Genomic DNA, 68,349 nt, shown 5'->3' on the forward strand with positions numbered 1-68,349 from the left:
AAGACTTTACTCATTAATTATTGACTGATACCTGAGACTGTATTGATCGTTTTAGATCACTGAAAGAAACATTTTCTGCCTTGATGCTGGAAATACCTTCATGTAACATCATGTTGTTTTGTTTCTAAACTCCAGAGAATTAAAAAATAAAATGTCCAGAGAAGATGTGTGACTTTATTAATACGTGGATCTTTATTAATACATAATTACCATTTTACTTTACAGTTTAAAAAAAACATTAAAACAAAACTAATTTACTTAAGAACAGTGAGCTTCCACTTCACACCGTTTCTCATCTTTGGTGCCGTCGGGACCTCAGCATCTAGGAAGAAACAAATGATGAGACGATAGTGGAAAAAGAAAAAACTCCTGAAAATGAATTTCCTACTGACTGTTACATGTGTTTGCTCACATGTGGCAAAGATCAGTCATGCATTGATTCAAACAGTGAGCAAACAGGTCAACATAATGAAATATAAACATATTTTAACACCACACAGCCTGCTAACCTTGTTGTGGAGCTACAGGTTTCTGCTGCTGCTGCTGCTGCTGCTGCTGCTGGAAAGAAGCCATGATGCTGTTTGCAGTTGAATTTGGCCCAGTGAGCTGAAGAGGAACCAGACGACGGTTAAACAAAAAAAAATTGAGCATTAGATAAAAACATGTGAAATAGCAGATTACTGTGAGTATATTATTAAATATGACATCATAGTTACCGGGGTTTGGTTGTTTTGCAGGCCTTCCGGCCAAACCTCAGGAACGGCTGCCTCCATCATCTGCAGAGCCTCTTCATACGCCAGCTGAAGCTTCTCAGCCTGTCTGTCAAACTGGAAGAGCACGAGGGCCTTCAGCAGGTTGTGAACTTCCTCTGTAAGAGAGAGGTCGAGAAAAAAAGTGAGGCATTATCGCTGTGAGCTACAGAAATCTGCTCTGAGAAGGAAATAAAAATAGTTCAAATAGCTCAGATTGTGTGAATGCCGTTTCTCCAAAATAAGACCACATTTCCCATCATCCCTGGCTGCTTCCTGTCTTTTTACTGCAGTCTCCATAGTGTACATTACTTTGATGAACTGTGTACGTACCTCTCATCTTGTCCACAGTGGTGATGATCTCACTCAGAGCGTACATCAGAGCTCTGTCCTCCATCGGACTTCCTTCCTTCAGACTCAGCTTCTTCCTCTCGGCCTTCCGCCGGTTCTTCGATGATCTCCTGCAGACCGAGCGTTCACATCAAACCAGTATTAAATTAAATCAGGATAAATTATGTTATATGCAACATGGGATAGAGACTGATTGGCCTGTTTGCATTATTATTATTCCATATTTGTGCTGAAACTGCAGTCCTGGCAGCAAAAATATAAAAACAATTTATGTGTTTATGTTGTGAGTGTGTTTGTCTTACGAGGAGATGCGGGAGTTACTCTGGGAGTATTTGGAGCCGGTCATCACACTGCTGGCTTCAGAGTAAAGCTCAGCGTCAGGACAGTCTGGACCGTCCTCATCTGATGGAAAAGACAGATTTACAGTAAATGCAGGTTGTCATGGTGATTTTAAGTAAAGAATATAAACATAATCTTTATACTCTTTAGCAGGTATAAAGCTGTAAACACTGGTCTCTTAAAACAAACTGCAAGTTACTAACGGAGGATTGTAATATACCATATTTTGGAGAAAATGTGATTTGATACTAAAATTAAATACTAAAGATAATAAAAATAACAATAAAGCTCTTCTACTCGGTGCTGTGAAAGCATCCTAACTGCTCAGGACTGTAGAGCCCTACAGAGACTGATCTGAATGATTTGTCAGCTGAGTGAAGTTCTCTCTCTGCAGGACTTAACCAGCAGGTGCAGATCCAGGTCTAGTAGGATTACGATGCTCATCGCCTCGGCAACAGACTATTGTAGCTTCTGCACTCTGACAAATGTCTCTGTAGCCACGAGTCCAACACAGAGAGACAAAGAAACAGCTTCTCTCCTCTTGTCTATCACATCACCCTCTGTACATATCTTCTGGTATAGTTTGCTTTAAAATTGTGACATGTACATTTCTACATATATATATTTTTTATTTTAGTCTTTCTCCTTCTCTACCCTTTTAGTAGAGCCTTAATTGACTATGCAACACTAAATTTCACTACCCATATTGCTTGTGGGTGTGACAAATAAAACATTTGAGTTCTTGAATCCATAAAAAGATCAAGAGTTGACATACAATCAAATATACTGGATCAGATGCTACATGTCCTGTTTATTCTGACTTCTTCTCACCCAGCATGTTCAGTCTGGCCTTCTCTTTCTGCTCTCGGACCACAGCCAGCCGGGTTCTGTGTCGTGTGAACGTCACGACCTGAGTCTCCAGGAAGACGGTCTGAGCGCTGACGGCTGACGAAAGACGACATCACAAGACGTTATCACAAGACAAAAGTTTCTGTTTGTTTGAATCCTCATTTAATCTCAAATAAGAATAAATAGCTGAAGAAGAGTGAGTGTGAACTGTCCTCACCGTCCAACAGAGCAGGTTTCAGGTTGGTTTCAGTGATGTCCTGCCTGTTGTGCATGTAAATCTGAAGCAGACAAAGAAAATCTCATATGAGCTTCATGTAAATCATAAAGAAGAACATAGAAGACGGTGCTCTAGTTGAAGTATGTTTTGTTACACGTTTTGAAATGTGCTTCATTTTTATGTTAAACGCTTTATCACATTCTACAAATTGGTAACAGCACCAAAATAAAATAAAAGCAAAAAAAAAAAAAAAAAGGATGGTCATTTAATTTACTGACCAATCGGAGCGCCTCCTCCCAGACTGCACCAGTGATCAGAGCCAAGATGGCCTCCTCGCAGTCCTGTTGAAGATAGAAACATTCAGACCTTCAGCTTCCACAGGCTGCTGCAGATGTTTTATTATACAAACAAATGTGTGCGTCAATAAATTCAATACAGTTAATGCACAGAATTTTCTCTGTGGTCTGTTTGTGGATTATTTTAACTGAAATCAAACCCTCGAAATGTCTGTTTTGACATTTATCTGTTTGGTTTTACTCAGGTGACAAACAGTGAAAACTTACTTTGGCGTACTGATCCAACAGCAGAGCAGCTTCTGAGAACCGCCGCTGTTCAGTCAGCTTCTCTACAAGAGAGGGAAACAGTCAATTATAGGTTTTAAAGGGAAAGTAATCCCGTGTCTAACAGGCTCACCGCTATCTGTCTGTCTGACCTGTGTCTGTCTCTGTCTGACTACCTGTTGTCATGGTTACCTGCCAGGTCTCTGGCCAGCAGAGCTAACTGGTCTGGCGGCAGCGGCATTTGCTGAGCGACACAGATGGCGTTTCTCCAACTGGAGCTGCTGGCGAACGCCTGCAGGGCGCTGGCTGGCTCGCCGCATCGCCATAGCAACAGGCCGGCCTGCTCTGCCTGTTGCTGCTCCACCAGGTGCTCGGCATAGGCGCAGCTCAGAGCCTAGAGGTCGAAGGTGGGAAAGTATAGGAGGTCAAAGTCAGGTGACGATGTTCTGTAATCACGAGCGACTTCTAAGAAGTAACTTTGGGTTGAGCGGACGCAGCTGTGTTTGTGTCTGTACCTTGTAGTGAGCTTTGTCTGCCGCGTACAGTCGTAGAGCTTCACTGTAGAGTTTCTGCTCCTTCACCAGCTGCACAGCCTCGGGGAAATGTTCCTGTCCTGGATATAAAAACACAAGAGATCAGGTTGTGTTTTGAAGACTCTGAAAAGCACAATAATCTCATTTACTACTTATTTTGTCTTCACTTCACATCTGTTTTGTGAAAGGATCGAGAGAAAGATCAGATTTTTGACACAAAGCTGTATGAGGAATGATTATTATGTTTGGAAAACAGCCGAGTCCTGCAACTGGAAGATCTTCCAGACAAACAGTGTCGAGCTGTCAGAGATATTTCGACTGACCGCACTTGCTGAGGTGAAGCAGGGCCTTCCTGTAGCGTTTCAGGTGTTTGTCGATGGTGTAGCGTTGGTAGTTCGGCTCCAGGCTCTTCAGCATGTTTAAAAAGGGAAGGTACTCTTTGGGGTCCTGCAGAGATCGTGGACAATAATTAACAGACATAAAGAGATAACATGCTGTCTAATTCATCCACAAATCACGGCTTAATCATCAGAGTGATTAAAAGAAGACGTTGGTGTTTTTGAATATTTGGCTTCCTGGAGTGTTTTAGAAATCCTTGTAAAAAAATATGATTTGCTGTTAATTTGAACAAATTACATGTTAATGCTTATTAATTTGATATCATCTCAGTGTACTTTAATGGCTTGTTTGTGTTTCCCGCAGACACAGAACAAAATCCCCCAATAAGATCAGTAAAGATGTAAGCCAAAAACTGAAAACTAACACACAACAAAAACTTATTTCTTTTCTCCCGTCAGAGCTTATTATTTAATTTGATTTAACAGAATCTTTCTGTGAACGTTAACATATTAATAAGGAAGTTTTTGATATATTTGGTAACTTAAATGCATCTTGTTTCATTTTGGCTCCATCTGTGGTGCTTTGGTGCATAAGTCTGAATATTAATGAGGACAAAATGTTTTGCCATTAAAGCTTCTAGCAGGATATGGAGGTTATAAATATTACAGGTGGTTTGTGAAAAGAAATAGCTGGATGTCAACTTGTGTCCACTTTAAACCATTAACTGGGTTCAGTAACGACCTCATTAGGATAACTGATCATGAGGATTTCTCTTTTTATCTTTGCTTTAAAGCACTTTGTGATGACGTTGCGTGAAGTGAAGATGTTTCCCCCTCTTCCTCCGCTGTCTCGTACCTTCTGGGATTTCTCAGCCACCATGAGCACGAGGTCGAAGTCGTACGTTCCCAGAGAGTGTTCGTACAGGTCGTTGACGTTGACGAGAAAGAGGAGGTACTTCAGCGCCTCTTCGGCACTCACAGCGTTGGGAACTTCAGGAGGGTTCTCTGGATAAATACAAACACACAGTATAATATACAAAGAGAAAGCTCACTTCTACTCACAATATCTGCTGCTCTGTGTGTGTGTTATCATAGCTGAGTGAATGGCTGCAGGTCTGCAGGTCATCAGCGTGTTTCAGATGTTCTCACCTCGAAGTTCATGGACTTTCTGCAGAGCGATCTCAAGTTCAGGAACCGTCTTCTTCACATGAGTCGTCAGTATAGACAGACAGAACCTGGACAGACAATATGATGATGCTTTTAAATCATATTACTGCACTATCTACTGTTATATTAATATTCATATATACAGTTAATGCTAATTCATCTGTTTTGTATCTGTGTCATCTGTTTTCAAGCCAAAAATAACATGTCAGAATATGTTTAAAGAATAAAACACAGTATCACTGACTTGTTTGGATCCATGGATTCCATGGCGCTCCGTAAAGCATCACACACCACGTCCACCTTCTTCTGCCCAGTGGCAGGCTGGGGCTGGACCGGGCTGCTCTCAGGACGAGGGTACATGGTGCTGGTCGTATCCTCCTCCCTGAGTACCAAAGGACAAACATTTATAGTCTTAACAAGTAAAATACCAGTTAAACAAGAGTCGTTTTTGGTTTTATTGTGTGATAAACAACTACGACTCTTACTTGAGCTCAGTGAGGAAGAGGTTGATGTGGTTGATGGAGTTGAGTTGTGTGATGAAGGTCACTATGTTCTCCAGGAAAATCTGCAGGAGGAGACAGATCCCAAACAGCACATGATATGGTTTGGTTTTACTTTTTATTTATATATGCACTGGTAAAGATCACAGACAGCAGCTTGACAGAAATCCAGTCTGCAAAATGATGATTACCATAATTATTACTTCTGACAAGAAAATAAGATACTTGCGCTACATGTTAAACCTTGTTCGTACCTTTGGGTTGTGGTCATAAATAAGGTTCAGGTTGATCCTCAGCTTCCTCATGCAGTCAAAAGCTTCTTTGAATCTCAAACTGAAAAAAAACAAACAACAAGTAAAGTTTAATTTACTCCAAAGAGTATGGTGCATTTTCCCCACTTTTGCTCTCTCTCAGCTTGCAGTCTCAATGTTACAAAGATTATGCTTCAGTACATCAGTTTGATGTAGATAAGGTCAGTGTTGGCCTGTAGGACTGTTTGTCACCAAGATTTTGGCTACATTTGATAATTATGTGACTCTCAACATATGTTGTTAAAAATAAGCAGGTGATATGATGGAAAAATATCAAACTCACCAATCCAACCACTTCCTGAGCTGAGCCAGCACCAGCGCTCGATGATGTACGGTCTCCAAGTTCCCACGCGGCATCTGGACATACACACACCAAAATAAATCTTGGTCTATTCATTTTATGTACACGCAGTAATAGACGATCACATTTGTTGTGCTGTCGTGGTTTTTATACTGGAAGTGTGTTAAGCTGACCTGCAGAATCACTCTGGTGTCTTGCGGCACCACAGTGACGATCCTGGATCCTCTCTCCACCCGCCGCAGCGTCTCGTCGTTCTCACCTCCGTCTGAGGCCAAAGCTGCCTGTAGAGCTGCGGGGTCAAAGGTCATACAACTCAGCTGCGACACCATCCTCACTACTCATTGCATGCATCTGTTTTGTGACAGGGACTGATTCCCACTCTGGGGTTTGTTAATGTACGTGTCCATACCTTTGACGCTGAGCGTGCTCAGTTGGAGGCAGCGGCAGGTGTGGGAGTGTGTGGTGATGATGAGGAAGTCGTTGCAAACAGCGAAGGAGGAAACATTAGAGGCGAGCTGAGTGAGAAGCAGATATAAACAAATAGGAACATGGTAAAGATGAATATTTGCTGATCTGTCCAAACTCAGACCACAAAGTTATGTTATTACGTCAAATTACATCAACATTTTACAAAAGCAGATTGCTGCTTTTCACTGGATACAGTTGACAGCATACCTCTGTGTCTCCAGCATACAGGTGGGATCTGTCCGTCAGACCGAGCAGATACTCCTGTAGACAAAAGACACATTCAAGCCTGCACACAATGATTCACTTATAATGAGAGTCATGGCACATTTATTAGAGATCAGTCATTATCACCAGGTGTCCCTTGCAGATAGTGCTTTTACTTTCTGAATTCATTGTTTTAATAAGTCTCTAGTATGCAGGTGATGTGTTTCTACCTCTCCGCTGATTCTGCAGAGGGCCGTCTGAACGCAAGGAACAGGAAAGTTGATGGTGCATCCGCTGAAGTCACGCCAATCCTCTACTGACGGCTCAGGACCGTCTACACAGAAAAAAAACAAAACAAGGTAAACTGATGCATTTTACATGCATATATAGTGACTTTCTCCTCAGCTATAAAAGCAGCTGGATCAACATGCGTTCAGAAAAATAAAACTGGGAAAAAAATGGTGGAAAAGCCATCAAAGCACATACCTGCTACAAAATCTATTAATATTAGCATTCAAACACTTAATTCAGCAGCAGAAGAAGAGTGTTGCTAACTGACCATAGAGCAGTTTCCTTATCTGTCCGTCCTCCAGCTGTAGCGCCACAGTGCCGGTCTGGGAGCAGTGAACCATACTGACCACAACACCGGCCACTTCTACCTCAGACCTGAGGCGTAAAAACAAACAGCTGAGTCCTGATTTCAAACACGGATGCTGAATGATTCAGTTAAATCATAAGATTTGTCAGAACACATATGCCGCTGACCTGACAGAGAGGGTGTCAGTGGCGTCCTGAGCGGGGCGGAGCAGCAGCAGCGTGGAGGAGGTCGGCAGCAGACCGGAACTCACGCCCACAAACAGCTCGTCGTCCAGCCACAGCAGCTGCCGCAGGGCCAGAGGCTCCTCCTGGAGAACCGCGACTCTGCAGGAGGAAGAGAGGCAGCGGGAGAGAAACAAAGTAAACAATGAAAAAATAATTGACATTAAAACGACTTCTAGCATCATTACCCGTGAGCTGAATGCCAGTGAGTCTACCTTCACGAGACGACGGTTATTTGCAGTGACATTCAACACAATGCTATTTATTAAAGCTGCCATGACAGCGATTAATTAGGTGAATTTCACAGAGTGAATCAGCTGTAATACTGCAGGAATCAGACAGCCAAGTGTGTATCAGCCAGAAACAGCAGCACTGCAGGTTGTTGTTGTTACCTGAGGGTTTTCTGGAGGACCAGGGGACTAGACACAGTCCTGAATCCATCTGCTGTTTTCTCAGGCTGTTCTCCTGAACCTGGAACAACACAGAAAGGTTTGTGGGTGAAATAAAGAGGATCAGAAAATGATTTATACTGACTACAAGCAGGCACACTTTGTTTTTTAAGCTGACAAATGCCAAAGATAAAAGCTAAATGTCATGATGAACGGAAAGACACAAGAAGACAAAATAAAAAACATACAATAAAAGCCAAACTTTGGACCCAAACTGGCCAAAACCCACTAAATAAGATTATTTGACATGGACAAATGAGCTAAAATAAACAAAAAATGTTGGGTTTGAACTCATCATTCAACTAATTTAACTGCATTCATTCTAATGACTGCATTATTATACAAAGCAATGTATAACCCACCTTGGCCGTAGACTGAGATGTTTCCATCAGCGGTGAATGCTGACAGCTGATTGGTGCGCTGAGGTTTGCAGAGGAAGGTCACCTGGTTGACCGGTGAGGTCAACTGGAGCTCGAACGAACACATGGGAGGAGGAACCACGCACTGCCTGAAGGTCGTCACCAGGATTTTTTCTGAGGGGGAGTTAAGACAAATATTAACGAAGCCCGTCACGGCAGAATCGTCCCTCAGTTGCTTCTCCCTCTCGTCTCATTGGTCCTCACACCTCCATCAATCACAGCCACGTTGGCGTTGTCGGCAGCATCCAGCCCGGGGCTCCTGTCCGTCGTCCAGCCCCAGTCGTAGCTGACGCTGGTCCAGCTGCGGGTCACCACGTGGAGCCGTAGGGGGCGCTCAGGATCCCAGCAGACGCAGACCGGAGCCTTCTGAGGGTCTCTGCCGAACTCCAGGCTCTGCTTCAGATACCAGTGGTAGTTCCCCACCGACCACAGCTGGACTGCAGACAGAAGCAGACAAGTTTAAAGTGAATTCAGCACAAACAGGAACACAAACCTGACCTCGATAAACATTTTATTTATTCCAGAAAACGTCTCTCATAACCATGTTTCTGGAATTTAACACTTTCTGTTGCCTGAATTTTGCATCTCACATTCACTACATTTACATGAAATGCAAGACAATATTTTGGATAATTTATCATGCAAATTATCCGGTTAGCTTAATCTGAATTAGATCATAGTTGGTGTCAGCATAATTCATTTAAACCCCCATGTATCCTGTACAATCCTTCTTACTTTTATACTTTACATGTCACTCCTAGTCGTAATATAATTTAAAAAAAGACACTGTGGCAGACATCAATCAATGTTTCTATGCTCTGCAGCTAAACTTCGGCTTAACTTACTGTAAGTGTTGACCTGTCCATCCTCCCCAGCAGTCATATCCTCCAACCAAACAGCTAACACAGTGGAGTCATTGTTCCACAGCAGCTCCTTCACCTGAAACACACACATCAATCAAATAATCTGATAACATAAACTGCATGATTGATCACTGCCATGCTGACATAGTGATAATCAGAAGTATTTTGTTTTGTTCAGTATGTCTTCTGTGCTTCAGATTTAGCTGAACATGCCTTTGCTTGGTCTTTGCTGAAGGGCAGAGTGAAGTCTCCATGCAGCAGTCCGTTCTTCTCCATGAACACCACGCTGTGTTTGTTAGGATGACGCTGAGTGCTCGCTATCAGGCTGCCCGATGGTCTGAAACACCAGGACGAGGTTTAACACGGATTCACATTTCTTATACACACTCAACAGAGTCAGCCCAGAGCGTCCAGCATACAGCAAACTGCTAACGCTGCTTATTTTTAATGTGACTGATTATTTATTCATGAAAGAAACCAGAGTCTCTCCAACATTCATACAATTTTTTTTCAAGTAAAAAAGAGCAGAAACTGAAGATAACAAAAAGAAAATTGCTTTAAGAGCTCTCGTACTTCCAGCAGAGCGCCTGCTCCAGGCCGTTGACAGGCTCACTGGTGGCCTGCAAAACACCCTCTCTGTTCCAGACCCGGACCTTCCTGGCTCCAGTCTGAGGACAGACGGCGCTGACGGCAAACAGCTGACCATCACCCCGCCACGTCACCCGGGGCCTGCGATCGTCCCAGACTGCAGCCGGCTGAACCTCCTGTGGGTACATTTAGGATGTTTTCATATAAGACAAATATTTCATAAACCTTTTAGACGTTTTGATACTTTGAAGAACACTGACCTGGTTCTTCCTCTGTGCTGCCTGTTTCCCCTCTGAACCGTGGAACTGAGTCTCCTTCTTCCCCCAACCCACCGTGATGAACTTTCCTGCAATACGCACAAGATAGATGACAAGTTTTATACAAATATTATCATTCAACCATAACACAGATATTTCTAGAATCCATGAATCATCTTGTGACCCTCTATAGGTCTTGAACCTTAGGTTGGGAACCGTTAATCTGAACAGAGTCATTTGGTACCTTCACCAAAGTCGTCCTGGTGGATTCCAACCTCAGTGATCGGCTCAAAGTCTTTGGTCATCATGATGACCGTTTCCTGACCTGCAAGCACAGATTATTAAGATTTATTCATTTGTAACACTGTTTAATGTTTTGTTAGAAATGAGAAGAGAAACATTTATCCATCAGTCAGGTTATATGTTAGAGAGCAAGAATGTGTTTGACCATCGTAATGTTACATAAGACACGGAAACTTGTTCATCTTTGACGGTTTCCAAAAGATGTGGTGCTACCTTAAAATATCTCCACTACCAACGACTACCTCTGCTTTATAATCACCCAGCTCACTGTGAAGACCAGCTTCTCCTCCATCTTTAAAGGTAACAACTTTCTAAATGTTTATAAAACTGGACTGAGTAGGTGCTGGTCTTGATCCCACTAATAAGACAAGACTAAACTTAGAGATAATCTGTCACTACAACTGAGAGACAGCAGTTTAAACAGCGATTTAACATTTTTATGAATAACGTGCTTTTGACAGTTGTATAAGATACTGACCAGTGGTGAGAACGACGAGTTCTTCATCAGGACTCCAGCTCATCGAGGTCAAACCGCTGTCAACACTGCCGACACACTCTAACTGTGAAACAGAACCAAACACATTTAGTGAGGAACCTGAACCTTCCTCTGCCCCTGATCCCAACCTTTGTAACCCTAAACCAACTTTCAAACAGCCCTTAGAGGAAGTGACAACAAGAGAAAATGTGTTTACTTTCTGACTTTTCTGTGCTACCGACCTGGCAGGTGTTGAGGTTGAAGAGGACGACATCACCGCTGGCTGTGGCTAAACACGCTGACTCAAGTTCTGCCAAGTCCTGCAGTCCAACCACCAAACCAGAGCCGTCCTCCGGGAGGAAACCATCCGCTGTCAGCGAGGCCTCGCTCACCACCTGCAGAACACAACAGAGAGTCGATACGGAGTGAGCAGACTTTCACCTCCACATCTAGTGTCTAACTATTCTTTTTACACATTTAAATTCTAAACTTTAACATCAGAAAGCTAAAATGAGCTGGTGTAAAATGGGCTGGCTGTTCAAATAAACTCCATCGCCTCCTGAGGCTGAGAAACAGTCAGCTTACCTGCCCAGTCCGAGGGTCGAACTCTGTGATGGAGTACTGAGAGGCAACTAGCAGCGAACTAGTGTCGCCCCGTACGGAGAAACACTGCGGGGAGCCCGGACCCTGCAGCTCCGAGCTCCTCAGGCTCTTCAGCAGCTTTAGGTTCCTCATTGCACCTCAGGACTGAGGGAAAACACACCGCGCCTCAGTCTGGTCCCAAAGACTGCAAATGACCTGCAACAGCAAAAAGTAAAACATTTCAACAAACCACTGACAGATAGATCTGGTGATTTATCAGAAACTGGTGACTGTAACATGGTGAAATGGCTTCAATGTTGTATTTTCTTGGATGAAAATTACATTTCACTGTAAATGAACTTCACTGACAGCAAATGCTTAGTCATCTTTTTCCTTGAGTGAAATATTTTCAAAAAGCACCGACAGCCATTCCTTAACTATTATATTATCTGCAATATTAAGGTATTCAGTCAAAAATAACTGGACAGTGGACTTTGGCCTTGCCCTGTTGTGGAGGATTTTGGACTTAATGTCTGACATGCAAAACCTTCCAAAGAAATTAAATAAAGTTAACAGATAATTTTAACAATTTATCGAGTAAACCAACAAGTGTTGGCTTCGATTATAATCTCAGTACCATGACTATCAGGCTGAACAGTTACAAAACATCACTGGACTCGGAAAATACTGCATGTTTCATCACGTTGGTGCTAATACAGGTGCTGAGTTACAGTAGTCCATTATCGGACACAACCCTGCCCGACACTGTTCTTTTAACAATTTAGATGACAACGCCTTTATGAGGTTAGTTAACGACTTATAACCAAGTTAACCAATATAATTAGAATTAACAGTTACATAGACAATTTTATGATTTCTTGAGCCGTTAACGTTACATTGAACCGTTAACCACTTCACTGAGCCTCGTCTCAGTGCTCCTCACAAGAATCAGAGACAAAAATCAATCCACCGAAAGTCAGACACAAATTATAATACAACATAACATCGTAGCTTTACAATACTTTGACAGTGTAAATAGTTTGTTAACAGTTTTATGGAAACTGATGGTTTTAGCAATGAGGAGAGTTAAGTTACAGCGTGTCCGAAAATGGAACTAGGTATATTAGCTTACCTTTAAACTATAAGGAACGACATGATATTAAGCGACAAGAATTCAACAAACCAAACAGAATATAACTGATGTGAAACTTATAAAAACCTACCGAGGAGAAACAGCTTGAAGTAATAAAATCTGTTAAGTATCCAGCATCAACAACACAACAACATGCATGTGGCGCTGTGACCTCTGACTCAGGTACGCGACGGTAACGGCGGTGTCGCCCCCTGCAGGCGTGGAGTCAACACACAGCAAATTATTTTAGATAATAAATATTTAGATAATAAATATTATCTTTTTAATTGAACTGGTAATAATTTTTGGTAAATTTCATATAGAAGAAATAAAATGTTCCAGAAAGAAAACCTAACATTACCTATTTTCTTTCTTTTACTTAGCAGTAATGTTACTGTCTGGATCAGGGGAGGACTTTACCAGTAATCAAGGTATGTCACTGCCTGGGGCCCCAATTAAAAGGGTCCCAGACAGCTATAGCTTTATTATGATGTTTAGATATGAAAAATATTGAATTATGTTACTATTCTAGCTAATTGTACCCCGAAATAACTTACAAAAGCCCCCAAAACCACATTAAAAAATTCTATCTATCTATCTATCTATCTATCTATCTATCTATCTATCTATCTATCTATCTATCTATCTATCTATATCTATATGTATCTATATATGTATATTATTAATAATAATAGCACTTAATAGCACTTTTAAAGAAGTTACAAAGTGCTTTACATGTTCATCTGTACATATATTATATACCTCTGAAAACTCACTTCATAGTTCCAGTCTTATCATATTATATACAAATGACTAGCTTCATGTTTATATTAATCTTTTTTTTTTCTACAGGTGTTTTGTTAAAGTTATACTATGCAGGATTTGTCAGTTGGCCCCTCCTCTCAAGTGAGAGCAAAGCCGTGGATCAGAGAAATAAAACGTTATTTTCTGATTGTTTCATGGTGGTGACGTTCTGAAGCACAAATAAACACGTTCACACCTCCACACAACCCTGCAGGTGGGTGCCGCATTGCCGGATATTGTGTGAATGCGGAGCTTCATCCTGTCTGCTGTGGCCTCTCTGCTCTGCATGTGTGTAGCTCAACTCTGCCCTCAGTCAAGTAGACACACAGACCTGCAGCTCTTCATACATCCATGACACAGAGACAGAGAGCAGAGCAGAGGAGAAAGACGGAGACAATATTGTAACCTGGTCACTACCCAAGTCCTGACCTCATACCCTGTGCGTTATTGACTGGAGGCTACACACCCACTGCCCAAAGGTTGACACCCAGAAGCGTCCAAACACAGCAAAATAATAAGAAAATAAGAAAATACAGGCAGAGGGCAAGTCTCTGCAGATACATACAGCCACACACTTCTAGTGGGTGTGGGTCATAAGTAATGATAGAGAGGGATTCCTTTTGTATTAGTCTACGTAATATACCTTTCAATCGGATTTTACTCTGAAAACAAAACGGACGTTGTTGCTTTTTTAAAGCTTTTATTTTGTACGGTAGAGACCGGACGTCATGGTGGTTTGTTGTTGTCGCGAGATTTACAGGCTGCTGACTGACAACAGGTGAACGAGAGTTCAGCATCAGAAACACAGAGCCCACTTAAGACATCTCAGCGGGATTTAATACGCGATGAGAGGACGGTAACGGCGAGGTAAACATTTCATTACATTTCTCTGTCATTCTGTGTGTCTTTATCCAAACACACGACAGCAGACAGACGCATTATTCACCAACCTTAAACCAAACGAGGGTTTGGGCTTTTTGTTTATCCCGCTCTGCGGCAGTTTGCTAACGAGACTCTGTTAAAAACCCTCAGCGGTCATTTCTACCGACTGATGGAGCTTTAAGTGAAGAAAATGCGTAAATACATTTTAAAAATCAGTGTTTGTTTCTGTCTCTATCTCCTCTCATTCATAATGAGGCAGATGCTGTTTTGGCTGGTGTCATTTTTATAGCTAATTATCCCCAGAAGATGATATTATGCTGTCAGGTAAAGTGTTAATTACAGCAGAGACTGTGACAAACTAATCATCTATTTTATGATGGATAATTAGAAGATTTTTGGAGAATTATATATTTTAATTACATCAGTAGCTTGAGGGTTAAATGGCATTCCTTTAATATGTCCACCTGTTGCGCTTGGAGCTAATATTATTTAGCACATATTTCACAAAAATTTCTCACATACAATCTTGATTATGTAATATTAATTGGTGATTATACTTTGACGTGAACATATTTTTAAATATATTTGCAAATGTTAACCTTTAACAGGTAACTCCAGTAGAGACGCAATGATTAGTTGATTAGTCGATCGTCTGATTTTGATAATCAGTTCGTTGTTTTGTCATCTTTTTAAGATTTTTAAGCTTCTTAAATGTGAATGTTTTCTGGTCATCTATGAAAGAAAACGGAGTATTTTTGGGTTGTGGACTAACAAGACAAAACAGGATATTTAAGGTTGCATTTTGAGCTTTAGGAGACGGTGATAAACGTGTTTCATCACTTCCTGACATTTTATAAAGGAAACAACTATTTGATTACTTGAGAAAATAATCAACAGATTAACCGATAAGGAACATAAACGTCAGTTGCAGCTCTAGTCATGTATAATGTATGAGGCAACTATGGTGACTGTCCTTAAACCATTTTCTTGTCAGATGTAAAATGGGACAGACAGGAAAGCCGCCTGTAAAGATTCCTGAGGGATAGTCGGTGGTTGTTTGAAGCGGACAGAGATAAACACACTGTATACTTGTGAAAAATGTTGTTTAGTCTGTCTGAGTTGGTTTATTTCACTTCTCCAGTGATTAGGAAGCCGAGCTTGCCACAATGTTTCCTCCTCCTGCTGCAACAGATGTCCTGAGTGGAACTACACCGAGAGAAGAAACCTAACGCATACAGGTAATATTATCATTTATGATCAGTTTATCATCACTGTAGGAATCTTGGTGGATGTACACATAACTTCTTACTTTCAGTTTCTCCCTTAGTGAGAGAAAGATGTGGCCGGCTTACTGGTTCACCACAGAGGTATTGTATGTGGTAGAGGTCAGGGCTCTGTGCGGGCCAGTCAAGTTCTCACACACAAAAGTGGAATAACAGTTATTGACCTCTGTATACAGATGCATTGTCAAGTTGAAACAGGAAAGAGACTTCCCCAAACTGTTGCCACAAAGTTAGTAACAGTCTTAAATGGATTTCCTTTAAGTAGAAGTCATGAAAAACAGACCAAAAGTGCACCAATGCACCGCTTTTAGCTGTATGATGCATCTAACCTGTACATTATGGATACAGAACTGTCTGATAACTTGTCATTATGTCTTCATTTAAGTCAGTGCACCAAACTTCTGTCCAGTAAACAGGCAGCTTTTGAGTGTGGAACAAGTCAAATGAGGCAGCATGAACTTTCCTCACTATTGTTCAGACCAAAGAAAACAAAGTGAAGTCGTGATGACACCCTTAATCCTCTGTCACTCACAGTCATCCTAAAATAATTCCTCTCTTGCTCTGACTAACGCTGCAGCAACCTGAGAGGGGAAGATGTTTAATGCTGACGGAGCAGACAGGATGCGATCGTCACTGTTCTCATTTTAAGCTTTGTCACCTTTTCTCAGCCGTTTGTCACCGCAGCAACGGCACGTCAGCACGGGTTGACGGCAGGCTTGCAACTTCAAGTTCAGCAAATGATGAGTTATTTACGTCAGGACTCCAGCGTTAAAGAAGAGCATGTTCTGTAGCAGCTGTAATTTGAATCGGTCTGTGGTAGATTACAACAATTATGAACATGCTTGATACCATGTAATAACATACCAACAAAGTCAAGCTTCCTTTATGTGAAGACTCGACACACAGAGTCAGAAACTGGTCCAACCCTGCAATTACAAGAAACATAGTTCTACATTTAGCCTTCGAGTAAAGTCATCACTCCACCCACCTCTGACTCCACCTTTAGTTTCTATTTCTGGAGTCACCTTCCCGCTCCAGTCATAACATCAGTCACCTACTGTCTTCTCACTCACAAACTTTCCTTCCAAGAACCACTTGACATGTGACACTTGAACAAGATTTGTACAAATCATTTATGGGAAAATGCACCCATCTTGCCATCTTGTCTAAATCACAGATTATATTTGTTTGCATGTGTTCCACGGACACAAAATCATGAATCAAAACTTCCAAGATCTTTTTTAAAAACTTTGAATCAGTGTTTTGCTCTCAAGTGCCAGCACTGGCTCGACAAACGTAGACCGCAACTAACAGACATGAACGAAATCTGTCCGTCTAACAACAAGGAACCCTTGTGTTGCTTCTGATCATCCTTTTCTTATTACCTCAAGGACACCAGTGTTTCTGGTGCTGTTTGTCCGTCTGTAGTGAGCAGGATATTTCAGAAACATGTTGACAGATTCAATAATCATTTCTTGACCTACAAGGATAGGGTATTCTTAAAGGACAGGTTCACAGTTTTTCAAGTCTGTCTTAAAACAGTAGTTGAAATAGTTTTTTCCTGTTATAATCATTCCTCCTGTTCATACTGGCTATTAGAAGAACCCTCCATAATGCATAAAGTGTTGGGGGCAAAAAATCCACAAGCTTCCTTCCTTGCGTAAATGTATTTAAAAGATTATCTGAAGCTAATATGAAGCTTCATGTTACATGGGGGGGCAGTGCAGGAGAACCCGAATGCAGGCACACAGAGGTGAGGAGACACGGTAGGACAAAGTATTTATTACAAGGAGGGGGGAGGATGGGATGCAGGCCAGGGGAAGCTCGGGTTGGTAGCTGGGAACTAGGCTGCAGCAAAAGGAGGTTGGGACAGAGGTAAGCAGGTCGGGAGCAGGATCTGTGGAATGGGGATCGAGGGCAGGGAAGGAGGGCTGACGAGACGAGACAAGGATTGGAGCCAGAGCAGACGGGATGGTGCAGAGGCTTCGATCTGGCAAGGCTGAGTATAAGTGGAGGTCTTGATTATGGAACAGGTTGTAGCTGGTGATGCTCTGCTCTGACTTCAGCAGACCTGAGATGTATATTCCTGTAATCAGGTTTAGTGAAAACTCTGAGTTTGTTCACCCTGAGATGAGGGAAACTCTGTGTTTTCACTTCCAGAAAAAGAGGTAAAACTCAGGGTCAGTTGCCATGGTAACTGACTCTGTGAAGCAAACCTGCTGGCAGGTTTTCTCCAACAAACTCTGAGTTTCTCTCTGTCTCCTCCCTTGTACAGAACCAGATATGCTGTTTCATTTCCTCATTCATTCAGTCTGTATCAAAGCGCTTATTGAAGTGCATTCATTTGCAAAGGTTTACTGTATGTCAGAATCAACATCCTGGTTATTAGTTTGTTACTCAAGGACTATATTTGACTATATGTGGTAGTCAGTCAGTTCTGCCCTCACATCCAAATATTAAACAGCCTGAATTCATCCTCAGCTCAGAATAAAATCTGTGCATATCCTCGTTTTTGCGAGCGGAAGTTTTTTATAACACTGACATCTGTGGACATTGACCAGAGGTTGTTAAAACAATCCTGCACTGAAATGTTTATTGCACATAATGTGTAATGTTTAGACAGATAAGATCAATGAATAATGATCTTTATCACTCATGATCTGATTGGTTGCACTTATGCAACATTCCTATCATAGTTTTCATTGCATTGTTGAAATAGTTCAAATAAAGTCACTGAAAAACCGTCAAAAATCCAAATAGACGTCTAAACATTAAAGCATTAATATCTTTACCTCCATCGGATTAAAACGGAGGCTCTGTCTTTTATATACTTGTTGCCATTGTGAATTGTAATATCAGAGCTCCGTTAATGATGACTTTTTTCATTCACCATACACACGCTTAACTCAGAGTGAACATAACTCAGAGCTGATTGAACCGACTCTGATCAGCTGCTCTGGAACTAAAAACTCAAGAGTTTTTCATGTCACGGTTCATCAACTCAGAGTTCAGGGTTAAGCTCAGAGCTTGTTAAACCTGCTTTCTGGAATAAACCTTCACTCACACAAACACACAGGGAGAGAGAGAGAGAGAGAGCGACTGGGGAATCGTAACAGGTAGGGAGACACATGAATCATGACAATTCAGCCGTCCAAATAAGTCAAATCAAGTAGGTATCTTTCAACATTACAATCGGTTTTTGTTACTATACTTCCACCGCAACTCGACAGGGAAACACAAAGAGGGAATTTGATGCTAAAAAGACTGTAAATGTGGCAAATGTCCACTCGCTGAAGCCTCATATAAGCTTCAGACAAACCTTTAAATGCATTTTTTGCTCAAAATAACTGTGTGGACTTCATCACTTACATTGAAAGCACATTTAAATGGGGTCTTTTAACAGCCAGTATGAACAGGAGGAATGATTACAGTGAGGAAAACCTCTTTCACTGTTCATATGGACACCTGATTGTTGTTTTAAGACACACCTGAAAAATTGTGAACCTATCCTTTGATTTATATCCGCATACAGATAGAAATTAAACTTTGTCCTCCATTGTCACTGACAAAAAGCATAAAGCATTCAGAGGTTTTTTGCTGTCTGGACTGTGGTTTGCCTCTCCGACTGCTCTCAAGGAATGTTTTTCTTCTTGGAAATAAAGGTTTTGGTTCTCCAGAAGATGTTTTGATCTTTGCTGTCCCATATGTTTCTCATGTGAGTGTTGGACAAATGCCTGATGAAAGCCACGTTGCAGAAACCTTATTTTCGTGCAACAACACACCCTAAGCCGTCATCATGATCAACACAAGTCAGCTGGTAAAAGAATCCCGTCCTGCAGCATTCCTCACTGTCATACCAATCTGATGAACCCAGATTAGCCGCTACCTTCCTGCCTCCCTCATTCCACACTCACCATGTCTGACTGCAATGAAGTACTTCATTGTCTCGGGTCGGGTTCGTGCTCACGTCATGTTCTCAGGGTTTATAGGCACATGCTGAGATGGCCATTTAAGTCTGTGTTTTTTTTTCTGTTTTATTACCATTTACTATTATTTTAAAGACAGAAATGGTGAACAAATGTTCTGTTGAATCGTCTGAAGTAAGCGGCAACCTATGGGACTGAAAAATTAAGCCAATGCGGAAGTGCCAAAAACTGCAGTTCCTCGAATGGCCATTTTAGGCTCCAAAAGTGAGTCAATCCCCCCCAGACCCCCATGTTAAAATGCCCAAATTTACAGTAGAAATAAACATGTTTACAGCCTGGTACAAAAAATGGTTTTGGTCTCTGTAGCTAATTTTCCCTTTCATGACAACTGTACGGAAGGTGAATGCATTTAATTTTTATTAAGCCGTGAAGTTGTGCATAATTATGTGCATAAAACATTGCCGTTTTGAGTGACAGGGCGCTAGCTGCTAGTTCGCTTGTTTCAGCAACCAGGCTTCATTCGGCCGGCCTCAGCTCCACCTCTTTGCCCGTTTCGGATTAGCCAGGAGTTAGGTGGAGTCTAACCAAGATGCCAAGATGGCGATGGTGACCTTTAGCTTCAAAACCGCTCCTCAGAAACCAGTAGGTGATGTCACGGTGGCTACATTCATATTTTTTTTACAGTCTATGGTCTGAAGGTAAAGAAAACTGTATAGGAAAATAGAATAATTGAGAAGATTGACAGATGAATCAATAATGAAAATACTCTGAATTATATCTGTCAGAATCGTGCAGGTCCTCAGTGACATCCAGACCCTGGATTAGAGATGTTGTGGTTTGAATCAACACTGTTTTGTCAGTTGTTATCCTGGATTGATGGAGAGTTTGCTCGTCCAGTTTTGACACTAACCAGCTCTTCCAGTAATAAAACATCTAAAGCCTAAAGGAAGATGACAACGGTAAAACTGAAAGACGTGATGATGATGATGATGATGATGGCATCCTGTCTGTTCTGTCAACATTAAAACCTCAAACCTGTTCTTGGATTTGCAGCTGCATTTCCTGTCTGAACGATATCAAACAACAGATTTCCTGCTTTGAGGGAAGGTTTATTGTGAGAGATGACAGGTTGATCTTGTGATGGTATGACGGGGCCATACCAGAGGAAACCACCGAAGCTGAATGAAACAATAAGATCCTCTTACTGTCTCTTGAAGATTAAACTTTCTTTGGACCTGCTTTCCAACTTGTCAGTGGATATTCTGTAGTGCTACCATGATGATATTCAACAATCAAATAGGAGCAAGCCAGAAATATCAGCCTTACACCTTTTTAAACCAATAAGTCTCTCTGCTTTTTGTATGTGATAATATCAAATTATTAAAGTAAATTATTAAAGTAATCTTTATTTATATAGTATCTTACAAAAGAGAAGCTGTGTATGATAAGTGTACACAGAAAGGAGATGAACCCTCGGTGGCATCAAGCCATCGTTTCGTTTTTTGATATCCACTAGTGTGTTTATAGTCACGCTAGCAGCTGGTTGGAGATGTCGGCCTGCTGCCGTGAAATTCTCATGGTAATATTCACGGTGCCCAGAGGAAAGAAATATCTCAACATCTAACAGATGGGTTGGCACTAAATTATGTGCAGATGTCCATGGTTCATAGAGCATGAATCCTGATGACTTCTGTGATTATGTGACTTTTCCTCTAGCATCACCCTGAGGTTGACATTTTGGTTTTTAAGTGTAATATTTCAATAAATATTGGACAGATTGACATGGCATTGCATACAGACATCCATGATCCCCCTCAGGATGAAATAGTATAACTTTGGTGATCCCTTAGCTTTCCATGTAGCACCATCATCAGGTCAAAATCTCTTAAAAAAAAATATTTTGTTTTTTGACCAAATATCTGCAAAATTAATGACATTCCCATCAGCCTCACCTACACTTTGTGTTTAGTGCTAAATAGCAAAACTAAGATTCTTAACATGATAAAAATGAACATGTTAGCATTGTCATTGGAGGCATGTTAGCATGCTGATGTTAGCATTAGCAGTGCTTTAGTACAGCTGTAGTTAGGGTTAGTCTAGTGATTTTTTTTTTAATGCTTTTAGCACCACAAAGGAAATATCTCTTTTGTTGTTTTGGGACACATGTCTCAAAATAACACCATAAAAATCAGATCTATTTGCATGGTCGGATACTTTTAGGGGATAATTGAGCGAACTCACCCTTTAATATTGAATGAAAGTAAATGCATTCACTTTATGTTGTTATTTATGCTCTTAACTTTCATTTGAATACCTTTGTACCAATTTGTTGGTGCTCAGTGTGTACACACTTCCTTTAACAGTTTGAAATAAACTTTACACACAACTGGCATAAATCTTTTATTTCCGGTTGAAATGAGCTTTAAGTCTTTGTTGTTACCTTCCAGCAGAAAATCCAGACAATCCCTTTGGCAATTGGAAGAGGATGGGACGTCCCGCAGTGCTTTTGTTTCCTGTGAGAGGAAAACTTCAATCACTTCAATGCCGTGTCTTCATTGGTCCGTTAAGTGTTCCATGAAGCCTCTCAAGGTGTCGTCCGATTGGTCCTTCATCCCACTGTGAAGACTTGTCAGCCAATCGGCTTCTGCCTGGGTGAGTGCCACTTCCTCTTCCCACCAGCTGCTGCAGTCAATCAGCTTATTCAGCAGCATGAGTGTGTGTGTGTGTGTGTGTGTGTGGGGCCGGCCTCTCTTCCCCCCACCCCCCCTCCCCCCCTTTTTCCTCTACAAACCGCCGGCCCACCCTCCTTTCCACTCCCATCCCCCCTTCTTCCCTCACACACTCATACACACACTCGTGAATATATACACTCACACACTCCTGCCACATGAGGCCCAGCAGCAGCCTGCTGTGTGTGAGTCACTGGAGAAAGTTACACCGGAGTGTGTGTGTGTGTGTGTGTGTGTGTGTGTGTGTGTTTTCCATGCAGCAGCGTCTCCTCTGCAGCAGATTTCTGCTTCAGTTGGGACAGAGCACAACAAGGCAGATCGAGGTGCACCGCAGCTGAATCAGGGATTCTGCACAAGGTAATGATAGCAGCTTGATCTCATGTAAATGTTTTTTTTTTTTTAATGATACTCTGTCAGTCTCACACTCACATGTTGTTATTGTCAGGTTTGTGGAGAGTTTGCTTTAGTTTTGGTGTTGGTTTGTGGGCAGCAGATGTCTCACCCTGAAGCTCTTGACACATTTGTTTTGGGATGTAAAAAAAGCTTTCGTGTCTTTAGATTAATCCGTCTAGGTGTGTGTTTGTTTGATTTAACTTTTAGAATATAATTATGTGGTTTATAAAGAGCTAAAACCTCAGTTTACTCCCTTTTTTTTCGGTGTCGTAAATCTCAGTTATCCCAAACTCTGGGTCACCATATGTTGCTAAACCTCTGAACCTTTCGGAGGAGGGAAAAGATAAATCTGTGAGAGGAGGATTAAGAAAGGATGAAAATGACAAAAATCACAATAAAACCTCTTTACCACGGGAGCGGTTGAATGCAAGTAATAAAAATAAAGAAGAAAAAATCTAAAAATAGTTTAAGTTGCAAACAAACACAATTTAAAATGTTTAAAATAAAACTAAAAGCACAAGTAAAACAAATTGTAATGTATCAGTATAAAGTTAATACAAGGATACAAACAAGATGTTCAAAAATGTATCTTTATTTATATTCATCTCATATAAAGTTGCAACAGTTATTTTAAGACTTGTTCTTATTAGCTTTTATTCAATAGTCAAAGTTTAATCAGTGTTTGTTCTGTATCTATAGAGGGCTGCAGCCAGTGATTATCTTCATCATCCATTAATCTGTAATTAATGTGTAATAAGTCCTTCACCGTTTCCCAGAACTCAGGATGACGTCTTCACATGACTTGTTTTCATCGACCGAAAGATATTTAATTCACATTTATCTTCAAACGGAAGCAGCAGATCTTTACATTTGAGAAGAACAGAAAATAAATATCTCCTGCCTGATGAATCACAAACGATTAATTGATTTTCTGATTTGTTGTTGATAAATTTTGTGAAATTACTTATCTATTAATTGACTCATTATTTCAGCTCTAGTTACATAACTAGAGCCTCTAGAGACAACCATTACATAATCACAAACAGGCAGAGAAACAATAACACTTCACAACTGCACAGCTGTGTATGAGAACTTATATTGAATCATTTAATCATCTGCCTTGAAGTTAAATCACATTTACTTCACAACTACAGTAAATGCACAAGTATTTATTCTTGTGACATTGATGCAAGATCACTTCATCTGTAGTGACATAAGTCTGACTTTCACAAGTGTTAAGTGAGCGCAAACAGTGAAAGAAAAGTAAACATCGCACTACTATCACAAAGTAAACCTTTTTTATGTGCAGTCGTGCGTCAGGATGCAGATAATAGTGAGACTTCAGTAGTGTAACGGGACTTTCTAGGACTATGACGTGTAGAAGCTGCTGATCCTTTAAGTGTTGTCATGAGTCATTTCTTACGGAGAGGTTATAATTTAATCACTGACTCAAAAATAAAACTGTCATTAGAGTCTTTCTCTTTAAAGCCACAGAAGGGCTGTTCAGCCCAACCATGTAATGGCTAATTGTCACAGCGGTAGCGGCGTTAGTCGCTCTGTAAGCAGCTTGCCAGCCTCCTGGTGAGTTTCACACGTGGTGTTCCAGCTCAGAGGATCCATGACAATACATCTCCTCTCACCTCCTGCATGTTACTATACACAAAAGCCCTGTCATCACACAGCTCGGGCCACATTAACACAGGTAACAAAAGGCGGTTTCTCTTGTTTTTCTGCCTCTTTTTAGAACAAGCGGTCATTTCCGTCATGTTTTTGAACTTTACTTCCAAGTAATAAACCTGAAATCAAATGCAGGACTGTTTTCTGTGCCGTGCAATTCCAGGAATTTTTCATGCAGAAGACTTATCAGAAACCAGATGTTTAGAAAAACTTTTCTTGAACTCTTTCCTCACTTTTATGGTCTGTATATAGAAGGTAGAACATGTAATTTCTCTTCATACTACGGACATGTTAGTTTTTAACTTGTAAACAGTTACTTACAGACTGAAACAGTTACAGAATCTCTTCAACAGCTTGTCCTCAACTCATTTAACATGTTTCAAACTGCTCCTACAAACTGTAATTTTCCCAAGGACGCACAGAACAGAGAGACAGATGCAGCCTAGTCAGTGATAAATGTGTTGATGCGTCTCTTCCTCTATTTTGAATAACACAGCAGTGAGTAACTCAGGAGAGATAGAGACGGGGGGGGGGGGGCACACTCACGCAACGGCTACATCAGAATTCATCCAGGTCTAGACCATCTGCAGGTCTAAACCTGCTCTATGTTAGAAGCATCCTGAGATAACTTCAGTCGTGATTTAGCGCTATATAAATAAAACTTGACTCGTGTATTATCATATAAACATAAAATTCCATAGCACAGTTTTAGGTTTTGCATGTGAAAGATTTCTGTATTTGTGGTTTTTTTAACTTGTATTTCAATAAAATAACGGAAAGTAACATTAATATAGACTATATGTAACTGTGAAAATAACTATAAAACTGTAATTGTGGTTCACATTGTGCAAATTAATTGTCATGACGGTGAACATACATGCAGAGTAACAAGTCAACTATGTTTTCTAATTATAGTTTTGTCTGAACTAATGTACCGCTCCAAATGTCTTCAGATATTTCACCCTGCTGTGCTTCATGTCAGTGCTGCTCATTACAGCCGATACGTCATCACAATTAAGTGATTTAACACTTACACTCTAAAAAAGGAAGAACAGTAAAAGGAAATCAACTATTTCCTGCCTTTAGTCTTACAGAATAAGTTGTTTTGTTGATCATATTTCAGCTTCTGAAAAATAAGAATCAGCTTATTGAAGTTTGTGGCTTAGCAACTATCTTGTTGGCATAGGAACAGTAACACCGTGATAACATCAAGAAGAGAGGTCTGCGGTGTCATTTTAAAGGCTGAAAACAATAGGAAAATTGAGATAGCGAGGTAGCTACATGGGCTGTTGGAAATGTCAGTAAATGTAGGTTTGATTGATAGTTTAAGTAAATGTTTTTTGTTCTCCAATCTTTCTAAACTTAAATCATGCAGGAGAGATACTTCATTATGATTAGACATAAAGCCTAGAACCTGTTTATCATGATGAAATATTATCTTTAAGTGCAAACATGTAAAATTTGATGTATTCACACACTAACAGTGTTGCTCTTTGACAGTGGTCTCCATCATGGAGGTGCCCAGGAGGCCTCAGCCTTCCTCCTTCACGCTGGCTCTTCATAAACCAGCATCCTCTGCTGCTCTGTCTCCCATCGGAGCTGTAGAGAAGGTCACCAAGAAAGATCAGATGAAAGAAAAGCTCCAGGAGAAGAAGGATGGATCCGCAGAGGAAGATCAGTCTGGAGAAGAGACGTTCAACCCGGACGAGGATTCGGGAGTTTCTGTGATTGTGGACGCACCGGCCGAAGAATCAGAACTTGTAGATGAAAACACTTCCACTGTGGACTCAAACGAGAGACTATCCTCAGAGGACGGTTCTTCAGAGGAGAGGTCAGCGGAGGAGTTAAAAGAGGCTAAAAAGAAGACCGAGGAGGAGGAAGCGGCGGCTAAAGAGAGGGCAGCACAGAGACAGCTGATGGCCATCGAGGAGCTGGTGCAGTCTGAGAGGAATTACCTTCGACTGCTGCAAGTCAGCACAGTGACCATCAGGAGCAACCTGCAGAAACTACAGGTATGAATGGATAAATGGATGAAATACAGCACTAATGTTGGCAAGGTTATCTATATCATTGATTTAACTCCTTCCTAAAACAGTAGTCTTTTACTAATGTACCTCTTTATTTGCAGTATTTCTCAAGTAGTAGCAGGTTAAAGGCCTTTTTCCTTTCTTACAACATTTACATAAAGAGTTACAGTATAAGAAGTTGTTGCATTGGAGCACAACTATATAACTGTTTTTTTTTTTAGTTTAAACTCACTAAACTGCTAACTGATAATGCTAATTTGATATTAAATTAGCTCTAACCATGATTCATACATGAATAAGTGCATATGTTGTATCTTATGCCTTTTTATCAAATTCAAACTCACTTAACAAACGATGCTTTAATTTGGTTTTAAAGCTTTTTGAATCCAGTCTTGAGCTGCTCAATTCATGTTCAACTCAATGCACCCACTGAAGCGTTTAACTTACACATTTTGTGTGTTGCAGAACTGATGTCATAAAAAAAAAAACAACCTCTAACAGCCTCGACAAACATGAATAACTTGAGAACCCAAATATACCTGCTATTCACATGTGAATATAATTAAAAATGCATGTTAATGTAGGGTGTCAGTGCAGGCAGAAACAACTGTCAGGATGGCGTTGGATCAGCTGGACTGGTTATAGGATTTCAACCAGGTGTAAATTCGATCTGCACAGTTTGGCCCAGTTGAAAGTTCATGTAACTCTTCTGCCATCTCAAACAAGTCCGGCAGAAACCTACAAACAACTTCCATACAGTTGCATCTCTTCCCCTGACCGGGCACGCAGCACGTTTGTTGACATGTCTGGCACATCCACCTCCCCAGTTTAATTGTCGTCTAGCGTTTATCCCTCTATTAATAGATCTGTCTGGAGTGATATCAGGTACAGCCCTGTGTTGTGATTTGTTTCATAATGGAGAAACCTTTTTTGATTGCGCCTTTTAGATAAAAAGTAATCACTAGCTGATTGGCGCAGCAGCATCCAGAGGGACTCTATCGCAGAGGCTGCTCCGCGCTTTATTGACGTTAGCTTTTCATTACGTCTGAGGTATTGCTTATTACTTCTAAATAATCATTTATTATCGCGGCGGTAATGAAATGAGGTCTCGTAAAAACATAATGGAATCAGGCTTTATGGGGCGGAAGGACTTGAGTGGTGGACGAGCATGAAAACGATATCACAGCGAGGGTAACGGCACATGAGGGACAAGAAAATAAAATGAAAATAAAAAGGAGGAGAGGCAGGGCTAAATTACGGGCTGCTCATCTGTTAAGAGACGGAGAGAAAGTGGCGAATAGAGGAACGGGGTGATGAAACAGGCATTAAGAGAGATTTGTCAACGTTGTAACGCGTTTGTCTGTCGTAATATCGAGAGACAAAATGAAATGCGTGGAAATAAAATGATGATGATGGAGGTGAAAAAAGCTTTAAAGAGTATGATGGATGGAGGAAGGACACACGGAGAAAGAACAGAGAGAGGACAGCAGCAGAGTGGAGGAGGGCCCCGGACGGAGAAACAGAATAAATATGTGAATGAATGGTGCCATTGTGAGACAGAAAAGTTGCTGGTTTGTTTTCAGTGGCAATGTGCAGATTGTTCAGAGTGAGCCCACTATTCTCTCATTAGAATAGAATGGAGCAGAACAACATGCATCTTTATCAGCTGTGCGTTTGCATTTTGTCTTGTATGTAAAGGAAGCAAACACACAAACACACACACACATATAGAGGCATGTCTCGTTATACTGTACATGTTCGTTAGATATTTTATTAAAACATGTGAGTAGATCTTATTTTTGAAAGATGTTTTTTTTTAATAATAACACAGCAGTTCAGCCAGAAACCTGAAATTTGAAAGAACATGATGCTTATTCTAATAATATTTATTTATTTAGTCCCTATTGTGTGTTTTATGATTTATGTTGCATTTCCAGAATAATATTTGTTGGCTACTCTACCATTTCACATATATTATTTGTATATTTTAAGAGTTTGTAGCTAAGTATCCTATCACAAACAAAACATCTGTAGCCACTTAGCTCAACTAGTTAAATAGTTTTATCTAATTTGTTGAATTGTTTGGTTATATTTAGGTGCATTCATGCAGGGCTGCAACTAACAATTATTCTCATTATCGATTGATCTGTAGATCATTCTCTCGATTAATTGTTCTGTCTATAAAATGTCAGAAAATAGAGAAAAAAAAATTTAATGTGTACTTATTTAATTTTATGTTACATTTTGTCCTTTAACGTCCTCACTTAAACATATTATCCCTTGATTTTTGGTGCGGGTTGTAGATCCATAAATAAATCTCATCAAATAAAATATGTTTATTATAATTAAATGAAATCATAAAAATTCACTCTGAGGCTCTGGTATTGAAATGAGGTCTCATAAAACATGATGGAATCAGGTTTTATATAGCGGAAGGACATTGATGTGGAAGAGCACAAAGATCATGTTATATGGGAATAAAAGAAAATCATTAAAAATATATATATATATGTTTCCAATCCCAAAACACCGACTGAAACACCCACAAGTTTAATGATTGATTCAGGTCTGCACAATGATTGGACAGTGCGTTTCTATACACACAGAAAATTAATTTGTATGTGTTTGTTTCTGTCTGTTTGTCCATCACAGCCTCCTCTAGCCAACCTGGACAGCATGTTTCTCTACATAGAAGAAGTGATCGACGTGTCGGGTCGACTCCTCAGCCTGCTGGACCAGAAGCAGGTTCAGACTGGAGACCCTCTCTTCCTGGAGACGCTCTGTAAGTGAAACAACTTCACTTTTTTAAAATTTTTCTAGCAGTATCGGTCTCAAAACTCCCACCTCGTTGACTGGAGTTGTCTTCGTTACCTGGTAACATGACCGCATTCAGCATACCACCAGGAAGTGATGAGAGCGCAGCTGCTTTCGGTGAGGCCTTTCTTATGTAGGTCAAGTGCTCTGATCACACTTGTTGACAGGAAATAAACAAAGTCTTCACACATCTGTGGGTCAGATGTGGGTTTCACATTCATGTGAGAGTCTCAGAAAGGCGACTAGAGGAGATGCTAAGGGGTGCATCTCTAAATAAATGAACACACACATCATCCTGAAGATTTAATACTTGAAAATGTCTGCTGTACTGTTCTCTCTATGGACCACAATGTTAAAACAAGTCTAAACGTGTCTCTTACCATGATAACATTTCATATCCTCTCACCATGAAGACTATTTGGCTGTTTGGATGATGGCCATGATAACAGTTAAATACACAGTGAAGCTAATTCGATTGCTAATTTTGATAGCTCATCCATAAATAACTGGTGTTTCTTTTAATTTCCTGACAGGTGATTCATTCCTCAGCCTGTCTTCAGACATCGAGGCAGCCTATAAGGAATACTTGGCCAACTACAACCATGTTACGGTGGTGGAGAACAGCTACAAACAGAAGGAAGTGCTCTGGAACGAGATCGTCAAGGTCATCAAGATCTCAGCGTAGGTTTATATAATTTTCTTTTGATTCCCACTGGGACTAACCGCGATAAATATTAAACATGTAACAGACTGTTCACTGTCGCCGTCTGTCTCTCCAGGCCCGAAGTCAACGCCACCTCTCTGAGTTTCTTCCTGGTGATGCCGGTGCAGCGAATAGCCCGCTACCCCCTCCTCCTGCAGACCATCCAGAAACACACCGACAGAACTCACCCAGCGTACGCGCTCCTGGAGCAGACAGCTCACACCTCCATCGCCTTGAACTGTCGCATCAACGAGTACAAACGCTTCAGAGAAGTCGGTGAGACGGGTTACCATCCACACTGTCCGCTACTGTCATTTAAGCCGGCATCTGTGCTTAAGCTAAACCCATAGTTTGTCCGATAATGTTACTATTTATATTACGAGCTTAACTCTAAATTAAGCTCCCCTCATGTTTTGTAGCTGACAAATACAAGAAGACAGAAACCCTGACCATCAAGGACAAGATCAACCGCCTCAACAGCCACAGCATCGCCAAGAAGACGGCGAGGCTCAGCCAGCACTTCAAACACGAGACTGGAATGGCTACTAAGGTAACACAGACGTTTAATGGCCCTAGTTAAACTATCACCCACTCTTCTTAAGTATTATTGAGCAACTCACAGACTCCCTTCCACCTCCAGAATGATGTTCTGTAACCGACCCTGACCAATCACCTCCTATATATATATATATATATATATATATATATATATAGGCATTAGAGCCTTACCCATTAGAGTAAATGAAGCAACACATTTGGATGCTAATCCTCTAGGTAACACTTCCACGCCTTCGAGCCATATATAATCTCACAGTACACACACACACACACCCTTCAGTTGCACTTCAGCAGTTAATGATTAACCAGCAGAGTGATTAGCCTGCAGGAGAAATGTGTGATATGACTTGTTATTGAACCTGCTATAAGCTCCGACCTGCTACGCTGCGCTATGTGATGGTTACACTTGTCAGTCCGTTTAAGTTTTATCAGATCTGATCAAAGAGTCAGCATCCATTAGCATCCCCTCATGTCTCCTGTGGCTTTAGTTTAGTTGTTGCTGCCTGTTTGGATACGTTTTTTATAACATTTCTCATATGTAGGTTGCAGTTGGATGACTTATATGTAGAATATAAAGAGAATGACTTTGAAGTTTTGCAAAAAAACAATTTTCTGTGCATTCATTTGTCATTTAAAGCATTGTGTTGTCATCGGGTGATTACAAAGCTGCATTTAAACAAGTGAAATCACTGCCTGAGAGAGAATGGACTGATTACTCTGTGGTTATGATTAATAACAAATGATGAATGTTGTAAGACTTTGTAGAGAAGCTCAGAAGGGAAAAGGGGAGTAGCTGTGTGTCTAGAATCCATGTTGACAAAATGCTCTGATGTGCCGACTGTATGTTACATCATGCACATGGAAACCAATGTTTACAGGGAAGATTTGGTCCAAGTGATTATAGTAATTACTTCAAATCATAGGTTCTTAAACTTTGTATGACATTATCCTACAGGGGCTAATCCAGCAGCTAAATAAAGAAAACTGACATCCTGCAACCAAAGCATATGAAAACTGTTTCCTGTTTGCATTATTTTAAGCATTTAGCCAACACATTTTGAGACTTTACCGAGTTCAGAAAAGAGTAGATGTGATCTTGTATTTGTGACCCACACATCAAAACATACAGGCTAATAAACCATCTTTTTTATCTCATTGTATTGGCAATAAACACGTCTCTCTCTCTCTGTGTGTGTTCTGTTGTAAGCTGGTGGATGAGGAGTTTGACGCCCTGGAAGGTTTCTTTTACGTTCTGGAGCATGGCATCCTGGAGCTGCTTGAGAATGTAGAGATGTACCTGCTTCACTTACGGGTAGGCTGCAAATAATTTCTTTAACATTTTGCTGTTCGTGTGTTAAAAAACCCCGTCAAAAGAAAGAGAAGTTAGTTACAGGTCGACAGTGAAGGTTATAATACACATTATGACATATAGGACGTAATAAACATGAGGTTTATTGCCTTGAGCAAGGCACTAAACCTCAGTAAAGGTGTTTTTCGTAGTTCATATTCACACAACTATCATATTTACTGCAAAGTGCTCATATCTCACTCGAGCGTTCATGTATTTAAATAGTTGTGACAGCAGTGTGATGCACAGAGGCGTTTTGAAAAGAGACAAAGTAACAACTGACGACACTTTCAGGTCCTGCTTCTCTTGTTTATTTCTCACGAAATACCAAAATATCACCCACTTCTCTCTTTCCTATTCTTTTTTTTTTTTTTTTTTTTTTTTTTTTTTGCTCAATGCAGATGCATTTAACCAGTTTCTCTTCAGTCACTAGCGGCCTGTGGGGGAAGTCAAATATAAATGGAAATGTATTTTTGAAAATGTTGTCAAATGTTTATGAGTCACACTGTGTAAACTCAGAGGCTCCATAAGTCCCTGAGGTCAAACACATGAGTTTCTGTTTACCTTTCTGCTCTAAAATGATCCTCTGTGGAAACTGCTTTTTTTGTTTTTTTTTCTCCGTCTCTCCCGGAAAAAGCTGTCAGCTCTCAACAAGGATCAACACTGAATCCCCTTTATCCCCCCTTTTTTCACATTTTCCTGCTGATAAAAGACCAGTTATTTTTGTCTTTGTTTCTTTATTTCTTTGTTTCTTTCAGTTTGTTTTGTCTGACCAACAATAGCAGCAAAGTCTCATATTCGAGAAGCTGAAACCAGCAACTGTTTGGCATTTTTGGTTAAAAAAAAAATGGCTGAAATTATTAAAATCATCATTTTTCTGTTGATTAATTGAGTGGTGTCAGCTCCAAACGTCTGCCCAGTTATCTTCTTCCTATTGAATTTGTTTGTTCCTTCCATCCTTGTTGCGACGGTGTTGAGATGATCTGTAATCCAACAATCTGCACCTTCTTTTCTGTCGGTCTGCAGGCGTTCCTGACCTGCAAAACAGAGGAGTTTGACTTGGACATGGATGGAGAGAAGGCACCTATCTGCTACAAGGAGATCACTACGGCGCTCAGACAGTGGATCCTTCCTTCGTTTGTGAGTCAACTTGAAACTCTCATTTAGATACCGGATGTTTTAGACATGAATACAAAGAGTTTCTCTAACGCCGACAATCGCTGCTGCTTCCATCCAGGAAAAGAGAATGAGGACGTTGATCCACAAGCCTTTGTGTGCGCTCCGTGACCTCCTTGTGGGCCCGAGGAACCTGATCAGGAAGAGGCTGGACAAGCTGCTGGACTATGAAGTGATAGAGGCCAAATCCAACCTGAGCTACGAGGAACAGGCTGTGGCCAACACTTACCGGTAGACAGAGAGATAGTTTTAAAAATTAACAAGACTGAAACTGGTCGGGTGAAAACATAGTTGCATTAACAGAAGGTCATAAGGTCAATCTACAGGACAAACTGCTTCACCGCTGGATAGGAGCTAAACTCATTAAAACTATAACTACTTTTATGATCTCTATAATAAGCTGCTCTGCTGGGAATTGGTGAGGCAACAGCCTACAACAGTTTCTAAAATTGTAGTATTTAGGAGTCATTTGGACTGCTTAAGTACAAGTATAATTCTCATAATACCAGGCTTTTGACTTTGAGCTTTGTAGCATCATTTTAAAGTTGGATTTTGATTTGTAAGCAAAAGTATTTTTTTCAATTTGGCTCTCGTAGCCAGTTTTATCAGCCAGCGTAAGTGGAATTGGATCCACTTCAAGATGTAATGAACTATTTAATGCTGTTGAATGTTTTCAGCTGTTTGACTTCCACTCCTTCACTGTGAGAGTAGAGAGTCAGTCAGAAGTATAGAAGCCCGACTGTGGTTCTGTTTTTACAACATCCTCTTTTGAATCATCAGAAAATTAAATTTAAGCTCGCGGAGCCCATCCAATGTCAAGATTGTACGTTAGTAAAACCCCAAATTAAATATTGTGTTTTGAATCGGCGTCAAAGTTACATAAAACTTTCAGTTATCATTAGCTTCAACTAACATTTAAACCTCTCTTCTCTTCTCAGGACGATGAACACGTTGCTCCTTAACGAGCTTCCTCGGTTTAACGGTTTGGCTCTGCAGATGATCTGGAGCATGTTGGGGACGTTCAGCTGTCTGCATAGAGACCTCGCTGCAGACATGGAGCAACTGTTCCAGAGCTTTGCACAACAGGTAACATCAACATCAAGTAATAGCTATGATGTTTTTATCCATTAGGGATTCAGCCCACGCATATATAAAAACTACAGCAAAAATTACAACAATTTGGCAGGTTCTTGGTATTTTCATACTCCTACTTTCTGTTTCTCTCCTTCCAGCTCCCTCACAGCTCTCTGGACTCTGGTGCATTCTGGGAGTGGGCGGAGTCCGCGGCGCTAGGGGGCGCGAGGAGGCTGGAGACTTTGTGTCGAAGTGTGGAGGACACGCTCAACGCACCTGTCGTTCAGGTTAGCACAGATGGAGCTAAAACAGCGTCGTGTCAGATTGTGTTTTGTCAGGTTGTTGAATATGGATGCCAAGGGATAATTTGATTAATTTATTTCATTAACCCTCTGAAACCCAGGTTTTGTTGTATAAGCCAAAAACCATGATAGATAAAATGTTAAGTGACACAAATGGTGATCAACAGACTGCGAGTTAACAATACCATCAACGCAACGGTCAACAAAACAAGCTGATGTCAAATACGTGACCTCAGTCACATTTGCTTTTTTCACTGACTACAACAGGTGCACAAGATATTTGAGCTGTTTAATTGGCATTGACACATTCAGGACAAAACATTTACACAACAACACGGAGGTTGAAGGACAAAATGTTACAGGAGACACTCGACCGTGACAGCAGACTAAACATAGACACTGCAGTCCAGCATACATTGTCTGTTGTCAAAACGGCTGTTGGTAATATCTGTAACTATAGCAAGGAAATGTTTAATGTGTTTGACCATAAAGTAGCTAAGCTGTCATTCTGACTTCATTATGCCAGACACGCAAAATCACAGTTAAGGTGCCACATGATTCATTTTATGTACTATGACACAAAGGGTTTATATGATTTCAAAAACACCTCAACGTTGGACTTTCCACATGGGATGTTTTTAAGTAATTCAGCATACCAGATACAGTAGTATTAGTCTATAACCCTGTGCAGTTTAATATTTTTGGTGCTTGTAAACAGCTTAAATTAGTTAGTTATGCCACATTTCTCTCTAGGGCTGTAGTCTCCCAGTCAACTGGTCGATTAGTTGGTCGATATGCTCTTATCCGACCAAATTGTCATTGGTCGAATAATCTCCGTGTTCCTTTCATAGGATTAATCCATTATTTCCAGGATTAATCCATTATTTCCTGCGGCGGGGGGGGGGGGGGGGGGGGGGGTTGGGGGGGACAGACTCACAAATTACCTGTGAAAACAACGGGAGCGTATTTAAAACACCCCCGTTGTTTTCACAACTTTGAACTCGCCCAACCTGATGGAGTCTGCTACGCCTAACTGTACTCAACGTTTACTGAGCGTTTATTGAATCAGTGTTTCTCCTATTATTATAACAACGAGAACCCCCGCCAGGCCCCCCAAAAATTTCTAATGCCAAAAATAACGTCAAATATCCATTAATTCGGAAATCAATAGCGTGAGTCTCTGTGCAGCGCTGTTCCGGTACGTGAGTCAACCTCTGTGTCGTTGCCAGGGAAACTATTGGTTGCGTAACTCCGTGAAGGAATACGGCGTTGCGTAGCTTGTTTGCGTAGCGAGTGGGGAAAGAGCGAGCAGAGCAGAGGAAAAAGATAGCGGTAAGTTGTCAGGTTTGCAGTAAATGTACAGTACAGACTACAATATGTCAGTTAATAAATGCTATAAAGTCACGTCTGTGCTGGAAAAATAAAGGGGGTTAGCTCCAAAGTTAGCAACAATGGGTTAGCTTAACCTGAAGACCCAAAACAGAAATAGAGAACAGAGAAATGTGTGGCTGCTGAGTTCACTGCGCACTCTGCCCCTTTACATCCAACCTCCCCGCGACTAATCGATTAGTTGAAGATTATGTACAATTTCAGTCGACCAAAATTTTCTTTGGTTGACTACAGCCCTATTTCTCACTCTTGAGTGTTCTCACATACAACCGTATTGTGTTTTGTCCTGTCCTTTACTCTTTTCTAATTCTCTCGTGTTTTTCTCTTTCAGCCTCTGAGCCCGTCCTCTCAGCGCCGTCTGAAGCAGCTCACAGATAAGCATGGTTCTGGAAAGATCTACCAGGTGATAAGCACGGTGGTGGGCAGCCGAGACCTGGACCTGAACCTGGCCAAAGGGGAGCTGGTGGCCATCATCAGTGAGGCCGATACCCGCGGAGACAAACGGAGATGGCTGGTAGACGCAGGAGGTGAGAGCAGCATCATACTGGTCAACCAGTTGAAATATTACCCAACAAAACCCTTTTTTTTCCCTTTGTTTTGTCATGTTCTTACCTGTCACTCAGACTCTCTTGTTTTTTATTCATTAATGCTGGCTGTTTCTGCCTCTGCAAACGTCGACTGAGTTCTTCTTGTATTTACTCAAAAAGTGCTGTCATTACCTCTGAAATTTGAATGAAACTGAGAGTTACAAATTGTTACACCATTATCAGTCATGCACTTGAATGAGAAGGTCAGCGAAGTCTAGTTGAAACTGTTTTGCAACTACATTCATGCAATTGAAGTTGTGTAAATCTTGTGCAACCTCACCAATGCAAAAAAAACCACAAACTGTTATTCTTGTTTTGAGGAAATGTTGTTTCTGTGACTCAGTTAATGAAAATAACAAAATGAAACGTGCAGACAAATTTATAAGAACATAATTTGTGATTCAAGTAGAGAGAAAGAGAGCAGGTGGTTATTATAAGCAAATGGGGACGTTATGATGTTTATTGGCTGGCCATGTTACTGTATATCTCTCTATATTTACAGTCGTTTTGTTTACAGAATACTTTCCATACATTAATACCGAATACGTCGTACAGCCTTTACATGCTCAACACGTCCCGTATCTGTGTATCTCACACGCAGGCAGAAGAGGTTACGCTCCTTCCTCGAAGCTGATTCGTTATCATCAGCCAGCAGAGGACCCGCCTCCTTCACCCCACCTGACCCTGCCCGAGAGCACGACGGGAATCAGGAGACACTCATACACCCCCGAGAGCAGGCCGATGACGGTCCCGATCCAGCCTTGCTTCCAGGTGATTGATTGATTGATTCGCTGACTGATTGACAGACTCAACCACTTGTGTCTAATGTCTTTTAGCAACCGACTTCAAACAAAACTTAAAAATAATACATGATGGAAACTTAACACTGACATGCAAGCAGGCTCTCTGTACTGTGTAGATGATCTGATTAGATGTTGGAGCACCTTGCTGCAAACATTTGCATATTAATGAGTTAGATAGCGATTCTTTTATAGCTCTTTAATGCTGCAAGATGCATAGATCATATTTGCAACACCATAAAAGTATGTGAAATGAAATATGTTGACATTGCTTAACTAATGCATCATTTATCTTATCTCGGGGCCTCATTAGTGTTTAATATGTTGCTAGGGAGCTCAAATGCTTCTTATTTATAGTAAACTTGAAGGGCCATACATGCATGAGGCTGTGACATTGCCCTCAGCCTGCTGCAGCGGGTTTAAATGATCTGTAATTTATCTGACATCAGGCTCCTCACTGTGAGTGTGTGTGTGTGTGTTAATTCCCTAAATTAAACAGTCTGTCACATGGGTGGACATATGTGCGCGTGCATGAGCGTGCATGAGCGTGCAAGAAAGAAACCGAGAGATATCCAATGATCTGTAAATGCATTCATGTGTGTTTCCATATCTGTAAGAGGGCATCCCGGAGTGTGTTAGCGATAGATAGTGTGTGTGTGTGTGTATATGTGTGCGTTATTAATGGAAAGGTCCATAATTAGCTGTTTAACCTTGTAAGTGGGTTACTGTATGAGAGGTTGAGAGTTAATTTATGCCAAGCAGCACTGCAGGCTGAGATAGAGAGTGTGTGCGTGTGCGTGTGTGTGAGATTGATTTACATTAGCAACACATGTGAGTGTGAGAGGGGAGTGTCATAGATTGTAAATTTGCGATGGTTTATGTGGGTGTGCACATGAGAGAGAGAGATTTAGATTTAGGAGAGTGTATGAGAAAGCGGGATTGCATTAGGCAACGAGCGTGTGTGCGTGTGTGTGTGTGTGTGTGTGTTTGAGAGAGATATGCCTCCACACCGCCTGTTAAAGTGAGTGATTGCTCCGCTGACCTTATACGGGCGGTTTTTCATGCCCCTCTCCTCCCTCATGTCCATCCCTCGTGACCCTGAGTCTGCTCATATACAAAAACACACACAACCTCAGGACACGTCCGCACTAATGCAGATAAATTTGAAAAATGAGTGTTTTTCACTCTGTTTTCCTCCATCGACGCCGAGCTTCTGTTTATCACCCCCAGAAACTCAAGGTTTTCAAATAACGCCGCGGACGCTGGTGTTGTGTGTTTGCAGCTGACGAGAGCGGAGCTGATATATAGCCGTCAACCTTCAAAGACACGGACGAGTGCTTCAGTGTAGCGGCCGCTGATGTGTTATGACAAGTGTGTTCGAAGTTGGCAGCATTAACTGACACAGTTTTTCCTGGATATTAAATATTCATGGTACTAAATTCTAATACAAATAGTAATAACTGACCTTGTTTGGTGTTTCGTAGACAGTTTTAGGGATGTCTCTGTTATAACGGTGGTCTATGGGCTGCAGGGGGTTGCAGTACTGTGGTTGACCACTGTGGGGCGTATCTGTACAGGGGTGTATATATGCACAGTTGGTGGCAGCAACATTAAAACCTCAACTTCTTTAATATGTCGCTGTTCCTGTCGAAACAGGAAGTTGGGTCATGACGTAAAGCAATGAGTGATTCTTGTGTTGCTGTTTGATTTTATAGGAGTGACAAAGGGGACAGATCATGCTTTTTGTGATTTTCTGTTATTTTTATACTGTTATGATGTTGGATATCATGTTAAACATGTTCAGTGTTCCAAAACATGAGACATGCAGATGTAAAAGGCTAAAAAGTTACCGCTACTTCTGTTGTCTAGGAAACCTAAGGTTGTTCAACAGGTTGTTGGCATATTTTGGATCGGATTTTGGTTCGAACATGTGCAAAAAATGAGAAAAAGAAGCTAAATCCTACTACTATTGTTTGTTTACATACAGCTGAGGGAAAGCTTCCAGGAGCTGGCCAATCAGAGCAGAGTGGGCTCCTCCGGAGAGGGTCCTTAAAGAGACAGGAGCTAAAACAGCCTGTTTCAGACAGAGGCTGAACTGAGGGGCTGCATAAAGAGCCTCTATAAGATAAATAAGAAGTTTTTTGAACTGTAAATCACGCAAAGATATTCCAGTAGAGCCCCTGAATATAAATATAAACCTGGAAAAGTGCATGATATGTCCCCTTTAAAACATGTGAAGTTTTTTGTGTATATGCCCTTTAAGGTCTCTTGATTTAATTCTCAGTCACATATTTGGTGTCTGTGGCAGATTACATAACAGTCCTGTCACTGACCTATTTAGTGTTAATGCCGTCAGACGCTTTGTGCGTGTAACAGTAATTTCAGTGTCTCTATGCCGCAGCCCACAAATTACCGGTAGCCTTGGTAAATAATTTCTGTCTGACAATAACACCAGAGATTTGCCAAAATAAGAGGTCATTGAAAGTCCGAGCTGACAGGACGGAGACAAAGCAAACCCTCAAAACTATACTCATCTCCAGACTCCCGTTCCTGCTCAAAATCCTAAAGAAAGTTTTTACAGCTTCTTGATATAACGTTCCAATATGGCTTTAGTGCTTCAGTCTGTCAGAGACCACCCTCTGACATTTTAATGCTAACGCTCTCATTTTTACCCTCACTTGTGGCCTCACCATATGGTCATAACCATATTCCACCACAAAGAGGCACTGATTATCTACACTACACTCGACTAGTTCATTTCCATCAGAAACTTTGCTGCAGCAACATGAATCACTCCGCAGCTGATAGCCATGGTCACTCTCTACTCTTTTATTTTTTTTTTTCTCCTCCCTGCCTCTACTCGGCAAAATGCTAATTATATGCTAATTAGCGTAGACCGTCAGGGCAGAGCTGATGTCGTAGCTGAGAGGTGAGTTGAGGTGAAGGGTTTGTTAATGACACCGAGCAGCCGGCTAAACTCAGCTATTAGCAGGGCTGGAGCGCTCTGTCATAGCAACACAGGACTCATTAGGAAGCCTTTGTTCTGTGTGTGTGTTTGTGTGTGTGTGTGTGTGTGTGTGTGTGTGTGTGTGTGATGAGATGGGGTTTGTCAAGACATAACTAGTGGACTTAACCTTTTCAAAGAGCATTACAATGAATTGCAGTTGTGTGTGTGTGTGTGTGTGTGTGTGTGTGTGTGTGTGTGTGTGTGTGTGTGTGTGTGCTACCTGTACTTCATTTCATGAAGTCGTGTGTTGTGATTTCTTTTGACGTCAGTTCATGAGAAGATATCTCTAAAACTATACCCATCAGCCTCAACTGTACTTCCACATCAATAAACATTAGCATGTTACACTAAAATACAAAATTAATGAAGTTGAAAGCATTGGACCATTTTCCACTGTTATGCCTCACATGACTCCAAACTCTTCATATGTGTAAAACAGGAACTTAAATTACTAAATGTATTAGTTTTAAATTTCTCTTCTTTCTCTCTCTCACATCATCACAATAAGATTTTTTTGAAAATCAATAAATGATCATATTGAATTTATTGTCTGGCTCTAACACTATCTGTACGCAATGTTAAAATGCTAAGTGTATGCATGTTAGCTTGCTAACAAGTTAATATCCAATATTAACATGCTAATTGTGAGAATGTTAACATGCTCAATGTTTAAACATTTACATGTTAACATCTCGTGATAACATGATGACTCTCGGCATGCTAACATGCTAACATGCTAAAATTTAATCAAAGTTGAGCAAAGTCTGACAAACTGAGCTGGAGATGTCTTTGGATTCATTCCTGTCACATCATCCTCCAGCTATATTTTATATTTTTCTCCTCTACTGGTAGTGAAGATCTAGGAATCATAAAGTTGCCTCTACATTGTCATCTTAACAAGGTTGCTACCACGTCTGTAGACTTTTACTTTTTGTTTTTAACTCTGCGTCCTCTTTTCCAGGTATTTGCTGCCTATGATTTCATGGCGAGAGGAAACCATGAAGTGTCGATGCGGGCTGGTGAGCCGGTTCGTGTCCTGGAGCCACACGACAAGAGAGGCAACAATGAATGGAGCCTGGTGGAGTTGAGAGGAGGGCAGAGAGGCTACGTGCCCTCCAACTACCTTATCATCACGCCTATAGGGACGGGGCCGCCCGGCACCTACCAGCCCTACTGCTAGGAGGGACGGATGTACAGCATCAGCATGTACAGTGTGACAAACGTCTCACCGGTAGATTTGAAGACTTACAGCAGTATTTTTGCAACGAAGCTGCACCTGCTTCTCAAACAGTAGCATGAGCCTACATATCAGTTATTTTGATTGTCAGTAAAATGTTTAAACTGACTTTAGAGCCATTAAATAACCTACAATTATTTACCGGCAACTGTGTGAGCAATAGAAAGGCCAAATTCTGCTTCTAGTTCTTAACCATCTCGTATCTTGTAAGATTTTCAAATTACAAGGAAAAGAAAGTTGAACAAAGTCTGCTAAAGTTTAACAAGTAAGGGCTTATTGACCTGTTTTAGGCCATTTCTGCACTAACTAAGATTAATTCCAATCTAAATCTGCTTTTTAAAACACCAAAAAATTCATCTTCTCAAGATCGCTCTCCAAAGTGAAGACGTAAGGCTCAACGCACACACACCCGCTATCGTTGTGACGCTTAATTGAGGACAGCAAACCAGTAAAACAATCTAAAAAACTCTAGTGTGGGAGGAAAACCTTGAGACATATGAGAGAAAATTCTGGCTTTGGCCCCAGAAAATCCTTTAGTGAAGTCGTGTTAACATACAGACAACACACTGGAGAGAAGGAAGGAAGCAGCAGCTCTGGATCTGCTCTGAGATGGGATTTAATCCTGCGTCTTAAGGTTGCACTGCAAATTTTTTTTTTTTTTTGGCCAGTGTTACAAAGCACCAGAGACAATGTGAAACTATTTTGAAGGCAAGCAGAGGTCATATGAAGACTCATATCCCATGATCCTCTGCAGGAGAGATTGTATTGAAATCTATCGGCTGCATGCTTTTCTTCAAGCGTCCGTGTGTTAGCGAGCTAACTGCAACACAGAGAGCGAAAGGTGTGTGTGTGTGTGTGTGTGTGCATCTGTTTGATATGAAATCGGGTTGACAGGTGAGTGTGTGCATGTGTGTGTGTGTGTGTGTGTGTTTGTGTTTGTGTGTAGAGTGTCCTCCTCCTCCTCACCTGGAGGCAGGAGCAGCACTGTATCGAGACTGACAGGTATGCCGCGCTTTCATCATCTCAGACTGTGTAATGTGATGTAAATGCAAAATGTCTCCAGGGCCGAGTAGGAGAGAGACGGCGAGAGAGAGACAGACAGACAGAGAGAGAGAGAGAGAGAGAGAGAGAGAGAGTAGGAGGTGGAGATGTAAAGAGAGAGGAAGGAATTCATAACGGGGAAGAAGTGAAAAGAGTTGGAGGGAAAATGGGAAAAGGATGGAAAAGCAGGCAGGGAGGAGACGGTAGCACAAAGTTATCCTGTTAGCTTGATTCTGTTTCCTTCTCTGCCTGTAAGCTGATTTAAATTCAAGTTCAAGGTCTTTACTGTTACTTCTGTAGTACAAACTCAAAATATCCTTCTCCACAGCGCAACATACGACGAGACACCACTGAAAGTCGCTAAAACTCATTATAAACAGATACACACTGGTCAGTCATAGTCATGTCTGCTGAATATGTTTGAGTGCAATAATAATCCTCTCCTCATACTGTACTGTACATTTTTGTGGTCTATTTACAACATGGGATCAGTGCTGTGTGCCATGTAGGGATGATAGTAAATATAATAATGTAGGAAATATATACAGGATGGTTACAGGATCTGGTCCATAAATGGTGCAAAATCAGTCCCAAAGAGAGAAAGTAGCTGGTGCAGTTTTAACGTATGTGTGTGCGTTTTGCGTGTTGCGTGTGTCTTTGTGACATTTCTTTAAGTTGGCAGGACTGTGAAAACGTTTCGCGACAGTAACATTCATGCATGTGTGTGTGTGTGTTTAGTGAAGGTTTGCCAGAAGGTTTTCAGTGTCTCCTCGTCGCGATGTAAACAGACGACGAGCTAAACGATTCCTTCCCCGCAGAGTGAACGTCTCTGTTTTATATATTTTATTTCTGTGCTTTCAGTCCAGAAAAAAACCTACCTGCCACCTCGCTGCAACATCCTCAAATGGTCCTGTCTCTTTTAGAAAGTAAATACTCTCTCTGACCCTGCAAACATGCCTTTTGGATTTGGAGTCAAGTCCTCATCTCCAGTCATTTCTTATGTATGGTGTGTTTATCTACAGCTAAAATATTATCTAATGGAGAAAAGATCTAGATGTCCATAATATCCATGACAGTCGTTGGTTAACCCAAGATTTTTAGGTAAATCTGACAGTCTAACAGCTATAAATATAAAATAGATTACATTAATCAAAACTATACCACCACCAACTACTTACATGTAAACACCCGACTGTATATAAGAGACTTTTTATACATGTAAAAGATATAAATATATATATACTACACAATCAAACAATCAAATTGATAATCTCCCTGTTTTTTGACTAGAATTTGAAAGCTGCACTAATTATTATTTTTATATTAATAGTAGCTCAAATCACTACGTGTGATGTTAAAGTGGTCACGCGTAATGTCGAAGTTATCACCAAATCTGCAGCTCAGTGGAGCTGACCCAAACTTTACTGTTCCGGTTTAGTTTCAGCAGCAGCAGGCGGCTTTTCTCAGAGAAAAAGCTCTGAATAACCCACCGAACGCCGTACACTGTACACTGTACGCTACCAGCTCAGCAACAAACAACAAACAGACACCGTTAGCTTCTAGCTGGTGAACGTAGTGGAGCATTTAGCAACTAAAGAACCAGATATTTCCCTCAAAATGAATGAATGTTGCACTTGTGTAACCTGGCAATAGTTTTCTAACATGTTAACCATATCGACTTTACTACCCCATAATGATTTTTAGTTTGTTGTTGAGTTCTGCCTCCAAGAAAACTGTCCAAAAACACTGATTGAATTGCAGTTGACCCCACAATCAAATTTGACATTTTTGAGGAAGAACAAAACATTAATGTTTTCTTAAATCACTCTCTACGTGATGGAGCCTGCTTGACAGCGACTATTAATGACATTCCTGGTCACGCGAGCATGTTTTGCATTTAATTTGAGTCCTCTCTTGTTGGATTGTGCTGTATCAGCTGCTGATATGAAGCAGAGCGGGTTAGGCCCGGATTCAGAGCTGCTCAGCTGGAGCTTAGCTGTTCCCATCAGTCTGAATGTCAGGACGGAGCAGAGCAGCAGGAGGGACAGAGTGTGTGTGCGTGTGTGTGTGTGTGTGTGTGTGTGTGTGTGTGTGTGTGCTGCTACATATCTGCCAAAATGCTAAATGTCCTCAAGGTTAGTAAGATGAAGGAAAATTAAGAAAATACACCAAACTGGACAACATGTGTCTGCCTTTTACCTCTTCAAAAGGTCATTAAATGTTGTTAAAAACAGGTAATGTCAGTAAATCTTACATTTTGGGATCCTTTCAACTGTTAAATATATTTTTATCACACTTAACAAGCGTGTGAAACCGCTGTTAGTGATCCCTCCTGCACTTCTTAATCCTTTTTTAAACATATTCCCTTTGAAAACCAAAAATCAAGCTTTTTACCGCAAAAATTTAAATGAATCACCTCATCAGACACTCTAAAAAATACTGAGAACCACAAGCTGATAATATATGACCATGTATATGTAGCAAAATATGGATGTTACCATGACAATCTGAATTATTGATCAGAAACTGGATAAAATTGAAGCTAATTAGAGTAATTTGGGCATGATCACTGGCCTTACAGGTATGATGATGTGCCTTACAGGAATGTGTGTATGTGTGTGTGTGTTTGTGTGTGTTAGTGTGTGTGTGTGCCAAAGGAAGCTATCTTTTTCACCTTTCCACCACTAGAGGGAGTTAAGAGACCTTTGTTGGATGTGTTTAACAGAGCCCTTGTATTTCACTGTGTAACTGGAAAGAGAGAGAGAGAGAGAGAGTGTGTGTGTGTGTGTGTGTCTGTGTGTGTGTGTGTGTGTGTGTGTGTCTGACCTCCATCCTCTCATTTGTCAGTGTTAGTGCTTGCCTGAGACAGCAGCCAAGCCAAAATGTAATCATGTATATTCTGTTAATATTGTTCAGTTTACCTGTGACTTATTGTTGTTGTTTTTTTTTTTAACCTGATGTTGTTTTAACATGTTTAACCTGCTGATGATCTGGTTTTACAGTCTGTACAGCTTCTCTCTGTTTATAATTTATTGTTTTATAACTCGTGTTTAGTCATTTTGCTGTTTTAACTTATTTGACGCTGCAGGGCTGCATGACCCTGAAATGAATCATGAAGTCTTTGAGGTCTTGTGCCAAAGTTATGATGTTGAACTCACACACACACACACACACACACACACACACACACACACATATACGTTCACGCAGCAGATGGGAGTTTCTGCAGTGCAGCAGTAACGTCTATCTGGGCAGCTGTGAATCGACTGTGTGGTTCCAATAAAACTAAACTGAAACGTGTTCAGCGTCATTGTCTCATTTCATACCAGAAAACATTTAATGCACAATGAAATATATATACAGTAAATGACAAAGTAAAGCAGAAAATGCTCACGTTTAAGGAGCTGCAACCAGGAAATGTTGGGCTTTTTTTTTGCATGATAAATGATTACAATGATTATGTAGAGCTGCTCACCCACTACAACCTTCCCAGTAAATGATGATAATGTCATTTGGAGGTCAAAATATGGGTAAATATCGAGGTTAAAATCAAATTTGGTTGAAAAGTATGTTTTTTTTAGATGTGTAAGGGACATATAACTGTTGTTTCAACTACATTTTAATGACTATACTACAGAATAAACCAGGTTTTAACTTCATGTAACAAATTTAGCTCAGTTTTTTGACCAGTAAATCACCAAATCAATGCTTATCCATCAAATTAGTATAAACCTCAACCTTTTAAATTCAATTTACGTATCCACCTCCTAAGAATCTACGAGAAACAAACCGACGAGTTCGCAACTTGCAGGTCGCTACTTGAAATCCTAGACAAGCTTGGAAGTAGACGACCGACCATCGCTGCTCCTCTGTGAAGCTCCTGGATGAAGCCGAGCAGATAGCAACTAGTTCTGGCAGATTCTTACAGACTGAACATGTTTATAGAGTAAACAAAGCTCCTCACAGGTTTCAGACTCGGAGGTGTGATCAGGCCCGCTGCCCCAACTAGTCGGATTCTTTACACGCCAGCTGTCACTACATCATCTAAAATATCGGGTTTACTTCTCCTCTCATCTTGTTTATTGACTTTATGTGTCTCCAACTCTCCACCTTGTTCCCAGGATTGATTCAGCGGTTCAACATCAGTCATTTTATCTTTTTTTTTTTCTTATTTTTCAGCTCAATATATAAAACAATTGTTAAATCCTCTTCTTCTCTGGGCTTCTTAGTCATTTTTTCACCACAGCTGCTGGGAGTTTTTTTTTTTTTTTTTTTTTTTGCAGAGTACACGTACCTCTTTCATCTTCATACACCTTGAGTGCAGCAGAGTGCAAAATGAATGCACAATAGAAAGCTGCATACATACACACATTTATATGCTGTGCTTGTGTTCAGCTGTTGTTTCTGTTTCAGGAGACTTGAGCGTTGCCTTCAGTGAAACCGTTCACCTGACGTGTGAATGTAAAAACAGCTCGGCAGCAAAAAATCTCTTCCAGAGACATAAAAGTAGGAAGAAAAATGTTGTGACAGCATTTTTTTTTTTTTTTTTTTTAATATATTCCCCACATACAAAACCTAAACTATTTTGTGTTTTTCTCTGCCTGTCAGACGCCGTTAGCGAGGTCTGCTTTTACCTGTTTTGTTCTCTCGGTCGCCATCACAGACGGCTCACTTTGTAATGCTAACGAGCATCATGAATAGACTGACAGCAAACCCCCAGCTACAGGTGCCCTAATGGGTTTCTGTTTGTCTGTTTGTCTGTCTGCATCATTTTAGCTGATTTTTTTAGGCTGCACTTTAATTATGTTATTAAAGTGAAAAAAAAAAGAAAATTGAGACAAAGGAAAGAGAGAAAAACACAAGATGACAAATATTAATGGCATGAAAACACAGACACGAGAGGAAAGTAGATGAACCAGCAGGAACCAGCATGACTTCCAGAAGTTTGGGTAAATCTTCCAAGTGACAAATACACAAATTGGTTTGGACTCTCTTGACATTAAAGGTAATGTTTTATTTTCAGAATAAATTCAGAATAATTCAGAATAAACTGTGCTAGATACATTTCTGAGCTCCATGTTCCTCGTTCCACTTCACGACCTCTTCGATCCTCAAATCTCGGCCTTCTATCCATCGAAAGGTGACCACGCATTTGTGTTCTCAGCCCCGACTCTGGAATCATCTTACACAATCTGTTAAATCTGCCAAATCCTTGGACGCCTCAAAACCCGTTTATATCATCAAGCCTTTCTATAGACCTGCCTTCTTGTCCTCGTGTCCTGTTTTATTCCATTTTGGTTGATTTCTCTCCGTGTCGTGTTTGTCTGTGTTATTAATCTGTTTCAATATTGCATGTGTATGTGTCTGTGAAGTGCTTTGTAACTGTGTTTTTTAAAAAGTGTTACATAAATAAAAGCTTGCTTACTTACTTTTTCTGTTTTTGTACAAATTAAGCAAATGAGATACAAATGTGTTAATTAGTGAGTTTAAGATGTGCAGGTTTTTTGTTTTTTTTACCAGGCTAGCTGTCTCCACCTGTCTCCAGTCTTTATGCTAAGCTAAATGAATCATTTCCTGACTCCAGCTCCACTCTAAACACAGACATGAAACTGGCAAGAAAGCAAATTTTTTGCTTATTTTCAGCAAAACAAGTTTTGTGTATCCTAGAGGCCCACAAATATATTGACTGCACACAGCTTCCTTATAAAACATTTGTAAAACTGAGTTTGAAACCTGCATTGTTAACTCTTGACTTGACATTGCATTTCTTCTCAGATTACCACCACTGCCAACCAGTACCATGACTAGCTCACACAATGAACATGCTAGTCTAAAGGCGCTTTTAGACTGTGTAACAACATGTATCATGTAAGTTTATCACATGTCACATTATACAAGATGCCTATGATACAATCTTGGTTGCAATCTGTGTCAGACCGCACGATATCAATGATGCATGTCAGATTGTGCGCTGAATGTGTGGCGAGTCTTTAGTCTCCAAAGGTCCAAATCAGTCATCAGTGCACGTGTTTCACAGTGCACCAGTTTGGACTGACAACTGAATATTTTACCACGTTGTTCTCACGATTGTCTGCTTTTGTCTCAGACAGGCTCCAAAATCACAAAGTGTAAAAGGGGCCTTTACATTGTGCAGAGGAAGACTGCGCTCTCCTGGACAGTTGCGCAGGTTTTAGAGGCACAAACTGCCCTGATTTTTTTTTTACTGTAGAGAAAAAAGTAGTTACATTTTGCTCATCTCTGATTCTTGAGGTAATTTTAAAAATATCAGAGGACAGGACATGTGTAGTCTGTAGTTAGTAGAGTGTATAGAGTGTTTTGTAGAGTGTATAATTCATACCTACTTCACTTCAATCCAGTCTGAACCCAGCAGGACGTCGCCCTCTGCAGTCAGCAGGAATGCATGACGTCAGATACATACTCGTGTGCGTACATGTGCATTATACTCGTGTTTGCAGAGTACGATATACAAACTAAATGGAACCGGCTCATTAAAACATTGCTTCATAGTTCCATTAGTGGTCAGAAACAGAGTAGCTGTATAATAGATAATTTGGTTAGTGATGCCACTAGTAATCAAGCGATCACTCAGAGGTTCTTTATCCATCTTCAGAGATTTGCTTCTTCAAAAATACAAAAGCAGTATTCACTCGAGTTTTTTCTGCTGTTTCTGCGGTCTGACATTTTTTTTTTTCTTTTTTTAGGCCTAACTGACTCAGACACTCTCTTTCATCTTCTGTACTTGACTGAGTAGCCAGCTACAGCCCAGGCAGCAGTGAAAGGGAGTGTTTTGTCCTGACCTGATCCTCCCAGCCGGTGCAAAGACTTCTGAAAAACTGCAGCAGGTTTTAGCCAAAAAGCTTTTCTTTCTCTATGGTGAGTATATAGTGGTCTGAACACGGCGGTGGTGAACGTGGCAGCCTGCATAACATAACTTACCTTGATTCTCATCTTATAAATATGTTGAATTATTGAAATATATCCAAGAAGAAATATTTATCTCTGTGGTCTATTAATGGCTTGAACCTCGATGTGTGTTGGCACAGGGCACCGCTGCATGCTGACCACAGCTGCATCATGTCGGCTGAGCGTGTTTTGTCTTCTGTGTTTAAGACTGGAGCTGCCAGTGGAATCTGAGCAGATGAGTGTGTGTCTGTGTGTGTGTGTGTGTGTGTGCAGAGCGTCTCCACAGGGAGCATTAGCCGGCTCCAGCGGGCACTGGAGTGTGAACTGGAGAGCTGGTTCGGGGGCTTTTAGAGTGGCACTTAGTGAACAAACGCTGCCTCTGTGTTTGTGTGGAGGCACATCAAGGCGTGCTGTGTGCATGCTCGCATGAGTGTGCGGCGACTCTTGGACCACTAGTTTCTGTGCGTATCAGTGTAAAAGCGGACACATGCATGCATGAATATCTTATGGTTGTGTGTGTATATTTGTGCGGGGTGAACATTGTTGATTCTGTGTTCACATCTTCGCTCACATATGTCCTCGTTCATGCGTGTTTCTCCAGTTTTAACAGTGTCATGAGCATGTGTGTAAACGTGTCGTGCTCATTAATGCTTGTGTCAGCTAACATTTTTTTTCTGTCAGCGGTGGTTTGATGCAGAAAAAATGTCTTAAGGCATCTGATCGCCTCTGAATGACTGCATGCATGAGTGTGTGTTTATAAATCGGTCATGTTTTTTTCCGTGTGTGCAAGGATGTGCCCTCCCAGTGTGTGTGTGTGTGTGTGTGTGTGTGTGTGTGTGTGTGTGTGGCTGAGCCTCAGCAGTGTAACAGTGAATAGATCTCATGCTATAAATATCTTGTCCTCTAGCTGATGGCGAGCTAAAAATAGACACACAGCTCACACTGCTGCCTGGAGGGCAACAGAGGAACTGCATCCAGGTCTGACATCTCAGGAAACACAGTTTATGTGTTTTTTTGTTTTGTTTTGTTTTTTTCTGTGCAGAATCATCATAACCTAGAGCTTCCAGTGTCCGTCCTCTCTGGGATTTGAAACATGATTCACCAGGAAAGATGTAAAGGAGGGAAAAAATTAAGATGTGAGAGAGTGAGGTAGGTGGAGAAGCAAGTGCAATAGAGGAATTGTATTTATGTAGAGGGATTATAGTCATGAAAAGTATATAAATGAATGCAATTACCTTAAAATAGTACTAATGTAGCAATAAAGAAACTAGGGCTTGACTATCCTCAAGTTCTCAAAATGGTTTTGCCCTAACAATGGCCTAAATCTGGCATGCCTGGTTCCTGGACTGGTTTCCACAGTTGGGTAACATTTGGTCCTCAAGCACCACAACACGGCTGATTCTGCAGTCATTTAGCCGCAGATATTCTGACTCATTCAGTTTGTCTATGAAATAGTCACTGGGGTCCTTGAAACAAAAAAAAATTGGCTGGTACTCATCTGTTATTAGGCTACTGAAATATGACACATAAGACATTGCTGAAAATATGCTTTGTCATTTATAAGCTGGTGAGTTTAAGCTTTTTGTGATTTTCTGTTATTTTTATAACGTTATGATGTTGGATGTATATGTTAAACAGTGGTCAAAGGTCCAAAACCTGAGGGGAATGTATGTAAAAATGCTCCCTACAAGTCAAAAGTCAGGGAAATGAAGGGCTGCATAAAGAGCCAGTATAAGATAAATAAAGTTTTTTGGACTGTAAATCATGCAAAGATATTCCAGTAGAGCCCCAGAATAAAAATATAGACTTTTTAAGAATTATATGCCTTCATTGATAAATGACAGAAGCAAGATGACAGGAACTGAGGAGAGAAAGATGTGGAACAATATAGCTGTGATTGACAGTTTGCTCTCCTGCTGTTCCCCCCCAGCTCCAGGACTCACACTGAGTCAGACCTTTGGAGCCTCTGTTATAAATAAAAAAAATAGAATAAACAGTGATTTTGCCCTGTTAGCACAATTTAGCTAAAGTAGCTAACGTTAGCCCCAGTGAGCATCACTCAGTATTCCCAAGCCCCCAGGAACAGCGGTGGGCTGTGAGGCCAATTTGACATAGCGGCCAAACCGTGGAATTACAACGTCATGTGACGCTATTGGGCCCAAAAAGACTTTTTTCCATAGACTTACATTGTGAAAGAGACGTCCGTAAATCAGCGGATACATGTTTTTGAGCATCACAACCCCCACGAAATGACTCGTCTCACTATTAGAATTCGATTCACTCAGTCTGATCACATTTTGAAAGCCTAAAAGAGCCGCACGATTGAATTATTTTATCCCCATTCAAGTTAGCCGGAGGGCTAAACCAGAAGTAGCCGGCTCGGCTGGTGAAAGACACTAGTGCGCTTGCTCTATGGGCCCAATGATCCAGGAAGATCCGGGTAATTTTATACACGGAAATCGAACTTTTTTGGCTTCATGCACCACTGAGCAACTTTCATAGGAATGAACGGGGCCTCGCCTCCAACGCTGTATCCAGTTCTCGTTATACATCCATGAGTATTCCCAGTAAACTAGCGTTAGCTTGGGTTCAATGTAGCAGGGTGTGTTTCCAGAGCCTCAAAGACAACACCCTGCTCTTCTTGTCTGGAAGCTCCTGGCTCCAAATGGAAAAGATGGTGCCGACCACAAGCTGCAGCTCTGGACTTCAAAACGGCTCCAATGCAAACCAACGGGTGACGTCACACCTCGCTACAAACATCTTTATATAGAGTCTGTGGCTTTCATTTTCAAATAGATAGTTATACGAGAAATAGAATAGAAACCAAGGAATCGTTAAAGAAAGTATTGTTTATAATGTTTTTCAGATATGGGGGAGCTGTGTATGTTTTTGTTTACTCAGAGACTTGTTGGCAGGAGGAACATGCTTTTATGAATTTCAACACAGCAATGCATCTTGTTGCACTGCAGCAGGGCGTGACAGCGCTGCAACACGGCTGTGTGTTTTGCTGCAGAGGGCAAAATGGAAAAGTTGGAAAACAGTTAAACTGAGGAAACGCGGTGCAGATCACCTGACAAACTTATCTTTATTCCCATCTACCTTTACATCGAGGTCATTCTCAATTCCTCGTGGTTCTCCTATACGACTGAAAGGGAGGGGTTGAGGGGTGTTCAGTTGGTTGCAATCTTCAACCTCACCACTAGATGTCACTAAATCCTGCACTCTGGACCTTTAAGTGTGTTTAAGGACCGTTTGTTATCTTCTTGCCACCAGCATGTTGTGTCTTCATCCTGGTTAGGAAGCTGCGTATACGTGTGTGTGTGTGCGTGTGTGTGCAACGACGGCCAACCAAACTGTTCATGTTGCTAAGGGCGGCCTCAGGGTGAGAGCAAGCCATCTGCGCCTCTGCCACGGTCGCTGCCTTATTTACAGCTGATCCTGAACGTCATGATTTATAGTTAAAGAGGAGGAAAGCAAGAGAGAGAAAACACACAAACCAACACACACACACACACTGGATTGGCCCTGACGCTGCAGTCAAACTTTGTCACAACATCACAACACACTTGTGAAAGATGAGGTGTAAAGCGTGCGTGTGTGTCTATGTGTATGTGTGTGTGTGTGCTTGTGCTTGCGGTGACAGCTGATGTCTGAAATTAGGAGCAGCCAAAGTCAAGCCCCCTAAGGAGATGGAGAGGTGCTGGACTCAGCGGACATGACACACACACACACACACTAATACACACACACACATAAACGCACAATATTAATATCCTTTCCTCACTTGTGCATCACCAGGAATTTAAGGATGCCTCATGCAGCATTTTATCATTAATTTACTGTATCATAAGTATAGATGAATCCAGTTTGCAGGCAGAAGTAGGACAGTCGCCATTACTGTGGTGGCAACCTGCATATAACACTGTAATTTATGTAAAAGGATCTCAGTGTTTGGACATTTTTTGCCAAGAAATATATGCAAGAGATCCTGTAAAAGCAGTCATATGTCAAAATACAATCATCTTTCTCCATTTAAATACAGTTTATAATCTTTATTTAATTTTACAGCTAGTCCAGTTTTTACAGACGTCTCTTTACTGTACTGTGAGTTTTTATCAGCTGCTCTAACAAGAAACCGACACAGGAAGTATAAGTCACAAGCTTCTGCTCCACGAAATCAATTTAACTTTCATATATCTTCATTAAATCCTCAAGAGCTGCCACCCCGCTGATCTCTCCCGCTAGCTCGCTGCATTTTTCATTCAGAATTCTACTTTTACAGTATCTTGTGTTTCAGATTTTTTTTTTTTTTTTTTTATTATCCTAAACGATGCTTTTGTTCTGATTAAAATGCAAAAAAAAAAAAAATCACGGAGTTTGATTTATTTAATCATAAGCTAACAAGTAATTCCTGCTGGGTTTAATTAGCTAAGTTATTCCAAACACTTTAACAGCCAGACTGTGGAGGTCGGACAGAAGTGCTACGTTCATGTTATTTCTTCACAAAGCCTGCATCATAATTCATTTTAGTTTTATGTTTAGAGACTGAATAACTTCCACATTTATACAGAATACCTTCATCTGTTGGAGACGTCTCTGCTTTCACATATAAAACAGCTACTGGGTTTATCTATAGGACTTTTTTTAAGGTTTATTTTGTTGCTGTATCCCTTATTATTTTTAAGATGATATCAAATTTGGCTCGCTGTAAGTTGTGAGAGGATGTGTGTTTATATGACAGAAATTGACACATCGTTATGGGATAAAGACATTTGAAGCCTCCAAATGAGCCCACACATGTGACCTCCTTTTACCAGAAGGGTGTCTCTAATATTTTGTCCACCTCATCACCTTCCAGCCCTATTTTGAATTCAGCCACTGCACCTCAAAGTCTGCGTGCATGCTTTGTTTCTTGCTCTTATCCAGAACAGACTTTTCTCTCTCTGCACGTTTTTTTAACCTGCTTTTAATGCACAGGTGTAACTAAGAACATTAACGATGACTCTGCTCCATTATTCAGCAAGCAGGCACAAGACCTTGACACATATAAACATAATGGAGCTGTTGTTAATTAATGCTCTTACTTAAACCTGTGTTTGACAAGTCTAAACTTAGGCTGTGAAAAAAAAAAAAAAGATCTATTGTAATCAACAGCAGAGACAGAAGGCACAAAGATTCAGGCACAAGTTTGTAGACTCCTGACAGCTAATCAGGAGAGAAGCAACATTAAGCAGCGCTTTCTAAGAGGTTGTGTAAATAACCAAGCGCTGTTTTCTGCAACAAAACCTGTTCACACACAAGCAGAATGTCCTTGTGAGTTTCTGTGATTAAGATCAGGCTGACAAATACTTTAACCTTTGACCTTTTTCACTGCAGACAGATGCATATTTGCTGTTTCACACTTCAGTTTTACTGTAAAACCACCAAACTGCTTGTGAGATATTAAAGGATATTTTAACATTTTTCTGTCTTAAAACGATACTCAGGTGTTTGCTGTAGCGATTCCTCCTGTTCTTAACGAACATTAAGAGATTCCTTCCTAATTATTGCTTTCAATGTAAGATGGGGGCCAAAATCCACAGTCTTTGTTTTGTGCAAAAATGTATTCCAAAGTCTATCTGAAGCTAATTTTAGGCTTCAGCAGTCTGGATTAGTCAAACCAAGTGGATCCCTTACGAAGTTACAGTGTTTTTAGAATAAAATCCCTTCTTTGTGCTTCCCTGGACAGTGTTTCACTGTTGAGTTATAGAGTTTGTAACAAAATGAGGGAATTTTATACTTAAACGGCTGCTACTTTGGAAGATATCCATTTAATCTGACTAACTCAGACTAATGAAGCCCCATATTGGCCTCAGAAAAAAAAAAATTTTGAATACATTTTTGCACAGGATTGTGGGTTTTGTTCCCCATCATTTACACTGAAAGTGGGGACTCTAATGGTCGGTATGAACAGGACGAACGACAGCAAGCAAAACCTTTTTTAATGTTCATTCTGGCTCTTGACTGTTGTTTTAAGACGGACTTGAATCATTATAAACCTATCTCTTATTTGAAGCTTTTCACAGCAGACATTTTGACTTGTCAAAGCAGGAAATGCACTGGTGCAATAAATATCATTAATGATACCCGAATAATACCCAATAACATTAATTATAGGCACATTTCATTTAGGTTTACCAGTCCTAAAGCCTTGATATTATGCATGTCGGCTCACTAGTTTTACTGGGACACTTCACTGAAAAAGAGAAACCATTATATAATCTATTACAGTAGTGCTTTATCAAATTAACTGTTGTCAAAAAGTTCCATAGGATCAGGTATCTACAGTTTAAACTTTCAGTTGTTTTTAGTCTAAAGTTGCTTCACTAGTGTGGAGTTATTGTTAGTTTGTTTTCTTCCCATCATCTCAGCTCTATACGTTCACTTATAGCCGCTGTCGTGAGTTTGTTTTGCCACTCAGTGGATGCCAGAGGGGTGGTGTCATGTTGACAAGTGACATCAATACATTCCTTCTATAAACGTGAGTGAAATTAGGTCAGTGGCTTTAACCTCTACTGTATTTCTGTGTGTGTGTGTGTGTGTGTGTGTGTGTGTGTTTGTGTGTGTACAGTACACTCGCTCACAAACACACGTGCAGACAAACAGATATAAACAGAAACAAATATAAACACTCTCACACACATTTATCCCTGAAGCTCTGCTGCTGCTGTGAGCTGTAAGTAAGAGACACCAACTCATTTGTAACATGACCGACCGTCTGTGTGTGTGTGTGTGTGTGTGTGTGTGTGTGTCTGTGTGTGTTTGTGTGTGTGTTTGTGTGTGTGTTTTCTGTCCCTTGATAGACAAATGCGTCATGTTTTGTCTGCTGTTTGCCAACTCAAATTATGTTTTTGCCCTTTTGTGTGTGTGTGTGTGTGTGTGTGTGTGTGTGTGTGTATTCATCATTGGAAGCTCAAGCTCATTAGTTTCATACATTTTTTTGTATTCATAACCCAGCTATAATGAAATTGCACAATGAATAGCTCACTAATTTGTAATAATTCAAGGCAAATCCCATTTTTTCCCTCCGTTTCACTGCAATAATAAATAAAAATAATTTTGAAGTAATTTCTCTTTTCGAATTTTAAAGTTGGGCACCAGAGGAAGGTGTTATATGCATGACAGCTGATCTCTTCTTTGACACTGGACATTGATAATAATGTGTATGAGGCAATTTAGCAGGAAGTTAGTATTGATACTTTTGGTATTGATCCATCCATCACTTCCTCGGATCACCTTCAAGGCTTGGATGAGTGTAAAACTTTCTTGGTTGAATCATCAATGTAAAATATGAAGAAGTGTGTTGGGAAATGACTGGATATTTGATAAAAAGTCAAAGACCCAGGCCTGTGGATGTAAAAACCTGAGGAGAGAGTTCAACTACAACTCCCAAGGAGCGTTCAGAAACATCCAATCATCAAGCTTAGAAGTGTAGAAATTGCAATTTGTAGAAACCTGATAAGACATTCAGCAGTTTGTTTTCTTTTTTGGGAGGGTGAGGGTTGCATTTTATGTCCTTCATTACAGCGACAGTGAAGAGGTGACTGGAAACGAAGAGAGAGGGAGACGTGGGTGACGTGCACTAAAGGTCTGCTGCTGGATTCGAGCCGTGGAAGTGGCGGTTATGTGGCGTCTTAACTAACTCGAAGGCCTCCTGTGTTCACTTCTGGATTATGGGTCAGCGTTAGATGAGTTTAGTAAACATGGGGCAGGTTTTGGTTGCAACTGCAACAACGAAATGTTCTGAATTGTTATAGCTCTGATTCAGACCTTTGACTGGCTTTTTCTCCATAGCACACCGTGGCTGAGGCTCATGGGTATTGTAGTATTTATATCCACTGACCATACCAGTGTTTACTACAGTATGTTGACAAAAATCAAGGATAATCAACATGTTTATTCTCAGTTACTAAAGAAATACTGGAGTAAAAATACACCAGAAATGAGAGACCAGAGGACATCAAAACAAAAGGACGGTGTGTCATATTTTATGACAGTTAATATAAAATACAGTGCTGCTGCAGACTCCCTCAGGATAAATAAAGGTTAAAAAATAAAAACACACGATCTCAGTAAACCGATCCACACTGTGTCTAACAAACTTTCACACACACACACACACACACACACACACACACTGAAGAAAACATTACAGCCTGATGATGTGGTGCCGTCTATATTTAGGCAGAGACCCTCATGCTCTCACACATATCAGATGATTGTTGTCATTAAATTTGGACACACTCAAACACACAAATACACGACGCCACACACAAACATCAACTCTCTACCTTCAGCCCTGCTTCTTTGCAAAGCATAAACACACACACACACACACACACACCCTTATCATTCTCATCTTACAGCCTGAACTGTCACTCTTCATTAGCTGTCTTACTGTGTGTTACATTATACAGAGACTGAGCACAGCTGAATAGCAGCCTGGTTGAAATATGGAGGAAACTGAATACAGTCTGAGCTTAATGCTGTTATGTTATGTGATACGACTGAATGAATATTCAAAATAACAGCAGTGAGCCAGTCTTACTCCATGTAATGTCGCGCATTGTTTACTTTAAACTCAGTTCAGAAAACCTGAACTTTTTAAAACTTCACTTTTTGTCTGATCACATGTTTAAATACTTTACATTGTGATCTAAGATTTGATGTAAGATGTCGTCAGGTGACTTTAATCTGGTTTATGCCATATGTTTACTTTGCATCATTAATGATTTTTACTTTCATATTCACTTTGTTTTCATTCAATTATTCAATTTCTACTTCTGTATTTTTTCTATGCTTGTAATCTTTGTGATCTTGGCTTTAACGTTTGATCTACTGTCACTATAGTCGCTTTTTATGTTTCCAAATCTTTCCAATTAGCCGCAGCAGATGCTTTAGTTCCACACGTATGTTTGTTGTAAAAGGGTACAGGCCTGCTTTGTTTAGGATTTTTGGGCCGTCACAGCCACGTGTTACAAAATGAAGTGAAATGAGTCGCGGACAATTTGACTGAAAGCTGGAAAAATAAAGTTAAAAGATAAAACACGGTGGCTGAAAACTGTGGAAACTGCACCCATCATACAGAGAAAACAGCTAAATACCTAAAGCGTAAATATGCACCTTTATTATATGAATCACATCAGCACAAATAGATGACAGCTTGATATCAGTATTAACCAAATCAGGTGACTAATCCTGGTTTACCAGAGTTGATAGAGTTCATGTTTTTGACCTGATTCTGTCTGTGTGTCTTCCAGCAGAAACTTCTCAATGGATTAGTAGGAAACTTGCAGCGAGGTCGGTCACGGGGCCGTGAATACCTGATTAACTTCTGGTAAAAAATCTGACTTGTGGAACAGAAATATCTTGATTCCTAATAGTATGTCAGTGCAGTGTTCGCTCTGTGTGTCATCCGGTTCATCGTGAATCTATTTCACATCACTCTTAAATTCTCTTTTCTATTACAAACCATCCTTTCTTCCTGTCTACAGTTCTTCTATTTCCTTGTTGGACATTTTATTACTGCCAGTCACCTCTGACACTTGACTTCCTCATTATTGTAATATACTGTAATATATAACTACATCGCATGTTATATTGCGAAATCCTGAGAGGTTCTGCTGTGCTTCGACAGTAATGCGACTTCCATTGTTGTTGCTGAAAGAGGACAGTCACCAAGGGTTGATTTCCAGGAAAAACACATTTGAACAAATGGCCGTGGCTGTTCTTCTACGTGTGGGTACAGTCTCGGATGATTTGTTCCCTGTAACCTGGACACATGAGGCTGCAGAGAGACAACAAGGCAATAACTAGAGGTCGAGACCCTCTCTCTCCCCGTCTCTCTTTCCTCGGTCTCTCTCTCCTTATTTCCTAGAAAGAGCTAAAGCCCGCTGTGACCTTGCTCTGCTCGATTCACCCCGAGCTCCACCTCGCTGAGCTGTAAAAAAAACCGAAATAAAAAAAAAGGATAAGTGGCTATCTGACTTAGAAGAGGAGGATGGGAAGATGAAGGAAATAGAGGTGGAGTAGATGGGTGAAGAAGTAAAGATGCTTCGGAAATGAAAGAAGGAGAAAAGGCAAGAAGAAGAAAGGAAGAGGACGAGGAGATGGAAGGTGGAAGAAGAGGGTGATGGAGGAGGAGTAGGAATAGGGGGAGGAGAAGATGTAAGAGGGGGGAGGGAAGGACGGGGGAGGAAGATGAGAAACAAGAAGAGGTGAGCTAAAAGGGGTGAGTTGAAGGACAATGTGGTCAAAAGAGGGAGACGGAGTAAAACCAGGGACCAAGAGGAGAAAATAAAAGCGAAGCAGCTGATAAAGAAGACCATGGAGGAGGAAGAAAAAGGAGAAAGAGGAGGTTGCGTTGATCACTAAACCCATAAAAACCCAGTCAATGTAAAGACGGTCAGGAGAGGAAGAGAGAAAAAGTGAGGTAATAGGTTGGAGAGGGGGAGAAGAAAGGGCGAAGGAGCTCAGTAAAGGATTCCCGTATATCAATATGAAAAAGAGACAGAGGGAGAGAGAGAGAGAGAGAGAGAGAGAGAGAGAGTGGGAGGGGGCTTAAGTGATTTTGTCAATAAGATGTTCTTCTGTTGGCCTTGACTCACAGCTGCCTCTCCGATTCCTCCTGAGATCGTTTTTTATCCTTTAACCAGCAGGAGATAAATGACACGTTTCACCAGTAAAAGGGAGGAGGTCAAACCATTTCACTACATATAAAATACATATAAAACCAGTGCCTCCCATTCCGCTTTTATGTCTCGGCAATGGACACTGTTCCCCCAAGCAATTAGAAATAAATTTTTACCCCTGAAAATGATCACCCAATAAATCAAAAACAATGCATGAACTGATCCTACTTACAAGTATTGTGTGTCCCAAAGTCTGTTATATCTTATAACTCTGTGCTGTAGACTTCTGATTTGGTCTAAAAATGATAAAAAACACATCAATGAGCCACAAGGTTGCACTGTGTGAGATGTTCCTTCACCCTGAAACAGCTCCAAAGACTCCAAAGTTCTGTGTAAAGCAAACACTTTAACTTAAATTTACTATGTGGCACAAAGTCAAGAGGTTGTGATATGTAGCACAACAAGCCAGTGAAACTCTGTAAATGGAAATGTGTTCCCACACATGCACAATAGCATCTGCCTTACACAGAACTGCTCTCCGGAGACTGAAAACATGATCGCTGTTATTGGTCTTTGGGGCCGTTTCTAAACAAACTTGCTATTCATGATGAAGGAACATGTCACCCAGTGCAGCAGTGTGGCTCATTGATGTGTTTTTAATAGTTTTTTTGGACAACAATGGCACAGAAGAACAAGATATATCAGGCTTTAGATACACACAAAATAATTAAAAGTAGGATAAGTTCATTGTTGGACTGGCTCCGCACGTGAGTTGACAAGAAAAATGTGGAAAATTGCCAGCCCAGCAGCGTCCTTTAAAGGATAATTCAAGATTATTACAATTTATGTCGTTTTTTTCGTAGCTTTTGTCATCGATTCTATTGGTTATGATATCACTGTCAACTAAAGCAGCCACATGCGATCAAGCCTCTAATCAGATTATGTTTCATTATTCTGTTATGATCCATTGTTATAGAGAAATACAAGCAGGCTACAGTTTATCTTGTATGTCACATAGAATTGGGAACTGGAATACAATAATCTGAACTACAGCGGGTGTGACTCATGCAATACATACATAAAACAGAGACTGGGACAATGACACTGAGAAGCATATAGTAATTTGTTGTGTGTGTGCTTGTGTGTGACAGAGGGAGAGAGAGTGTGTCTGTTTTATTTCTGACAATGAAGAGTTAAAGCCTCTTCTGTACAAACTCAAGTAACACCCCCAGTTGCATTTCTCCAGTTTATGGACTAAATATGGTGTCACCCATGTCCCTTATTGGACACTCCCTCTCTGCCAGCCTGGGACAACAAATGGCCTGAAGCCACATGACCTTATACCCAACCCATCTTGGTAGGTACCCCATTGGCTGATATGTGTAAGGATGTGCATGATTGGTTGTCTTTTATACTTTTTTTTACCCTATTTAAATGTTGTTTGCAATGTGTGTCATGATGACCCCGATGAAGACCACAAGCTGAAACACGTCGGTCTAACAATAAAGTTGTTCTGTGTACTACAAGTGTTTCTGGAGTTTTGACATCCTTCTCCATGCACCTTGGAAGTAGGCGAAGTTGTGCAAGAAACCCTTTCTCTGCTTCTACATTATTTCTGAGATTGCCCAGAGTACATGGTGTATATTACAAACTGACTAGCTTGTGGTGGAACTGATTTAGAACACATTCACACACACACACACACATGCATCTGCAAATGTACACTCATATTTTTGTGTGTACACCCACACAGACTAACACAAAACTGCACACATTTGTATAAAAGCACTTTTCTCACACACACACACACACACACCCATACACACACGCACACAGCCAGTGTCAGCAGAGTAGACAGATGCATGGTGACAGGGCTGCAGTGCGCTGGATTAATACACTTAGTGTTCCACATGTCAAACTGCATCATTGCAATTATGAACATTTCAGGCATCCCTCCCTCCCCTCTCAGTCTCTCTCTCTGATTACTTCTACCATCACAGCCAGCTGTCCAATCATCCACACATCTAGTTAACCAGTCGGTCACCCAGAAAACCGGCAAACATCAGGCTGACAGCCCAACACCCACCCACCCGTGTACTAACACAGAATGCCAACCAACCTGCCAGCCACTCACATATGTCGCTACCCAGCTCGCCAATGCACCATGACATCAGCTGGCAAACCACGGCAACCAGTCAGCAAGCCAACTAACCTCACCTCCTCTCGGATTATTAAATGCAGTCAACCATCCAACAAGCTAGCCGGCTAACTATCTACCCAGCCAATAACCAGTCAGTTGCTCCCTTCACAATGTGCCATTTAACTAAACTACTAAGTATCCAACCAGCCAAATCATCAGCCAACTAGCCAGGATGATACTGTAGCGCTTTTTACATTTACATTTTGTCATTTGGCAGATTCTTTTTAACCAAGGTGACTTACAAATGAGGCAAAACAATCAAACATTAGAGGACAGTGACTCAAATTCCCCAGTAGCCGACTGAGAAGGAGCACCAGACAGAAGATTTTTTTTGTTTAAATTATTAAGAAACAACTGGAAGTAGACAAGTTCATAAGCAGCATAGACAAAGCTGTTGATGCACTTGTAGGCTCATACAGTTGACATCCAGATAGTCCCTTCTTGACATGAGCAATTGACAAAGTTTTCCCTCATGGCTAGGCAGACGTGGAAACTATAAATTTGCCCCAGTGTGACAATCTCACTAAGTGTTCTTGGTAGTTGATTTTTTTCTGGTTGATTTCAATGAGTTTGAAGAGTTTGCACTCTGGGAAAGTCGTGTTGTATCCACCCAATATCTTGCGTTTTGTGGATGACGACCCTGAGCAACTCAAAAAACAGTTTATCTCTGAGCAGATAAAAGCTCGACATCATCGCAGATATTTCTGTGCTGTTCAATCGAAGGGGATGCCATGACGCGCAACCATCAACAACAAAAATGGAGGAAGGGCGGCAGTTCTTTCCTGTCTTTTCTTGTTGACATAAACAAAATATGTCAAGCTTGAAGGTACCTGAAAATGTGCCCAAACCTTTCCTGAATTCGTCAAACCCATTGAGTTCTCTTGAGCCAATTTCCTCTTTTATTTATTTCTATTTAACCTTTATTTATACAGGCAGTGTTGGCTGAACATACAGTACTTTTCCGGCAACACCCTGTTAACAGTTTAGAAGTATAATAGAAACAAAATAACAAGAACAGACAGAGTCAATAACCAAAACTGAAAACTGACAATAAACAAGATAGAGGCTCAGTAAAAGCAATCACAGAATGGTCTTAAAGTTACAGAAAGGTATACGAGTCTTGATTTCTAGGTGACATTGCAGATTATTCCACGAGTAGAGAGATTTTAAGTAATGTAATCAGCTTCCTGCCAACCATCTGCCTACCCTGCTTATCAGCAAAACAGCCAATCACACACAGGTAGTAATCAGCCAGCTCACTGCCAAGCATTCAGGCAGCCGCTGCTTTGGCAACCGGTCGGCTGTTGTGCAGCAGACCAGGGAGGTAGACAGCAAGCTAACTACCATTAAATCCAGCCAGATGTCACCAAGCCAAGCAGAGAGCCAACTAGGCACCTGCTAGCTCAACAACTGTCCCACCCAACCAGTTTACCAACCAGAAACCCAGTCAACCAGCGACATAATCACCCCTCCAGTCATCCTCCCAGGCAAGAGGCCAGCATACCAGTTAGCCAGCCAACTGGTATGCTGGTCATTCAAGGTCGATAAACAGTTGAAGGTTGAGTCCATAAGAGGCCTGACACACGAAGAATGCTGCTGCCATGAAAAAGATGTCAAGTGTAAAGATCACAGGGGGATCACGCAGCACTTTGTGTACATGTGTGTCGGTGCATTTATCTCTGCACTGGTATGTGCACATGCATGCTTGTGTGTGCATGCAGAGACGCAGACAGGAGGTGTGGAGGAAGCTGAGGGTCTAGAGGGGAGCAAACAGTCACAGTAGCTGCATTCACATCTTTTTGGGATCAGTCACCTCCTGCCTTGTGGGGTTTATTTTGGCCCCTTGCCCAGGAGGCCCACCAACGCCCTGATAATATACTCACGTACTAGACCTGCACTGATCTTTGCTAAGACATCTTGTTGCTCCATTTGTGCAAACTGCCCCAGTATACATGATAGAAAATCTTTGTTTTATCAGTAAACAACTGTAGGCTGTGAGTGTGGGGAAGTAATTATACGGCTGGAAGGTTGCTGTGTTGAAAATCAAGGTCAGAAAGGAGCAACACTTCCTTCCTGCCTCAGCATCTATTGTTGAGCTGCCCTTGAACAGGACACGGAATCCCAGACTGCTTCAGCATAGCTGTTAAGTGCCTAGTCTACTGTCCTAGTGCGCTGGATAATAATAAAACTTTATTTTTATCGCACATTTCACACAGAGAAAGCAGCTGAAGGTTCTTTACAAGCTGCACTACTTCGACAAGACATAGAGGAATAAGGGCAAGGCAGAGAGAAGACAGACAGAAGAGAAACATTAAAGAAATGAGTGACAAAAGAAACTAAATAAGTCAAGAGCAGCCCATAAGTTTGATGTAACTTCATCATTAGTGTTCTTCCTCATAAAGCTCCCTGAAATGCATCATGATGTAGACTATAAAAATTGAACAAACAGAATCTATTTCTCTCTGAGCAATGCACTACATGCAGTATAGTTTATCCCTGGTGGTGTTGGATCATGGTCTACCTATTGAAAATCAAATGAAGCATTGGCTGACTGTGGAATTACAGTACAGGTCTCATCATGAAAATAACATAAAAGCATTTATTTTATCTTGTGGCCTTGTGTGCATCTTTAAATGCTAACTATGTGTATAAAAAAAGTATTTTCATGTATTTTTATATCAAAATCTCACCATATACTCCTCCTGTTAAGCAACAAAATACTTTTGCTGATTGAATTTCGCACTCAGGGGTGTATTTACAGTCAAAATTTCATAAAATCGGAGTATGCTTTAAATTTTGTGTTGATTCAGTCCAGTCACACCTTCCTCAGTCATTCAAATCCTCAACTGAAGTCCTTCCCAATGTTCACACGTCCCCACACAGCATCCTGTTTTATGTGGAAAACATATTAAACCACAGAAACATGGGACTTATAAAACTAGACAAAACACTTTCATTCTTTGGCAAAAACCAAATGGCAACCGGATAAAAACATGGAAAAAATACCCAGAAAGCATGTTTACTGGTAAGTTCAGTCTGTGACGCTTTACATTCAAGTACAGGAAGCAAAAGGGATGAAACAAGAAAAAAAAAAAGCTTGATGAGACTTTAGATGGAGTGAATCACAGTAACGTGGGACACCTAATGCTGCAATCTATTGTACACAGAGCTCGTAAAAAAATGACCTCTGGCACGGAAAAGCGCAATTTAACGGTCATTCAAGTCGGAATTCCAAGTCGGAAACTTGGGCAAGATCCATCCAACCCAAGTTCACCGACAGAAACACACCTGACGTCACAGCAATATGGCGGCACACGCAGTAAACAGTGAGCAGAATTACCTTTTCATCAATTTTTACTTCATGTAGTGTTTGTGTTGTGAAACATGATCTAACAGCTTTGTAGTTGCCATGTTTCCATTCAGTTGATTTGTGCTTGACAGACGTCTTTGTGGACATGCAGTACTCGTCTACTCCTCCCGTCTCTTTTAAAGTGTTTAAACTGTTAAATCAGCCGCTGTAGTTTTGGGTTGGATTGAAACTCTGCATGTACATGATGCTGCAAACATCAGTTTGCTGAAGGGTCCATGTTTTCCAGAGCAGATGCACTGGGATGCATTTAGATTGTAAGTCGGGAATACCGACCTGGAACTATATTGACCTCCGATTTGCAGTGGATTGCCGCATAAGCTCCAGTGGGTGTAGGATGATTGGACATTTGAGAAGTCATGTGATTTTGATCACCCATTGTTTTATTGACTTTCATTTGTTTGAGGAAGACGTGCACCCGCTGGAGCTTAGTGTCCCACATGACGGCAGTTCACCCTGGATAAAGGGCTCCTCACTGTAATTTGCTCTTAAGATTTAACTTGTCTTATGATAGTTTGAAAACTGACCATACATGACATCAGAATTTCATTTAGGGCAAATAATTTGAATCCACAGAGGGAGCAGTCTTCTGTGATGGTTTATCTTGATGAGACAGGTGGATATTCAGCGCCTAATGTGGTTTTAACCATCCTCTTTAAACTCATTGCACCCTTTTTAAGAATGTTATCAGATTGAGGGGCAGTGAGCACAGACAGTGTGTCAGCATATTCTGTCTGCTTATACCTGGATTCACCAGCATATAGTCACACTTTCCCAGACAAAATGCTACTCAGCAGAACAACAATGGCTAGGAAAAAAAAAAAAGATTTTCCTTTATTTGAGAAGATGCTCACATTTTACCTCTCCGTCTTACCCCAGATAGTTAAAAAGATTCCTTTGTAACCTCTGAATGAGCAGATAGTCTTTAAAAGCTCTCACCCCTCCTCTCTCACTCAAGCATCTTAGTTTCCAGTGAGGAATTTGTTTATTGGCTGCGATGGTGATGGAGCTGTAAACTCCTGTTAGAGCATGACTGTAATTCCTGAGCTAGATCTCAAAGTGTATAAAGCTAAGCCCGTTCCTTACAGTGGGCTTTTTGGAACGAGGGTTTGCCACATGCTTCCGCTGGGTGCCAGCCAGACTGGACACACACACACACATACACACACATACACACACACACACACATCAATACACGAAGGTATGTAACCCCACACAGATGGAAATAGATATAAGCACCTTAACACGCTCTGCCAGATTAACAACGAACACATGCTAAAAATCTTTTATAGTATTTTAGTGTTTCTCCAAAATGAAAAATGCACCAATTTTAAAAAAAAACAGATAAACAAAGTGTATTTATATAGTGCAATTCATACACAAAAGCAATTTAAAGTGTTTTCCGTAGTGCATAAGAGATTTTTAAAAGATACAAATATGATTTTAGAGAAACAATAATAAAATAAATGAAAACTAAAATGAAACATCAATTAAAACAACAGAAATAAAACTTAAAACAACTAAAAATACCACCTTAAAACATTTTTAAAGGTTTTGTTGGTTTTAAAATACTTGAGTTGTCTTCACAGGCTGGAAACTAGCTTTGAAATATTAACTGTTACTCAACTGTGTAGGCAGTATTTTGTAAATGAAGACATCACATGCGTGCACATGGACCCATATCAACACAAAGCCTCTTACTGTACATATAGGTATTTAACGACCTGGTTCGTGATAAAACATAATAAACGCATTCATGTTTTAGTCGGATGTTCCATAAAACACAGTTTTGTGTTTCTGCTTCTTTTCATTCATAAACATTTTGTGTCGTACTCTGAAGTGTTTGGGAAAAATAATGAATGAATGTGCGAAAAGTCTATTTAACTAAGAAGTGAAGGCATGCAGAGTTCCTGCTGCTGTGGTTGTAATAAGGCTTACATGTCAACAGCGACGCGGACTTACACTCTGTCACTAAACACCAAAAACTGTTGACAGTGTAAGCAGCCAACATAAAGGATTTCAACCAAAACCCAAACAGTGCTGAGTCTGATAGAGGAGAGGTGATCTAATCAGAGTCCATGGGAAGCAGCGCTGCAATATTGACTCAACAATTTACCATAGAGTAGTTTTTTTCATCCACTAAATCCATGGCAAAACAAGAAAATATCACATGATGGTACCTGCTTCGTCAGGTGGAGTTTAGTGTGAAATAAAAATACCTGAGTCGTGGCTTTTTTTTCTTATTTAATTCCTGCAAAAATGCTCTCTGTGCGTTCATTGCTCAGCCTATTTGCTTTATGACAGTCACAATAAAGGAACTAGACTTTGTTTTACAGTCCGCCAAGGCGCTGCAAACTCTGACCTGTGGTATTAACTCCACATCATTATATTCCCATCTAGGATGTAAGTTGCAATCACTGTAAATCACTTTATTCATTAGCAAAAATCATTAAAATGTAAACATGACAATTGGAAATTAGCCAAAATCTGCTGAACAGTGAAACACACATGCCTGAAAATAATTTGTGATATTTCAAATGTATTTTTGTCTTTAATATGTCAACTGTTATGACTTTTTTTTATCATGATGTCACTGTGAACATTTATGAGAGGTGTTGGAGGTGCAACATACCGTACCTGTGAGTCTCATCACACCT

General features: G+C 40.7%; 2 protein-coding genes across 6 annotated transcripts; one reads left to right on the top strand and one right to left on the bottom strand.

Annotated features, from left to right (window-relative positions):
* Positions 1 to 233: 233 nt before the first annotated feature.
* On the bottom strand, positions 234 to 12,978 carry elp1 (elongator acetyltransferase complex subunit 1). 3 transcript variants are annotated; one of them, XM_044363387.1, is made up of 36 exons: positions 12,866 to 12,978; positions 11,646 to 11,847; positions 11,303 to 11,455; positions 11,064 to 11,145; positions 10,527 to 10,607; positions 10,286 to 10,371; positions 10,011 to 10,201; positions 9,651 to 9,774; positions 9,420 to 9,513; positions 8,781 to 9,011; positions 8,518 to 8,688; positions 8,099 to 8,177; positions 7,653 to 7,808; positions 7,447 to 7,553; positions 7,118 to 7,221; positions 6,891 to 6,944; positions 6,625 to 6,730; positions 6,389 to 6,504; positions 6,198 to 6,271; positions 5,858 to 5,936; positions 5,589 to 5,668; positions 5,348 to 5,485; positions 5,086 to 5,171; positions 4,793 to 4,941; positions 3,922 to 4,045; positions 3,581 to 3,678; positions 3,258 to 3,459; positions 3,069 to 3,130; positions 2,784 to 2,846; positions 2,506 to 2,566; positions 2,271 to 2,384; positions 1,403 to 1,502; positions 1,083 to 1,210; positions 717 to 868; positions 510 to 606; positions 234 to 322 (listed from the first exon to the last, which is right to left on the bottom strand). In XM_044363387.1, the coding sequence occupies exons 2-36, from the start codon at positions 11,793 to 11,795 to the stop codon at positions 255 to 257; spliced, it is 3,960 nt and encodes a 1,319-aa protein (XP_044219322.1). In that variant the 5' UTR covers positions 11,796 to 11,847; positions 12,866 to 12,978; the 3' UTR covers positions 234 to 254. The 3 variants fall into 3 exon arrangements, with proteins under 3 accessions (XP_044219322.1, XP_044219321.1, XP_044219320.1); XM_044363386.1 differs by having other exon boundaries at positions 5,858 to 5,939; positions 6,201 to 6,271; positions 11,646 to 11,858; XM_044363385.1 differs by having other exon boundaries at positions 11,646 to 11,858.
* Positions 12,979 to 14,337: 1,359 nt separating this feature from the next.
* Positions 14,338 to 45,831, top strand: arhgef37 (Rho guanine nucleotide exchange factor (GEF) 37). Of its 3 annotated transcripts, none has more exons than XM_044363699.1 (17): positions 14,338 to 14,445; positions 15,609 to 15,698; positions 22,117 to 22,321; positions 22,659 to 22,755; positions 25,969 to 26,480; positions 29,148 to 29,277; positions 29,843 to 29,990; positions 30,089 to 30,288; positions 30,432 to 30,562; positions 31,778 to 31,882; positions 32,945 to 33,058; positions 33,156 to 33,325; positions 34,033 to 34,180; positions 34,327 to 34,455; positions 36,191 to 36,386; positions 37,048 to 37,217; positions 41,215 to 45,831. In XM_044363699.1, the coding sequence occupies exons 5-17, from the start codon at positions 25,980 to 25,982 to the stop codon at positions 41,431 to 41,433; spliced, it is 2,361 nt and encodes a 786-aa protein (XP_044219634.1). In that variant the 5' UTR covers positions 14,338 to 14,445; positions 15,609 to 15,698; positions 22,117 to 22,321; positions 22,659 to 22,755; positions 25,969 to 25,979; the 3' UTR covers positions 41,434 to 45,831. The 3 variants fall into 3 exon arrangements, with proteins under 3 accessions (XP_044219634.1, XP_044219636.1, XP_044219635.1); XM_044363701.1 differs by having other exon boundaries at positions 22,662 to 22,755; XM_044363700.1 differs by having other exon boundaries at positions 22,120 to 22,321.
* Positions 45,832 to 68,349: the final 22,518 nt, after the last annotated feature.

This window comes from Thunnus albacares, chromosome 10 (genome assembly GCF_914725855.1).
Source record: "Thunnus albacares chromosome 10, fThuAlb1.1, whole genome shotgun sequence".
Classification (NCBI taxonomy): Eukaryota; Metazoa; Chordata; class Actinopteri; order Scombriformes; family Scombridae; genus Thunnus; species Thunnus albacares.

Excerpts from the sequence above, each read along its gene's own strand:
- elp1 (XM_044363387.1), bottom strand. The coding sequence starts at position 11,795 with ATGAGGAACCTAAAGCTGCTGAAGAGCCTGAGGAGCTCGGAGCTGCAG. Across the intron at positions 6,731-6,890 it reads TGTATGCTGGAGACACAGAG|CTCGCCTCTAATGTTTCCTC; the intron begins GTATGCTGTCAA and ends CTTCTCACTCAG. Across the intron at positions 2,385-2,505 it reads GAAACCTGCTCTGTTGGACG|CCGTCAGCGCTCAGACCGTC; the intron begins GTGAGGACAGTT and ends GTCTTTCGTCAG.
- arhgef37 (XM_044363699.1), top strand. The coding sequence starts at position 25,980 with ATGGAGGTGCCCAGGAGGCCTCAGCCTTCCTCCTTCACGCTGGCTCTT. Across the intron at positions 29,278-29,842 it reads TCTCTTCCTGGAGACGCTCT|GTGATTCATTCCTCAGCCTG; the intron begins GTAAGTGAAACA and ends ATTTCCTGACAG. Across the intron at positions 33,326-34,032 it reads GCTGTGGCCAACACTTACCG|GACGATGAACACGTTGCTCC; the intron begins GTAGACAGAGAG and ends TTCTCTTCTCAG.